Source organism: Erpetoichthys calabaricus, chromosome 2, assembly GCF_900747795.2.
Source record: "Erpetoichthys calabaricus chromosome 2, fErpCal1.3, whole genome shotgun sequence".
Lineage (NCBI taxonomy): Eukaryota > Metazoa > Chordata > Cladistia > Polypteriformes > Polypteridae > Erpetoichthys > Erpetoichthys calabaricus.
The window spans coordinates 266,887,782-266,959,870 of record NC_041395.2 but is presented as its reverse complement, the minus strand read 5'-3'; positions in this window follow the sequence as shown (position 1 = coordinate 266,959,870).

Sequence of the window (72,089 nt, the reverse complement as noted above, 5' to 3'; positions counted from 1 at the left end):
TCTATCTATCTATCTATCTATCTATCTATCTATCTATCTATCTATCTATCTATCTATCTATCTATCTATCTTACCTTTTAATATCTTCAAAATTTAACAGAATATAAAATACATCACACTTTATTTGAATTCTAGCACCATTGATGTATGACCTGACCTTTAAACATAGTGAACATGGCAAAGTTGGAAGGACTGAAAGTGATGGAAACCAAGAAAACAAAACCCCAAGTAAAACTTTATCTGGAGAACAAGTAAAATTTTGCAACCCCTAAATTTTACCTACAAATCTATTACTAGTCCATTTCTACATCCTTCTCCACAAGTGATACATGGTTATGCCTCCTTTTAAGAACAAAGTTAACCATGTACATGGCCATTAATTAAAATGAGCAGATCCCAGGCCCCTAAATGCTCTAAATGGTAGGCACTAAATGCTCTAATCCAGATGTAAAAACTGATACATACCAAAATTAAAAAGCAAAAAGCCACTTGACATCATTAATAGCTCACACATGCTCCATGCAAACATACAGAGTACAAATTAGTATGTATGTTTCACAGTTTCAACATTTGAATATTTTACATTTTTTAAAGTAACACATTTTATTTTAATATCCTTTGTATGCCTTTGCAGAAACAGCATCTTTTAAATGTTGTTTCAGGCTAAATTTGAAGTGGAGTGTGTCTACTTGTTTTAAGATCACTTCATCTTTCTTTCTGCACTCTTGTAACACATCTTCCAATGTCCTCTTGGCATTCGATGTCCCATTAACCTTCACATCGAACAACTTTTCTGCTGTTTGCACTTCCTGAAGGAGCTCTGAAGACAATCATAATGTCATATTATTAGGAATTGTTCCAAGGTTTACAGAAAACAACTTACTGTTGTGTTTTTTTAAGAGAAGGCCTCACATACTACTCTAAGCTGAAATAGTTTGTGTGTTCTACTTTTACACCGAATATACTAATTATATTTTATAAACTAACAAACATTAATAGCATTCTTTTATTTCTTTTCATTACTATCAGCCATTAAGAGATATTGTGACTGCTTTTTACAAAGCAATTCATTCATTATGTGTGCCTACTAGTACTACAGCTTCTAATACAAAACATGGCTGCACAATACAGTATCAATAGACTTAACCAATTATATTTGTATAAACCCTTTGAAATATAGAGTGTAGATTTTCATTCAAATTAAGTATGTAAGCTAACTCCTTAATGTTAATGTGTTGTAAAAAGCCCACAAACAAGTAATAAAATGTTTTATATTATCAACAAAGTGAATATCACACAAAACATGCATTTAAGTCTCCTTGGAGAAGTGTGTTCAGTCTAACCCCCTTGTTTATTGTTGGAGAAATCCCTACCTGAATGTTATAAAAGGTAAAAACGTAATGATGAGAGCCTCTTTGGAGCAAAGCACAGCTTCTTCTTCTCTGGAGCAAAAAATGGAAAATACATTTAGACTTCTAAATAAACCTGTGTTATAACAGGACAAAGGTAACAGGTGATGGAAGAGGACTGTGGTACAAAAGTTATTTTTTTTGACTGATAGTCTAAGGAAGGTTATTGTATCCAATTTGACAGTTTGGGCGTCAAATTCATTTGTGGATCAAAACATACTAGACTTTAGGATCTAATTTCATCTAATTTGTATAGAGCATCAATATATATATATATAGTATATATATATATATATATATATATATATATATATATATATATATATATATATATATATATATATTCACGGCGTTCATAGTCTGAATCACAATCTGATTGCATGGGTGGTTTACCTACCAGGTAACGCTTGTGGTTGGTCAGCAAGTCGGCTAACATCTGCCACGATGCCCTCAGTTGTGAGAAGCAGATCATAGAATGGTTGAAATAGTTTACTGTCAAAATAATGCAAAGAGTACGCGACACGTGTTTCGCCCTAATTCTGGGGCTCATCAGGCGTACATACTCTACTGCACTCCCTCTCGGGAATCGAACCTCGGCGCTAGAGGCGAAGCCCCTAACGTTGTGCCACAGCGTGTGGTTCGTTTATTTGACAGCATGTAGATCGGGGTAATTACATTCACGGCATGCTATGATCTGCTTCTCACAACTGAGGCATCGTGGCAGATGTTAGCCGACTTGCTGACCACCACAAGCGTTACCTGGTAGGTAACCACCCATACAATCAGATTGTGATTCAGACTATGAATGCCGTGAATGTAATTACCCTGATCTACATGCTGTCAAATAAACGAACCACACGCCGTGGCGCAACGTTAGGGGCTTCGCCTCTAGCGCTGACGTCCAAGGTTCGATTCCCGAGAGGGAGTGCAGTAGAGTGTGTACGCCTGATGAGCCCAGAATTAGGGCGAAACACATATCGCGTACTCTTTGCATTATTTGACAGTAAACTATTTCAACCATATATATATATATATATATATATATATATATATATATATATATATATAATTTGCCCAGCCAGGACGCCTCCAAGCTGGAAAGACCTGGGGAGCAAGCATGGCCAGAGCGTTACCTCCTCAGGAGTGCTAGATGGCGGCCCCCCTGGGTTGCAGCAGTGCCTAGGACTCCCGCAGGGCTCATGGGAGTTGGAGTTTTGTGCAGCCTGTTGGAAGAGTTGCCAGAAATACATCATCAAGCACCTGGAGTACTTCCTGGGACATTGTAAAAGGGGCCAGCAGGCACTACTCGGTGAGCCAGGTTCAGGAGGATGGAAATGGAGCTTGCAGAGGAGGAGTGGAGGAGAAAGAGAGAAAGAAGAAGAAGAAGAGAGTGTTGTGTGTGTTTGTGCTTTGTGGGACTGTGTTGAGCCTGTGGGAAACGGGGAAGGTGTTTCCCACGAGGTGAAGAAAAATTAAAACACATTTGTGTTTTTATAAGTGTCTCCTGCATCTGTCTGTGTCGGGTTGAGTAGCTGCTATGCCCTCAACACTTGTCACTATATATACTGTATATATATATATATATATATGTATAGAGAGAGAGAGAGAGTTTAGGAGCACCGGCTGATACAGCGCATTGTTACACCCACCACATGACAAACCAAATCAGGATCTCAGATTAGGACCCGAGTGCAGCCATGCGATGGGTGACACCTCAGCACCACACTAGTTCAGATGGAATGAAACCAATGTGAGGTTTTTATGGTGACTGGAATGCCAATTCGGCTTCCAACCCCCAGGCTTTTCCCTGTAAGTTGGAGGGCCTACCTGCAGGGCTGGATGCAGATTAACATCATACCCAAGATGGAACAATTGCAGGTTAAGGGTCTTGCTCAAGGACCCAATGAAGTAGAGTCACTTTTGATGTTATGGGTTTCGAACCGGCAACTTTCTGATTGCCAGTGCAGATCTTTAGCCTCAGAGCCACCACTCCATCCCAATATATATACATATATATCATAAGTTTAAAATGTTCAGTTTTATTAACACACATTATCTTTACAGACAGAATAAGACAACCAAATTACCAACAGCCCAGAATACAATCTTCTTCCTCCAAAGTCCGCTCATCAAGCTTCATCCACATCCATCTGAATCTGACCCCTTGGTCATCTTTGACCTGGCAGTAATTCCAGGGCTAGGACATGGTCCGTAGGATGCCCTTCTGAGTCCCACAAAGTACCCCCCATGCAGCACCCCTATGGAACCCAACAAGGCTGCATTCCAGAACTTCCCATGATGCTCTGTGCATATCTCAAAGGGGCAGTGATCCCAGGGATGCTGCCCTCTAACATATTGTGGAACATTGTACCCAGATGTTGGTGTCTCTCCTAGTCCTCCCAACATACTGGTCTCCCTGCTGGGTAAGGATGCTTGTCCCCATCCAGTCATAGAGCCTGTCCTTCTACTTTCTTTTATCATGGTGTCTAGTCTGGACAAGGTCTCACCCTCTGGGATGCCTGTCCATCTCCTGCACACTCACTTATCTTTCTTTCTTGCTTTCTTTCACTTATATCTATTGTGTATCTGGTCTAAGTACTCAAAAATGACTAATACAGTATGTTTTACTTATGTACTGTATGCCTAAGACATATTAATTTAGTACATCAAATATGGCAATTAGATTACAACAGTGGAAACAGTGCATTTGGGGTGGATATTCCCACAAAGTCATGCTAGACTATTCCTGTGACTCAGCTTTTCTATCACAACGCAAGACATGCTATTTATGTTAGTAGCTATAAAACTCGGCCTAATGTGAGTATGTAACTCTGCATGAGTTGTGCTCCCTATTCTAAAACAGGGAACATCTAGAGTTAACAAGGCTAGAGAGCTCATCCATAACCTACATGCTGACATTGAAAATGTTTGTTTACTAAGCTAGACCGCTGGCTGCTTAAAAGCCTCCATATCTCTATAATAATGACACAAGAAAGATGATGATGAACAAAAAAAAGATGCTCAGTTTTACTGTTTGAGCCAAGATTATACCCATCAGTAGTTTAAGAACACAAAAATTAATTAAACAAATTATAAAAACTCAAAATAAATAAAAATGAGTTTGCAGGTGTACCAGATATGTAATATTTTATCTTTTCTGTGACTTGGTTCACATAGTTTTTTAGATTAGAGTTTCTTAATATCAAAAGGCTTCAGAAATTATGTCAGTTCATGTGGGCTACATTTCAGTGAATCTACAGTAGTAGCTTCCTGATTAATATTAATCTTAGGGTTTGAGCTGGTGGAACAATTGCAAGCTGTGGCCTCTCTTGACAAAATATTTTAAGATCAATGACTGATAAGCAACTTTCTATTTCTCATGCTCCATTGTAATTGTTTCTAGTCCTTTTATTGCATCTCAATATGAGCAGCTCAAACAGAAGACAAAGAGTATGAAATTGGTTTGTGTCATGTATCTTCAACTGCTGGAAGAAAAAGTACAAATACAATTTCTCTGAGACCCTTTATTTATGTATATTGGGCACAAAATGCTCAGGTGTAAGCATATCTCATGCAGGACAAAACCAATAGGGAGGTTTTATTCTAAAACAGTTTGCTCAGCAAATCTTCCAGACAGGACTTCTCATTGTCTCCTTTACTTTTTAATTTTCCCCTTGAACCCCTTACCATTGCTCTTTGTAGTCTTGATTTGATCATCCCCCTTGCAGTTCATGGCTAATGCAATGAAATTTATTTATATTTCTGAGATATTATGATTTTCTAGGTAATGCTGTTTCTGATCTTCTTCGCTTCCTTGATTTTGTCAAGTTTATTTACTTTGTTTAAAACCCTGTCTGGCTATTAAATAACTTGCGAAGTCTGCTCTCTTTCTTGTTTATTTTGGTATTTTTTGTGTTTGTTACACTGTATTAATCCCTGATGTGAAATTGTCTTTTCGCATGACTAATTTGCTATTCTGTCATTAATTTTTTCTGTAGTACATTTCGGTTACTGAGGTTTAGGTTTTTCATTCCTCCTTCTTCCTTCTTTTTCTATCTTAAAATCAGGGCAGTCCTTAAAGTAAACAGGATTGTAATGTCCTCTGCACTTCGTTTCCACCCCCTTTATAACTTTTCCTGTTTGTCCAAAATTTAAGCCAGTGGTTTCCCTAAATGAAAGTTTTCTGCAAGACTTCTGACTTTATATTTAGTCTAGCAACATGACTTCCTCCCTCCTCCATCCTCTAAAAACCCAAACAAAAGCATGTTCATCTTAAATTTGTACCTTTCCTTTACCTCACCCCTTATAAACTTTATGTTATGAATTTAACCACTTAGCCCAACCGTTGTGTGTGTCCTTTAAATGTCCCTGGCACTTTCTCTCCATATGATTTGGGATTGTCATCCCAGACTTTCCTTTCTGGACTGATTTCTGTAATAGCCTGTATTCCATTCTCTCTTTTAATAATCCTAATTTACTTTATTATATTTCTTCTTCTGGGCTTTCTTTACTGTAACCCCTGACTTTTGTCCAGCAGAGGTTATTCTCATCTCTGAAAAACCAATCTTAGGCCTCTTCCTGGGAATCTCTCTGTAAACATCTGGAAATAATCTTTTTTCAATGTAGTCTTATCCAAACTTTTGGTAGCATGGATCCATGGGTAATCTGGCTCCAATCAGAGAAGTGGCAAGTTCATGTGCATTTGGAGGGGAGCTGGCTGGCTGGCTGGTGTTTTGTATTGTGCTACTAATCTTACTCCCTAATATTCTTTCCTTTTCTGAGTCTTTGCTCTGTTTGCACTTGCTGTGTTTGTTGAACCTCTCTCACTAATTTAACAGGCATCAGTACCATTAAGAACCTCTTTTACAGAGTGATTTCAGTAGTGTGGAGGAGGTGACCAAGGGGGGATTGTTGTTGCTTACTGTCACTGCATTATGATTGTTGAATGTTTTTTTTTATATAAAAATTAAATTTTAAAATTTGATTCACAAAAACTTTTCAGCTATTCTTATGTCATCATAATTAAAGTCCATGTTGTCATTGCTGTTTGTATGCTGAACCTGTTGGACTGACATACTTGGCAATCAGCCTGATTACCAAAAACAAATCTAAACAAATATAAGGGTGAAATATTAAACAAAGTACCAAGTTTATGATCTTTAGCTGAGACATGCAGATAGAACTGGAGGTAGTCAAACAAAATGTTAAGTTGGAGAAAGTCAGTTTATCTTTAACGCATAATGGAAAATAAATGCCAAAAAAATATACACAGTGATAAGACTGCAACTTTTCCAAGGGCACATCTTGACTGCTATCAAAACGTCTGGGCTCTTGTGCAATTAGCACAATGATTACATACAACTCAAGAAGCAGTAATTAGGTTGTTTATAGTTATTTCCTCTTTGTTTTCCTATTGTTTGACAATACTGACTTTAGCTCTTCAAATTAAAACGTGTTCTCAATCTTCACTTCCATTTTTTTTGTACGTAAAAGCAAGGTTTTTCCAAACCTGCTTCAAAGATATTCATTACTCTGATTCTAGGTCCTGCAGTTATGTCAGATGTCCTTTTTCAGATCTTACTCAATAAATTTAGGATTGTAATCCTGTAAGGAGATAGAAGTGTATTACTGTACTAGCTAAAGGAAACCGATATCACTTTTTGCCTTCTTAAGAGCTGCTCCTGTAATTGTTTCAAAATAGATTTTAAATAGTCAGTAACAATGAGCAAATACAAAAACATTGGTCTTACAGAGGAACACACTTTTCCCAGTGTAATGAGGTTGTGTTTGCCCATTAAAAGTAAATAAAGCAAAATCTTATGCTTATTTGTTTCTATACAAAACACTTTAATACATTTTATTTAAACATGAGTATTACAGTAACTCTAAACTGGCAGTAGTATGGGGCACAAGACACTTGTAGCAGTTTTATTTCCAGAAGTAGGAACCATTCTGAGTCTTCTTCCAGTTTTGCTTCCACTACCTTTTTTTCATGCCTTTACATGCATTTATTTGCCTGATAGATGCTTTTATCCAAAACGATGTACAGCAGAAGTAAACATAATCGAGTTACATTAGGCTAGGGCCTGTTTGTTCAGCAAGGTGTAGCAGGACAGGTAACTAAAATTTGATTGCCACAAGTGAGAAGGTGGAATAAGTAATAATTTACAATCATATATTATAATAGATAATGCAATTAAACTTAAGCAATAAATTAACCAACAATATAAAAGATCACAGAGCATAATATTGCTTTTTTTTCTTATATTTGTTAGACAGATATTCACAAAACAGATTGGTCTTCAATTGCTTCTTGAATACATTGACGGAGTCTGTTCCACTGACTAAGCATTACATAGGAAAAGAATCGAGCAGCAGTTTGATAGCACATGCGGGTACTCCTGCCAGAAGCGAGCTGCACTAGTCAACACGCGACAAGACCAAAGCCTGGACCCACAAGTTGTGCGACATACTCTGTCAGATTAGGTCGGATCTTGCGGATGTCATATAGAAACTGAGAAAAAGGAACTAGAGAAGTTGTCTCATGCAGCTAAAAAAATGGCAAGAAAAGCTACTTTAATTAATTCAGACCATTTATTTTGTCCCTCAATTAAAACCGATAATGTTTGAGTTTGGACATTGAGCTTATTTGAATTGCATCGGCTTTTCAATTGAAATAAGAAAAGATAAAGATGAAATTGAAATTGCTGCATAGTTAACAATAATGTTAGCTTAACAGCAAAATGTCTTTTACTTATAAACCTGTTAAGCATGTAGTCTTTGTGTCTTCTTGATAAATGACGTATGAAAATTTGATACATATTGTGACTAACTTAAAGATTTTTACTGTGTTTATTATTTGTTGCTGTGTGTTATACTGAAAAAGTTTTGGTAAGAAACAAGTACTGCATTATTAAAAAGGTAATCCATTCATATAATTACACCTCAAGAATTATGGATGAAAAAAAAACCTGTATAAATATATCACTCATGCAATTTCATATTTTTTTTCTACACTCAAAACAATAAGAACACCCTTCTATAAAGAGAATGCAATGTCACATCATTGACTGGCAATATTTTGTGCATTATTTGCTCTTTGTATAGTGAATTGAATTGCAGATAATGTGCGAGACATTTGTGTAAATAACAAACTTTGGAACCTTCATCTGTAGTGGGAAACCATACGGGTTAATATAAAAGAAGCTGAAAGAGTCAAGTGTCCCTCACAGCATAAAATGGTTGCTGAGAAAAAAATCTAAAACAAAATGAGAGTGTAAAGAGTTGCAAAAGAGCGATCAGTGCCATAGTAACTTCTTTAATATGCTCAGTATGCTTAATTCTATTGTTCTCTTGAATGTATTCAAATATCTACTAATGCACCCGTTAGGCTTTTTGCCCTTAATGAAGATATATCTGGAAGCAACCCAATAGGAATGTTGTGGTTCCTAGTTCTGGTATCTAGTGACCATTGATGTAATTCAACAGAAAGTGAGACAAAAATCAACACTCAACAGGTTTTCAGAATACTTGGATGTGTCTTCCATTTACTGTTCTTTATCATTTAAAGAAAACCTCTAGCAGTTAATACAGTGTTTGAAATTGCTAGCTCTATTGCCTTACTGCTCTAGGGCCCATCTCTTGATTCCCAGTCAGGTCCTTATCTATCTGGTTTGTACATTCTCCCATGTGTTTGCAATACTGTAGGGTTTTCTCTGGGTACTTTAGTTACCTCAGGCATTCTAAATACGTGCCAGTTACATTTACCAGTGACTCTGAAGAGACCGAGGTGGGCAAGTAGGAGTGCTCTCTGTAAAGGAGTGTTAATATATTTTTGGGTTAGCCCTTCTTGCAACCAATATTTTCAGAAGATTCTACATTAAAAAAATCTGTTACAGAACATAGATGGATGCAATGTGCTGTGATAGTGTTTGCATCTCTGGACTAATCTCTGCCTCTTTAGATTATAAGGGAAAACTGAAACCAATACTAATTTGCTGGAATTTTTTTTTTAACACAATACAGAAATTAATTTAAAGTTTGCTTTCTACTTGCTTGAAATGTCTACTTTTTTCTTAACTACTACAGTATTGTGGTTGGAATTATAGGCATACGTATATTTACTATATAATTGTGTAACACAGAACAAAAGATTATCAAAAACCAACAGTAATAAAACAGGCCATTTCCAATCTCCAAAATCCACTTAAGATGCACTTGTTAATTATTTATGAACAAATAATATATATAAAGTGAGAGCTATTGCTGAAATGAATGGGGTTGACCCAATGTCAGTAATAGCAGATGAAGGCAGAAACCCTGCTGAGCAAGTAATCCTCTCATACTAAGCCCAATTATTATGTTCTGTGTCTTTTTATTTCAACCTTGATAGTAGTTATTTGGGTAATTTTTTTTTCATTATATTAGTACAAAAATTGTCGAATAAAAAGAGATTGCTGAAAAAGAATACATAACAAGAAACACTGCTAGAAATGCCCCATTAATTATGGCTAATCAAATCTGGAATTTGTCAGTCTATACTGTCCTTAATTATGTGGGTATCATTTTATTGCATTACTTTTAGTATTGTCAAAATAATGAAATATTGCCCATTTAGAACTTTCACAACCAATAGATCTCAATTTTTGTTATGCCCAAGTCTAAATTAGGTTTAAGAATTCCTTCTTTAATTAGAAATGATGTCATATGTGTTTTTAAAAAAATGTTCTTTTCTTTGGCGGCACGGTGGCGCAGTGGTAGTGCTGCTACCTCACAGTTGGGAGATCTGGGGAGTTGGGTTCGTTTTCCCGAGTCCTCCCTGCGTGGAGTTTGTATGTTCTCCCGTGTCTGTGCGGGTTTCCTCCCACAGTACAAAGACATAAGGTTAGGTGGATTGGCGATTCTAAATTGGTGTGTGGGTGTGTTGTGTGTATCCTGCGGTGGGTTGGCACCCTGTCCAGGATTGGGTTCCTGCCCTGTGTTGGCTGGGATTGGCTGCAGGTGACCCTGTGTTCGGATTCAGCGGGTTGGAAAATGGATGGATGATGTTCTTTTCTTGCCAGACATTTTGTGGAAATAATTTATTCAAATTCCACACCTGCTTCTATGTGTGTGTAGTCTAACAATAAACTAAAGGACATGTTAGAATTTTCCTTTGCAATATTTGATACAATGGAATACAGTTTAAAGACTTTGGTAATGGTAATTCTCCATTGGATACAGGCGTTGGTGCCATGTGATAAATGACACCTCTTTTCCTGCTTCTGCATAAGGAAGATTGGCAGTTCTCCTCTTTCAACACCACTTCCAGGGTCCACCACACTTTGACTCACCTCTTCCTATCCGTACACTTTATAACCTGAGGAGCTGCCATCTTAGTCAGTTACCCTAAGAGGACTTCAGTCTGAGGAAGACTCAAATTACATTTAACACGAGTTTTCTTTGACTTTTTTTTTCTTTATTCAATTAAATGGGGTTTGCCGCAAAGTGCCCCAACACATTGACATTGTCTCTTGTTTATACTATACATAGCTGGCAACATTAGATGCAGAGATACACAATCTGCTGTATATACAAAGGAATCATCCCTGAAAACAGACATTTTATACACACAAACCCACACTCGCTCATGTCAGGTCAGTTTAGAGACAGTAGTTAACCAAGTGTGAACATTTATGAGATGTTGGAGGAAACCCGAGTCTGTAGAAGAACCCTGGGTGCACACAAGGAGAACAAGTATACCCCACCACCAGGCCAGAAGTAGGACCCAAAATCCCTGTGGGATACTGGAAGTATCCGCTGCTGTTACCTTTTTATTTTATAAATTATTTGTTAAAGAAATCTAAGTCCAAGAAAATGCTGTCTTGTTAGTATGCAGCGCCACAGCAAAATAGTAAATGCCAATCAGACATAGAAGCAAAGTGTTGCCGCTGACTAGCTGTTTTCCTTTTTAAGTTTAATTCCCTTTTCCACATTGTGGAAATGCACCTGCACTCCATAAATTAGTAAGTGAAGCACAAATCTACCAAGTTAATCATTGTTCAAGAAACCAAAAGGAAGTGAACCTGGGTAACTTTGATTTAAATTATTTTTGTAACAGGCTAGCAATGAAACACAGTATGTTACAGAAGTGGTAAAAAGTAATAAGAGAAACACAGCTGAAGTTAAATAAGCACTTTGAAAGAAACATTACATGAGATGTCTGTTAATGGTGTATTGATAGTTAGTATATTACTAAGCTTTTTTAATAATTTTTTCTCATATGCTCAACTTTCTATCTAAACACGATATTACTTTTTGAAGTATGTGAAACAGACTCATGCTGAGTGCTGCAAACCTATTTCTAGCTCATGTGGCTCTAGCTATATTGGCCAAGGGGCTTGAAGGTTATTGTTAGAATTAAGATGAGGACCAACTATTTTGTTCTTTAAAATTATGAATTTACACCTCCGGCTCAAGCTTTTCTGATTCTAGTCTATGTAGTGCAAGTCACCAAAGAGGTATGAAAAATCTACTAGTCGTTGCTCCTTTAATATCAGAACTGCATTAAGTATGAGACATTACACTGATCGTAATGAGGCTCAGCACCAGAGGCCACCAGACAGCAATAAATTTTTAAAAGCCAGGAAGCAAGTATCACTTGTGCTCTTTCGACTTCATGGAAAAGAAACTGATGATATGATGTCCATTTTTTAAACAAACACAGAGTGCCGTTGCAGAAAGAATATCTACTGTATGTACAAAATATTTTATGTTTAATTGTTTGCCAACCTCACATTGTCCGGCAAACATCTGACCACACCGTGATTAGCACTGCTACAGAGCAGCCCCAAAATCTTGTGTTTGAGTCAAGTTGTTGGTGTAGTGTGCTTATTATGTCCATGTTATTGCAATTTATCCTTTCTCACCTCAAAGCTGTTCAGTTCTAAACCTGAGGTGTTGCTTTTTCAATTTAGGCAGTTCATAGTTGACATATTTTCATGGGCATCAGGTGGTTGCAAGGCTCGTACTTATTTAGCATTTCACTCTGTAATGGCAGCATCTTATTAGATCATGCAGTGTCAGAGATTATCACAATGATCTGATGCCAATCAAGTCAGTCCAGGCAGCAGAATTGAATTGTTTCATTTTTATTTTTTTTTGACACCAACGCTGTGTGTTTTGCTAGGGACAAATATTACAAGTTAGTTAAGTTAATGTTAGCATTTGGGAAGTCTGCACATGAAAAGCAAAATTCAACTAGAATTTTTATGCCAAACACATCATTGATTATAAGAAACCTGTATATGTGTATAATGCACCCAATGAAGAATCGTTAGGCTAGTATATATCCCTGACCCTCCTTTAAGTTGTAAATTTAAATGTATTGGAATTGTATACATGTTTGAAGAGAAGATGCAGTGGGTTGTGTTACCTTGAAAGCTATTATATATTTAAAATATTCTTTCCCTGTAATGCTTTTTTAAATTTTTTATTTTTTCATGCAAAACACCCAACATTTTTATACATTTTTATTAATTTTAAGTTATCGATAACAATTAAAATCTGTCTAAATCATCTCAGATACCATTATTTCAAAAAAAGCCTTAGTCTAAATTAGTTGATATCTGTTACCATTTTCATGCAGGTTTATATTACTTGTTCTGCATGATATTTTTTTACCATGTAATCCTATATATGGATAAATGTTATACACTACAGCTGATAAAGTTTAAATATCACAAGGGGAAACTATGATTTTTATACAACATGTGACAAGATATTACATCGAAGCAGGTTTTTTATGAAGCATTGCCAGACTTCAGAGAGCCAGAGCCAACCATAGGAGCATCATTTGAATGGCAGGAGCCGACCATGATTCAATACGCGTGTGCCTATAATGTGAATAACTCATAAATGAACCAACAAATCAAGATCAAATTAGGCACTTATTAAAGTCCTGAAATAGTAAAAATGTCTGTTTTTAGAGAAATCAGTACATGGGAACTTGCCTTTTACAGAGTGCAATTTCCATTTTTTCCCCAAGTAATTGTAAAAGCTCCTAGATCTTAAAGTATATTATATAGTGACATTAACAAATGACATTAACATTTGTTAATGTCTTCAGACATACCATGGAAGCAGGTTTTGCAGTCTTTAATAATCTGAAATTGAAGAGGTTGTGAGTTAAAAAAGTACAACATGTTTAACTTCCCAACTATTTTGATAACAATCAAGATCACTTGAGAGAAATTTTGACATGTTCACTTGGCGATATCATTCAGTCTATACACATAATGGACATTTATACTGTTTTACCTTTGTCGAGTGACAGTGAAGAGAGAATGGAGAAAGTTGTATCATCCCCAGGCCAGATTTTTCCATTAAGAGGTTGCCCATCTTCACATAATTGGATGCAACCTTGGACGTGACACAGGCCACAATAATGCACATATAGAATCATACAAACAGAGATGACATCCCAGCTGAGACCAAAGTGATGTCAAAATGCAGCAAAGTATCATTTTTAGAACTGAATACTTCTCACATTTCCCCTTCCTTTATTCCCACTTACTTATTTAATACTGATGAACTAAATGAAGAAAAAAGAACAGTAAAAAAAAAAATTAAAAATTAAAGCATTATGTGTTCAGCGTTTTTTCCCCCCTACCATTAAAAAGATCACCAGATTCAATTTTACATAGTGACATATCATTTTGCTACTTGCTGGTAATGGAATTTAGTTTGCTTTTACATCATGAATTTTTCCAAGAGATTTTATCTAACCACTTGTCAGCATTATGCAAATTAGCTCTGACCTCTTTGAAACTGTCAGAAAAAAAACACTGTCTTGCTACAGCCTCATTTGTGGCTAAAAAAGGCAGCATTTGTGGGAAAGGAGTTAGAAGAGGCTATATCTACTAGCAGGAAATAAGTTAATTAAAAAAGAGTCTGAAACAGGCAGCCAGGTTGTAGGCAATCACCCATTTTGAACTTCTCTGCCACCATACGAGGTAACCGTCACAAAATATTAAAAGATCCACACATAAGAGGTCTATATGTTAGGTGAGAAAACAAAATAGTTTTAGTGTATTTGTTGAAAAAAATATATATATGTAGTGATGGACTGCCGGGGATTGTGCCCTACTGCGAGACCTGGAGGAGGGGACCAGGAGAAGGGCAATTTTATACCCCAGTTCATGAGAGGGCAGCCCCCCCGGGTTGCATTGGGGCCATGGGCTTGGGGCTCTGAAGCTCAAACCTTTTGGGGTCCGTGGCCACCGCCAGGGGGCACCTGGACAGCTCTGGAAAAAAGATCTGCAACACTTCCGCCACACCTGGAAGTGCTGCCTGAAGAGGAGCTGGATTCACGGGCAACACTTCCGCCACAACCCGAAAGTGCTTCCGGAGGCTAATCGGGAAGCACCTGGAGCACTTCCGGGTGCACTATAACAGGGGCTGCCTCACTCCATTCAAGGAGCCAGAGTCGGGTGGAAGAGGATGGAGCTTGCGAGGAGTGGAGTAGAGACGGCAATAGAAAGAAGAAAGGACTGTGAGGATTATTGTGGTGTTTTGGGTATTCTGTTGTGCTAAGAAGAACATAATAAACATGTGTGTTGTGGACATTCTGAGTCCGTCTGTCTGTGTTCTGAGCATCCTTCCACAATATATATATATATCTCCGAGTACCAGCAATAATCATTACATTCAGAAGTTTAAATACAGTGCTCATAAATTCAGTCATAAACCCCATCCAGGCACAGCATGTACAGTCAAAAGGACTGCAGCATCTTCAACAGTTTCTCACAATGCAGTGACACGTATATTGTTATCCAAAGTTTTAAGTCATCTTTTATTTCATATTGTAACCTTACAAATTCTAAAAACTTAATCTAAGAAATATTGTGAAGACTAAATAATAGCAAAGAATATTAAAATTCAAACATTATTAAGTCTGTTGTCTAGGCAGAAACTTCCCCATAATTTGGAACAATGAAAAAGACTCTTGAAACATTTTATTTCTCTCACCAATTCATAATTGTTTTTAGTTATACATATTTTTTCTGAATCAGCTATTCAATTTTCAAGAGTATCTGGATGACATGCAAAGTAATTCTACGCTGAAAACAGGTGCAACTTTCAAGACAAACAATTTTGAATTACATGTTACTGTAGGGGCAGCACGGTGGCGCAGTGGGTAGCGCTGCTGCCTCGCAGTTGGGAGACGTGGGGACCTGGGTTCGCTTCCCGGGTCCTCCCTGTGTGGAGTTTGCATGTTCTCCCCGTGTCTGCGTGGGTTTCCTCTGGGCGCTCCGGTTTCCTCCCACAGTCCAAAGACATGCAGGTTAGGTGGATTGGCGATTCTAAATTGGCCCTAATGTGTGCTTGGTGTGTGGATGTGTTTGTGTGTGTCCTGCGGTGGGTTGGCACCCTGCCTGGGATTGGTTCCTGCCTTGTGCCCTGTGTTGGCTGGGATTGGCTCCAGCAGACCCCCGTGACCCTGTGTTCGGATTCAGCGGGTTGGAAAATGGATGGATGGATGTTACTGTAGTAGACTGAAGATGAAACAAAAATGAAGAGTGGAGTGGAGCAGATGAACAAAGGGAACATTATGGTAGAATATGTGTTGGTACAGTTGTTAAAGAAGATTAGAATATGAAAAGTGCATTTGTTATTTGTACTTTGTATGTTAATTGTGTTGATGGTGGATTTCCGGAATTCCCAAAGACACACCTCCGTGCAAGTTGACCTTTCTGTGAATGTGTGCCTCTGTGCTGTATGGTTGGAGTTCCTGCACCTTTCCATCAATTATGAAATAGGCTTTCCTATGAGCCCATATAAAATAGCACAGGTACAAAATTAGATGAATGGAAGAAGCTTTCAAAATCAAACAATCAACAAAATACACTTTTTGAGGAGTGATGTGCTAGAGCAAGGTACTTTGTACTGTTGTATTGTACAATATATCTCAGGTGGCAATGAAGAGGATGTGAAGAGGGTGACATGTATTCTGTTTTGTGTGTAGTATTTACCCCTTTTTTGACACTCATTGCACACCCAGTCTAAGGAGGTGTCTCTCTGGATTGCCCTTCCCAAGATTTGTTCAGTTTTTTTCCCCTATAGGCCTAAGGGTTTTTGTTTTTTTGCTTTTTTGGAAGTTTTTTCTTGTCTTCTTAAGGAGTAAAAAACATGGCCTATTAAAGTTCACTGAGACATTCCTTGTGTAATTTTGAGCTATACAAGAAATAAATTGTTCTTGTTGTAAGAGCAAGTGAAGCACTACCCTTCCGCATTTTCCAGCACTAAACTTTCCTGAATAATTAAACATTGTTAAAATGTTTACAAACCTAACATGAATGCATGAACTTGCACATCCTGATACTTTGGAATGGTTGTCATTATTACCACTACCATGAATTACATCAATTACTTAAGTATGATATGATTTAGCACTTTGATCACGGAGAAGAAACTGGAAATGAATAAATACTCATTTTTGTTTCACCTTTCTGCATTGGGTATTTGATGTTGATATTGAAATATCTTTTATAGTAGCCTTTTGTGGCTGTACTGTATGACAATTTGTTGATAGATTTTCATTTTGTGTTACATCTATATGCATTATTTACCTGATATTTGATTATCACTGGTGCTAGTGAATTTCCCCTTGGGATTAATAAAGTATCTATCTATCTATCTATCTATCTATCTATCTATCTATCTATCTATCTATCTATCTATCTATCTATCTATCTATCTATCTATCTATCTATCTATCTATCTATCTATCTATCTATCTATTGTGTCAGGTGGCAGGGTGTGGTCATCAGCCACCTGCCTATTAAGGAGCCGCCTTCCCTCATTAAGGACTGGAGTCGGGTGAGGAGAAGACGGAGGTCTGGGAGGAGGAAAAGGAGAGGCCCGAGACGTGTGAGAGAAGGCTGAGAGAGAGAAGCCTGGACTTTGGGGGACCTTGGGGTTTGTTTGTGTGGCACAAGATTTTTGTATATAGTTGTAACTAAACGTGTGGTGGTGCAAATTAACATATCTGCCTGTCTGTGTCTGGGCTCATTCCACACTATCTAGTGGACTAATACATTATAAAAATCAGTGTCTCACCATCAATCCCTCATGTGAGATTTACTAGAGGCGGCCTCTGATGATTCTGTCACTACTCTGATCTTCTGCATATCCTTCAATGATACTCCCATGATGCTTTTTGTCTCATACGCTGCCTGCACATTTACATCTCTGGTTCTGCCTCACACTGTTCACTTGTGGATAGGGATAACGCCCCTCTGCACTTATCTTTCCAACTCTGTGATCTGATCCAAGCCTGGCTCCTTCCAGAGATCACTGGCCAATAAATTTGAGATATTTCACTTCACTTTGTATGTGTGACAATGCCAATACTACTACATTAACTACTGCTACTCGCTAAACTTGTGTGGCACAATAAAATATTCATAGTCTTAAACTATCATCTTTGTTCAAAGCCACTAAGACATACAGTACAGCTGCAATGTAATAACCCTGCTTTATATATAACCCTGTATGTACAAAATGCTTCCATAAATATGATAGCGATTTTGGTCATAACTCAGTCCTATTGAATATCAGTGGGCTGAGATGGAACAAACTATTTGGTGATGAGATCCAACAAATATGCCCTAACTATGGAACACATTAAACACAGGCAAGAATCCCTCTTCTGAAAAAATCAATGTATTTTTGAGTGTATGGTCCAGATAAATAAATTGTATTTGTAATACAAACGATGGATTAAAATGCCTAATAAATTGACTGTTAAATAGATCTCTATAAATAGAACAGACAAACAAGTAATATAACTGGTTGAACAAATGGAAAATCCCACCCGCTTGTCTTTCCTGGAGTACATTTTTCTGCTCAGCCATCTATGGTTGTCTGTTTTTTTTTTTCTTCCCTATGTGGCTTATGTGTGAGTTTTCCTTCCTCCACCACTGAGAGATGCATCTCCTCATTCTTACAGCCATTAGCATATTTCACCATTTCACCAGTCAGTGGTGCAGAGTCTGGAGAAGCTGACTGCTTACCTTGGGTTGCCGATAAAATTACAGGCAGCATCTGCGAAATACCAATAGGCAAAGTACAACACGGCAACTGTCATGTATTATTCTCTGTACATCTTCTCTTCTGTTCCTTCCTGAGTGTGCATTCTTCTGCCATGTACTCCATTCAAATCTAACTACACAAGCTAATATCATGGGAGATTTGGGAGCTAATATATGCAGTGCTCTGTTGAGGAGACACTGCTGAAGAACTATTGCTGTTTATTGTCACAACATTGTGTTTTGTTCTTGTTGTTAATCTCTTTATAAATTGTTAAATCTTAGTTCAGGATACATCATTCCAGTAACCACTTCTCTAGCCAGCCTTTGTTATAAATGTTTTCTGCTGCAACAAGATCTTCATTCTTAATGAGCCAACATCTTGACAAATCACTGCATACCCAAACATTCCTCCAGAGGTCAACTGTCATATCACTGGGAGAAGTTACATTATAGGGCAGCATATAGATGGTAGTCATTCTAAGAGAAAGTTACTGCTGTATATTGTGGGCTAAAAACTGGAGCCTTTAGAGGAAACCCAACAACACATATGCAGCTCCCATATAATAGACACTGAATTCATCCCGGACCCGAGAGGTTTAATGTTGCCACACTATCCATCCATACATCATAATCTTTTGACTTGCAGAGATTGGATCCCACTGCATTTCACCTCTTTAGTATTGAACAAAAACAAATTAATTCATCAGAATTATTTCAATTAAAGGGTAAACCACATACTCGGGACCATGGTGGAGATTAAGAGGAAGGCATTTAAGATGGAAGCTAGGAAGTACTTCTTCACATAAAGGGTTGTCATATACTGACGAAGAATAGTTGAAGTGGAAAGCTCAACAACTTTTTAAAAAATTTTCTGGATGACATATTGAGGCAATTTAAGTATTAGCTAAACAATATGAACTTGCTAGCCTGATTGGTCATTTATTAAACTTCTTATGTTTCTGTGTTTCTTATGCCGATTGCATTAAGGACAGGACAGGAAGCAGTCCTGTATGGACACCACTCCAACGCAGGACACTCTGACACCAAAGCTACTGTAGGTAGTATTGAGGTATATTACTTTATTACAAGTACTTAAGTGAATTTCTGGAAAAATTGTATATTTCAGAGTTAAACAAATGTATTACCCTGTATTACATTTATGCCAACTTCCTTACTTTTACTTTTGAATTTTTTCACACTTATGTAGTACTAGGGTGTTGTACATCTTGCCTGAAGAAGGGGCCTGAGTTGCCTTGAAAGCTTGCATATTGTAATCTTTTTAGTTAGCCAATAAAAGGTGTCATTTTGCTTGGCTTTTCTCCACACTTATGTAGTAAATGGCAATGTCTCTTCACTATATATAATACTTTATCTTCACTATTTTTTTAATATACAATATTTTTATCACATTTAAATTTCCTGCCTATCCTTTGTTTTTAATTGCCTTTGATTATAAATGGGATATTTTTTACCTTTCGACAAGTGGTATACTCACTATTTTCTGAAAGATTTTTCAAGAGCAATCTTGCTTGCATGCATGCAGCCAGAAACACTGTATGCATGTGAACCTCTTTCCTATGGAAAGAAATACTGTGCATGCCATACAGCACATGCGTACCAGTAAGGCACAGGTAATATAGAGACAGAAGGCTATTAAAATCAGAATTGCATATTACTTATTGAATGAATGATGAGAAATGTTGCTTTAGCAGATGTGTGATGCAAATATGCTTGTAGAAATGCAATATGTATATGAAAAAACTTTTACAATTTTGTTATTAACACAATTCAAGTATTTCAACAGTATTTGAAAGAAAAACAAAAATGCACATTTCCTGAAAAATATAAACTTTCAAGGTTTGGAAATGCTTAGCTGACATTGTCAGTGTCCGCAAATAACAAATAAATATCAGGTCAGTCAGGTTGGGAAGCATGCACTGGTTCAGCAAGTTGCCGCACCCACCATATGACGAAACAGCTCAGGATCCTGGCTGGCAATCCCCCAGGCAGACATGTGGTCCAGTCCCACCCTCCAGAAATTACCCACTTTCTTCCATAGCCAGGTGTTACGTGTGCGTCCCCTTGGCCTGCGAGCCAGATTACCCTCTGGGAATCGCACGACATGGCTGCAGTGCCATAACAATGCAGGTAATGTTCCTCATTCGGGACTCCATGAGCAACCGCTCATTTAACACAAAGTAAAACCAGTGGTAACCCAATGATTCTCCAAAGATACATAGTACCAAAGAAGTCCAGTCTTCATCTCAGGTCATTGGATAGTGTTCATGTCTCACAACCATATAGCAAGACAGGGGGCACCAGGACTGTAAAGACTTGGACCTTCGTCCTTTTGCATAGGTAGCGAGAGCACCACACACACACTTTCCAGCAACCTCACAACTCACAATCCATCTACTGACTTCATAGGAAGAGTCACTGGAGACATGAATGTCACTGTCGAGGTAAGTAAACCTCTCGACAGGTCGACATTCTATACGCAGACAGACACACTGCTGACGGCTGTGCCTAAGGTCATTAAAGGCCTGGATCTTGGTTTTTATCCAGGACACTCGCAAGCCCAGACACTCAGACTCCTTACTCAGTCTGTCAAGAGCCCCAATCAGAGCCACCATTGACTCTGCGGCAAAGTCAAGATCAGTGAATCTTTCTTCACCAACAGATGCCCCTCAGCTGCTGGACCCCATGTCCCTGCCAAACAATCCAGTCCATGCAAACATTGAACAGAGTAGGAGCAAGAATACAACCCTAATGAACACCAGAATCAACTGTGAAAAATGCAGAGGTTCTGCCTCCACTTTGCACAGCACTCACCGTACTAGTATATAGGCTGGCCATGATATTCAGCAACCTAGAGGGGATCTCGTGAAGTCTCAGGGTGTCCCACAGGGCAGCTATAACAATAATAATAATAATAAATATAACTTAAGAATTACATACCATCCATCCATTTTCCAACCCGCTGAATCTGAACACAGGGTCACGGGGGTCTGCTGGAGCCAATCCCAGCCAACACAGGGCACAAGGCAGGAAACAATCCCGGGCAGGGTGCCAACCCACCGCAGGACACACACAAACACACCCAAACACCAAGCACACACTTGAATCGCCAATCCACCTAACCAGCATGTCTTTGGACTGTGGGAGGAAACCAGAGCGCCCGGAGGAAACCCACGCATACAGTGTCCATTTTAGGGCATCCTCCTCCCTCCGAAAAAACTCCATCCTTCCTACTACCTTCGACAAAATATTCCTCCTCCCTGCGAGGAATCCCCCGTTACCCCTCCTCCCTCCCCCCCCCTCCCTCCTCCCTCCTTCCACCACCGTCCGCTCTCAGTTCTCCGATGTCCGTTTTCCGTCATCCACCCTCATATCTCCGTCATCCGCCTTCAGCTCTCCGTCAAACCCCACACTCCCCCCGCCCCCCATCATGGCATTTTCGTTAATGAAGTGACGTAATACTCCAGCTCCACCTTCTTCACAAGTTCATTCACCGAATTATTTGTCAATTAGATTTCACAGTAAGATTTTACAGCACAACTCAAACGCGGGAACGAAGGTAGATGACGTTAATTGTTGAGTGTCTTTTAATACTGTGTAAGCATACATATTAACACATGTGCATTAAAACGTGTGCATTTACGGGGTGATTTCTCAGGCTTAAAAGCTCACCTTTTATTAAAAGGTAAATGCAAACTTTTTTCATTGTGAAGGGCACAAACCACGTCGGATTTCAGCCGTTAAACGCGCGAAAATTTTGGTACACCAGATAAATAAGCACAACATATTATCAGTTGTATTGTATGCTTACAAAACATATAGAAATGTGTTAATCGTTAACTAATAGTATGGGATGGTATTTTTCGACTCAGCTACAGATGCAGATGGAAACCAGAACTGCTTTGGAAAAATACAAACGCCTTACTTAGGACCAATCTGGAAGAAGGTAGCGCAGCGCCTTGATTTAAACGATTCCATGTTTTGGTGGGTTTGCGTAGCTTGTTGTCAATATCTTTACACCTGTTTTTAAGGCTTATTGACTGAAAGGGGCTTTCATGAAAAAAGTTGGAGCTTTGCTACAGGATACACCCTCCACAAGTTAAGGAAGTAAAAATAAAAGTTATGTATTTCTGTTTTATTTAAACCTTTTAAGTTTGTATGCGGGCGGCATGGTGGCGCAGTGAAAGGTGCCAGTTAAGAGACCCGGGTTCGCTTCCCTGCGTGGAGTTTGCATGTTCTCCCCATGTCTGCGTGGGTTTCGTCCGGGTACTCTGGTTTCCTCCCACAGTCCTGAAATCCGACGTGGTTTGTGCTCTTCAGAATGAAAAAAGTTTGTGTGTACCTTTTAATAAAAGGTGAGCTTTTAAGCCTGAGAAATCAGCTACGTAAATGCACACGTTTTAATGCACACGTGTTAATATGTATGCTTACACAGTATTAAAAGACACTCAACAATTAACGTCATTTACCTTCGTTCCTGCGTTTGAGTCGTGCTGTAAATTCTTACTGTGAAATCTAATTGACAAATAATTCGATGAATGAACTTGTGAAGAAGGTGGAGCTGGAGTATTACATCACTTCATTAACGAAAATGGCGTGATGGGGGGCGGGGGGAGTGTGGGGTTTGACGGAGAGCTGAAGGCGGATGACGGAGATATGAGGGTGGATGAAGGAAAACGGACATCGGAGAACTGAGAGCGGACGGTGGTGGAAGGAGGGAGGAGAGGGGAGGGAGGAGGGGTGATGGGGGATTCCTCGCAGGGAGGAGGAATATTTTGTCAAAGGTAGTAGGAAGGATGGAGTTTTTTCGGAGGGAGGAGGATGTCCTAAAATGGACACTGTACACGCAGACACGGGGAGAACATGCAAACTCCACGCAGGGAGGACCCGGGAAGCGAACCCGGGTCCCCAGGTCTCCCAACTGCGAGGCAGCAGCGCTACCCACTGCGCCACCGTGCCGCCCAGAATTACATACACATTCACTATATCATGTTCCAAGTTTAAGTTTATAATTCTTGCCACATATGGGTATGCAAGTGCTTAGTGCTTCTGCCTCACAATTCCAGTAACTTGGCCTCAAGTCATAACTCCATCACTATTTGTGTGGAATTTGCACATTCTCCCAACACACACATATATTTCAAAGATACGTCGTGTAAAAGTGTGCTGATTATTAAGTCAAGTTCTGGGGCGAGTCAATATGGATGTAGGGATCTGCCCTGGTTTTTGCCTTGCAGCAAAATTTGTGAAATGGGCATTTCTGCTGCAAACATTAATTAGGTAAGCAGGTTTACAAAATCAACTGCTGGACTTTTAAAGTGTTACATCTTTCTGTAGAAGAACAAAACTAGTGATAAGACATGAAATTAAAATCTGGTGGATGATGTTTGTTAAAACATGATTCCTGCTTAGTTTTGATATTTTTGGATATTTACATGTATTTGCTTAGCAGATAATTTTATCCAAAGCAACTAAAAGAGGTCAACATAATCGAGTAAACAACGATCTGGAGGACTATTTGGGAAATACTGTTACAGGACAAAGTTACAAAATTGATTACCAAAACTGAAGAGATTGGAACAAAAATACAAGCTAGTTACAATTCCTAGCACTTAATATCAGTTAGGCCTAAATTCACCAGAGTCTTCAAATGCTTCTTAAACACATTTAGAGAATCAGAATTTCGAATGGAGTTGGGCAACTTATTGCCCCAGCTGAGAGCTACTCATGAAGAATCTGGACTATGCAAAATATGCATGAATTGTTTTATATCAAAAGACAAGAAACTATAAAACAAAGTCTTTGTGATGAAATTACTTTTAAAAGACTTAAAATATAGTAAAAATTCTAAAAGCATCAGAAGCCGTATATCCTGTTGGAGAGAAGATGGATATACTTTTCTCAAGAGCACCCGTAGGAAAAATCATATTAATTAAGAGTGATTAATGATACACTTCCAGCATTTATTCATAATGTAAATAATTGTCCAGAATTACAAAAATTCTGTCAAAACCAATCGATCCATATACAGTAGACATGAGGAAAATGTGCAAACTCCATATAGGCCCTGACTAGGCTAACAATTAAAACTGAGCAGCTGCCACGGTGAGGCAGGAACACCAGCTCTGTGCCACTGCTTTAAAACATCTGTATTAAATAACCCTCTTAAAATGTTGCTTATGCATATAACACTAGTTCATTACCTGTCTTTTGAGTGCTCGCTATGTTCCTGATTAATCTCTCTATTTCACTGTTCCTAGAATACAAAAGCACATGTATGTGTCATACAAGAGGTGGCAAGCAGAAACAATTCTTTGCAAAATAATGCAGTTCACTTATTTTTGGATGACCTTTTCATTGAGGTCTTTATATCAAAAAGATAGAGCTTCAAAGTTTACTTAGTATAAAATGCAAAAAGTTGTGCTTTTAGCTGCACACAGTTGAACCTTTTGAAAAGATTTATAAGAGGTTTAAAAACAAATTGGTGAAAATGGCATACTATAATTCTTAAAATTGTAATTTTCAGTTTAATAATTGTTTCTGGTATTCCAGGTTTATTGAAAGTAGTACATTTAACTTATTGAAAAGACAAACTGTATGTCTTTTTTAATGTTTGAAAATCATAACATAATGTCAGTACAAAAAGACAAAAAGCAGCTGACATTAGTGTACTTTTACTTAAGCATGTTTTTTAGATGATTGCTTTCAACTTTGTCTTAGTATTTTTTTTTTCCAAAGTAACAGAATTTTACTTGAGTACTGGTATAGGCTTTTCTCCTCTCCTATGACTGATACACACACACATACACTCACACTTATTAATTTCAAAACTATCCCCTACCCTATGACTTACCTAATATGCACATCTTTTGGATGTGGGAGAACGCTCAAAGACAGGAAAAAACACTGAGAAGAACTTACAAACTCTGTGGTCTAGCTAGGATTCAGGTCACAGGACCTATGGGGCAATAATTCCAATCAGTGTGTAGTATAAAGTATAAAGAAACAAGTAAAATATTAAGAAAAAAGGGGGAATTAAACAATGCTCTGAGACTATGCTCTGTGAAAAAGATTAGCAATAGATAAGCACACACCGTGATTTTAAATAAATCTTATATTTTTCAAATGAAGACAAAACTTTTAAAGTTCATTTAAAATATTTTGCAATATATATTGCAATGTTGTATACATTAAAGGTGCGGATTCTCTGTCATCTGCTTACCATTATTCACTCAGCAGGAAGGGAGATAGCTACATGAATAGGGATAACCAAAAAGTCATCACACTTTTCTGCATATCTGTACCATTTACAGATATAAAAAAAAAGCACCGTTTGCTGAAACAAACTAATAACGGTTCCTCCAGCTTGTGAAGAGTACACACCATGTAGCAGGCTTGGTGCTGTTTGAAAATGCAGTGTGTTTTACTCCCAATAATCTATTCTGCTCACTCAGGCGCATACATTGACAAATGTTTCCAGCGTTAGGTATTTACCTAGTGGAAGGTAATGGATGTAAAGAGTTTAAAAATGCCTGCTGCAAGAACAGCACGAGCAGTGGCAAGACTATCTAGGATGACACATTTCACAGAGAAAGATAAAAGCGAGTATCCAAACAGAGCAAATGCGTGCTACTGACTATTTAGTTCAAACTCTGTAGGCTGCTAGTGAATGGAAGAATGGGGGTGTAGAAGATTATTTCTCTAGGTGTGTTTTGCTTAACAGGCACATAAGAGTGATCACATCCAACCAAAACCCGTTAGTGAATGCCTGCTTAAAGCTCTACTGCGACATCAGCTTGCGTGCTACTCAGGGAGCTGGCTAAACTACCTTAATGGGTGGAAAATGTCTACCAATCAAGGGCATTATTTGTTGGCAAATCACAGAGCAGAACTGACAGGCAAACTATTGGAATGGTGCAGGCCTGCTCAGCCCTGTTTATTCACCTCAAAGACAAATAAATACAGACATTACCACAGCACAAGGAGCTCACTGAGGTAGTGTTCCTATTTAATACTTTTTATTATGATTCAAAATAGTAATTATTCATTGAAACAGATTTTTTTTTTTACATTTCAATGAAATGAGTACCACTAATAATTAGAATTTTTAATATTTTACATGTTGTAACTCTAAATACCTAAAGAAATCACCTCCTTTTTCCTTACATTTCACAATAGATGGTATTCTGCTAAATGTAGCCATAATAATGTTTAGTCGTTTCCCATAAGTTTTTTGTCTTTTTAGTATTAAAAGATATAACACAAGTGAGTGAGATTGAGGATGTACAGTTGTGGCCAAAAGTTTGACACAAGCGTTGGTTTTCACCAAGTTTGCTGCTTCATTGTTTTTTGATCTTTTTGTCAGATGTTTCTATGGTATACTGAAGTAGAATTACAAGCATTTCATCAGTTTTAACAATTACGTTAAGTTTATGCAAAGAGTCAATATTTGCATTGTTGGCCCTTCTCTGCAATTCGCCCTGGCATGCTGTCAATCAACTTCTGGGCAAAATCCTGACTGGTGGCAGCCCAGTCATTTTTTTGTTTGTCCACCCGTCTCTTGAGGATTGACCACAAGTTCTCAATGGGATTAAAGTCTGGGGAGTTTCCTGGCCATGGACCTAAAATTTCAATGTTTTATTCCCTGCGCCACTTAGTTATCACTCTTGCTTTAAGGCACGATGGTCCATCATGCTGGAAAAGGCATTGTTTGTCACCAGACTGTTCTTGGATGGTTGGGAGGATGTTTTAGTACCATTTATTCATGGTTGTGTTCTTAGGCAAAATTGTGAGTGAGCCCACTCCCCTGGCTGAGAAGCAACCCTCACACATGAATGGTCTCAGGATGTTTTACTGTTGGCATGACAAAGGACTGATGGTAGCGCTCACCTTTTCTTCTCCGGACAATCTTTTTTCTGGATGCCCCAAACAATCAGAAAGGGGATTCATCAGAGAAAATGACTTTACCCCAGTCCTCAGCAGTCCAATCTCTGTACCTTTTGCAGAATATCAGTCTGTTTTTTCTTGGAGGGAATTGGCTTCTTTGCTGCCCTTCTCGACACCAGGCCATCCTCCCAAAGTCTTCACCTTACTGTGTGTGCAGATGCACTCCCACCTTCCTGCTGCCATTCCTGATGAAGCTCTGCACTGGTGGTCACCGATCCATCTGCTGAATCAACTTTAGGAGATGGTCCAGGCGCTTTTTGGAGTTTCTTGGGCGCCCTGGAGCCTACTTCACAATAATTGAACCTCTCTATTCTAACTCAATCAGCATGACAGAATCATCTCCAGCCTTGTTCTCGTCAAAACTCTCACTCGTATCAACAAGAGGATCACTGAATTGTCAGCAGGTCCTTTTGTGGCAGGGCTGAAATGCAGGGGGGAAATGGGTTTTCATTTTCATGGCAAAGAGGGACTTTATAATTAATTCCAATTCATCTGATCACTCTTCGTAACATTCTGGAGTATATGCAAATTGTCATCATAAAAACTGAGGCAGCAAACTTTGTGAAAATTAATATTTGTGTCGTTCTCAAAACTTTTGACCACGACCATAAATGTGAAGGGGCCCTGTAATGGACTGATGCTGTCTTTGGAGTTGGATTCTGCCTTGTACCTATTGTTGCCAGGACAGGCTTCAACTCCTTGTGACCCTGCATTGGATTAAGGGAGTTTGAAACTGTTAATGTTACGTTAACTTGCCTTTCAAAGTCATTATCCATAACACCTCAGATTACTTGCTGCTTGTCTTGAACAACCCATAGATATGTTGCTGGTTCACTGTGCAACTCTTGTTTAGTCTTATGACTCTTATTCTTTGGAACTCTCTTTCTACAAGTGTTTGTGAATCTTCATCAGTGGTTGCCTTTATATAATGGAGAAAAACATACCCTTTCCCTTTTGTAAAGCATTTTGTGGCAACATTCTCTGTGAAAGTTGCTATATGAATATAGACTGGTTAATTATTTCTGCAGTGGACTGGAGTCTGTCTAGGGTTTGTTCCTGCCTTGGGCCCTATGCTAGCTGGGATAGGCTCAAGGAGACCCCTGTGACCCTGTTCAGGACTAAGAGTTTGGGTGTTATATTTGATTGCACTCTGTCTTTTGAATATCAATAATTACACGGTCATCTTTTTTTCATCTCTGTAGCATTACACGTCTGTGACCCTCCCTCACACTAAATAGCACTGCTTTCCTTACTCATGCGTTGGTCTTTTCACGCATTATTTATTGTAATTCTTTTCTCTTTGCTCTCCCACACAAGTTTCTCCATAGACTCCAGCTTGTTCTGAAGTCAGAGGTGCCTATATTATAACTCAGACCTCTTCAATATAACACATTACTTCATCTCTTAAACAGCTTCAGTAACTTCCTGTAAATTGATTTTAAAATTCTTTTACTTAACTTCAAAATACTCTATAACCTTGCTCCATTATACCTCTCTGAACTCTCACATGTTTATACCCCCAACGTTCACATCTCCTCATCACCCTCCCACACGATGATCACCATGGGTTCCAGGGCATTTAGTCTTACTGCTCCTTGTCTCTATAACTCAATACCACAAAACTTGCAGCACATAGATTCCCTACTCATTTTCAAATCCCGTCTTACGACTCACTTATTTAGATTAGCTTACACTATATGACCTTAGGCTGTATTCTTTTTTGCTTTGTTTATTTTCAGTTCCATACATATATGTATATGTGTATGTTTACATGCATGGTTGCTTATTGTTGGTTTTATGTCTTTATTGTTTGTACATTGTCTTTGGGTGTTTAGAAAGGCAGATTGAAGTAAAGTGTATTATTACTATTATTATTAACTTATTATGATTGACTGACTGATTGATTATCTGATTGACATGGAATACCTTGCCTAGACATCAAAAACTGTACTCAGAAAGGTGATTCATAATGTCATGTTGGAAAAAGCTCCACAGTAATTATCTAGGTTGCAAAGACAGCCAACGCACTTTAGTCTTTAAACTAAGTTAAGAAACCAAGAATTATTGTTACTAGCATTATTCAATCATGGTGACATGTGATAAGGCACTGTAACAGGGACCTTGATAGTAAGTGCGACTCGGAAGGGTTTAGCTTTTTGTCATATTGAGCTCAAGACTAGAATTGTACACAAACTAGCAACAGGCATTGTTGCTTGGCCATCATGGGATGAAAGTGATGACTCTTGACACTAGACAATAACCCAGGCCATTAAAGCAACAGTGACACTGTCCAAGAAAAAGCATGTGAAAAGACTGTTGAGAATTTTTAAAGTAGCCAGTTATTTGCTTATAACATTATATCATCTGTCTATAAAGGTAACTGTATTTGTGCATTTTGTTTGTGATCTTTGAGAACTATCACTTTACATTACTCTCCATTTGCTGAGTGTCAGAACTGTAGACTGGGCACTATTTTTCTAGTAACAGTATCCAGGTACTACTGAGGAAAACTCAAGTGTTTCCAGGCTAACCTAGTGATGTAATCCATTCATTGTGTCCTGAGTGTATTCCCAATGGGCCCTTCTTAGGACACTTGTCCAAGGTGACCTCAGGGTATCCTCAGTACATACTTAAATCTTCTCCAAATGACTTTTCACAACCCAGAAAAGAAGTGGTTTTAGCCCATGGGACTCCTTATCATATCACAGAGAGCAAGACTAACAACCCTCCACAGGAATCTTGCTTCAGCTGCTTGCAGTCATAACCTTATTCTTTTACTATTTACTCATAAACATACATAGCATGTAGATATCATGGAATACATGACATGGAGATGTGGATTGCTCAATAACTGGAAAACATTGTCCAAGGATTTTCTCCAACTTTATTTTATCTCCTTAGTCAAGTTCCACATTGTACAAACTTCTAGCTTTATACTAATTTGATGCTGATGTCTACAGTTTTCACCTAATATGAGACCTAGACCTCTCTCTGTGTTAAAAAAATTAAATCAAACACACAATGATTCTACCAAGAACACCAATTTTCAGTATTAAACCTTTACATGTGTTTAATGCTAACATTGCTCCCCTATTTCTGATCCAAATCACACTAATATATCTTCTCTGCTTTCTCCACTTAACACACCATCTATTAAAGACTTGAATTCAGCGCGGAACTTACTTTCACCGATTTTCTCTTTACATGGGTAACAACAATGTGTCATTCTTCAGTGCATCCCCTTCTAGTTCAAATTAAGGAGTTTGTTTCTTTACAGCAGTTAATTTTGACAGACTACAAGATAGGGTCCAACAAGCTTTGTTTTCTTCATCATTCATTATTTATTCTCCTCCTATAGCACTGTTCTTTTTAATTTAAATAAATGATCTACATAAAAATTTAAATAACAATCTGTTTAATTTTTTAGATGACACTAAACTAGGTGGAAAATCAAATACCCTAGGTCATTAAAATCATTACAGATAAACATAGATAGGATCGAGACTTGGGCAGATAAGCACCAGATGAAAGTATTATGTTAGTAAATGAAAAATTTTACACATGGGGATTCAAACTTGAAAGTGACACATACCAGAAGGATACAGGATTCATGGTCTCGTCAGTGTCCACATTCACGCTGTGTACAGAAGTGATTATAAAGATTATAAGGCATACTGTTATATTACATTTATAAGATATTATAACTATGGGCCCTCAATACTGTATGCAGTTACAATCAATAGAGGAAGTCCCAAGAGAAGTTACTAGACTGTTTTCAGGTCTGCAGAGTATGAGTTATGATTGAAAGAGAATCTTTTCAGTTTAAGTAAAGGGCAATTAAGAAAAGGCATAGCAGAAATGTTCAAAATTATAAAAAAAAATAATTCATAATGTGGATGCCAGCTACTAAAATGAGTTTTTCAGCTTGAACATGGGGCTGTGGATTAATACTAGCTGATGATAAATTTTGCACAAGCATTAAAAAGTTTGACATGTGATAAGCCAGGGAATGGGGAGCTCTAAAAAAAGTATACAGCTATGTAACTGAGACCCTAAAAGTAACGACTCGGAAGGGTTTAGCTTTTTGTCATGCAGAGCTCAAGACTTGAATTGCACCGAAATTAGCAATAGACCTTGCTGCTTGGTCATCTTGGGACAAAAGGGCTGACCCTTGATACCAGAAATGAACCCAGATCATTAAAGAAACTATTTATTTATTTATAAAGTACTTTAAAAACAACATCAAGGCTGACCAAAGTGCTGTACAATAAAAACCCAACATATCAGACACACAATAACCAAAGGGTAAATGAAACAGAAACACATAAACACATAAAAGCTGAAGAGATTCATAATAAAAAGTATACACATAGCCAACATATCATACTGGGTTAAAAGCCAGAGAGTAAAAGTGGTTTTATAAATAAGATTTAAAGAACAATGAACATGTCCAAGAAAAAGCATGTGAAAGGCTGTTCAGAATTTGCTTGTAAAATTATAGCATTGGTCTATACTGTAAAGCTAACCTTACATGTGCATTTTCTTTGAGATCTTTGAGAACTAGCATTTCACTTAATTTACTCTTTATTTACTGAGGGTTACAGGGTTACATAACATGATAAATGAGATTATAGTTAAGCTGTAAATGCTCTTATGGGCCTCCATCAGAAATACTGTATGCAGTTTTGGTCTCCATATTACAAAAAATATATCGCCAATAAAAAAGTCCAGAGATAAGTTACTACACTGTTTTTAGGACTACAGAGTATGCCTGTAAGATAAGAATGAAAAATAATCTTTTCAGTTAAAGTAAAGGAAAATTAAAAAGAAGCATGACAGAAATGTTCAAAATTATTTAAAATAATTAGTATGGTGGATGCCAGCTACTGAAATGAACACAAGGCCACAAATGAATATTAGTTGAGGGTCAATTCTACACAAATATTAAAACGTTTTCTTTGGGGACCATCAAATTTTGACCTGATGAGAATCTAAAAAAGGAATGAGAATTGGAATTGATGAGCGATGTTACTCTAAATGAAGTGTTCTAATATACTACAGTTGTTCTTAGAGTACATACTTACCTTACTAGGAAAGAGAATAGATTTTACAGTGAAAGAATGAAACATTACAAAGAATACTTGATGGCTCATATTCAAATCAGTGTCTGTCATTTTTAACACAACTGCTGCTGCTTTATATATGTACTAAATAGAGCTGTAACTGAGACCGTGGAATGTTAGACCATGCAATCCCACTGCCCAACTCAGTATACTCACCCATTTTGTTCACTTCATGGCCATGGGGTGCACTGGACAAAGGGCTGTTTCCAACCCTGGATAGCAATTTAGAGTCGTCTATTGTTTTTGCACACATATATTTTGAAAAAAATGCGGGAAACTAGTGTAACTAAAGGAAAATCCCAAACAGACTTGAGAAAAAGTAGCAAACTTCACAAAGATGATGACTGGACTTGGATTTGAACTTTTTCTCCTTGGGCTTTGCGATATTACTGTTAACCGCTCCTCCATTATGCTAGCACCTCTGCCCTCTCACATTTACATTAATAAATTTGATGTAGGGAACTGCTATGGTTAATATTGAAGAAATAATGGTCAGGAATGTTGTGTAAATAACCGCGGGTTGAGGAGAGGTATTGTTGTTACCAGAGTCCTAGCATTATAGCTACTTCATAATATATCAAGTCACCAGATCTGCAATCTGGCTCCGAGTAAGTGCAAATATTTTATCAACTCAGCCATTTGCACCTTTCTTCCTCATTTCTTCTCCACTTTCTCCTTTTTTCCCCAGCTCTACACCTCTTTATAAATTATGTTTTACACTTTGCTTTTGCACATTGAGTGTAATACTAAGTAATACAGTTTGTCTCATGTCCCACGTGCAGGAACACCAGGGGATAAGATTACTTGGATATTTTCTTTAGCAACACCTTACACCGACAGTATGCTGGGGCAGATTCTGTTTTACATGTATACATTTTAAGATTTATTAACCGTTTTAAGATTTTCACTAAACAAATAACATATTTTGTATAGTTAATATTATTCTAAAACACTGGGTCAGTTTACAATTGTCTATTAACCAAGCACACACATTATTGATATGTAGAAAGAAAACAATATTATCTGCAGAAAAAAACACAATGACAGCTCCCGAGCTGAAATTTTAACTCAGAATCTGTGCAGCAGTTGCTCTAATGCTAGTTGGACAAACAAGTAAGAATTTCATGTATTTTATACAAGTGATAATACTACTACTACTACTAACCACCGCACTACCACTACACCACCATGAAACATAGCTGTTATCAAATCAAATATTCTTTAAAGTATGAAGATCAACATACAATAATTTCAACTAAACAACAGAAATCTAATGTGCAAATTTAAATGAATTGATGAAAAACATTAAAACTGCAAAAAAGTATTCCTAATGTCCAAACTGTATTGATAACATTTTAATTGAATATTCCTTCTTAATACTGATTCAAATTGTAATGGTTTTCTCAAATGTAATTTTTCTGAAGCACATATGATGGCATTTATTATTTCCAATATTGCTGAGAGCTTCTGGGGTATCCACGGGGTTTTGCTAGAGCCTTCCTGAAGGCATAGCAGTCGTTTATTATGTTTGAATTAGCTGTAGCCACAGGTCCTCTGGACCCAGCACTCTATAAATAGATACACAGCTCTGTCTCTAGGACAATGCAAGTTAAACTTGAACAGGACAACGTTCGAATCATATTAAAAGGTACTAGTTGCCTTTCGGCTATCATTTCTATTTTACATAATTAATAAGTATATTCACAGAATTTGCAAGTGACACAAAACCTAATTTGGGTCCACTTGATATGTGCATTGTGTCTACATAACACATTTACTGCATACTGATTAAGGGCTAACTTAACTGAGGCAAAAATATTATTGTCTGGCTTCTGTTTAATAAAGTAAATTGTTACTTTAAATGAACATTTGATTTACAGCATCTACACAGTACAAAACTGTAAAAATGGGCAGTCATGACTTTTCTTTCTTAGGAACTTCAACTGTTTTAAAGTGGACAAAACCATAATGGCATTCTTTTATAATTCCTTTATTGAATCCTTTGTTACATTTGCTTTTATCTGTTGGTTTGGCAACCTCAGGAGTAAGAATGTAAATCATTTAACATCATTATAAAAATCTGCAGTGAAATGATTGGTTCACAGCACACTATTATCACTGAAATGTATTGCAAACAGATTAGAAAGAAAGCCACCTCAGTAATGTCAGACAGTACTCATCCTCTTTTCTCTAAATTCCTGCTGTTGCCATTAGGCTGCAGACTTAGATTTCCAAAGGTAAATAGCAACAGTAAAACTGTTTTATTCCTAGAGCTATAGACATTTTAAATTCTGTTACTTGTTAGAGATGCTGCTAAATGTTAAATTCTGCATTATTATTTTGTGTACTGTTGAAAGTAATTATTCTCCTTTATATTAATCCTGAGTGTGTGATTATACAATAACATTGGTTGTCAAATGTTGTGCCTGTTTATTTATTGGATCTCTGTAACAATGTCTTCTGTTTTTGTACTTTCCTGCTGCAAACACATTTCCATTTGGGATAATAAAGTTTGCCTAACCTAACCAAACCTAACCCTAACCAAACCTAACCTAATCACTGATTCATATTTTAATTGAACACCTAAATAAACTAAAAAATTAACCATAAACATATTATTGCTGACAAAGTGGACTTAGGTATGTTTAAAAAATTAAAGCACAACAAAGCTCTGTCCAGGCAGCCTTGCTACCCATGACACACTATGATGTTCCTGCAGTTGGGAACAGAAGGATTTGGTCCTTCTTTGAGCACAGAGGAAAAAACTAATAATATGTTACTCGCCTACTGCTGACTCCCTCTATGTATTTAATAAGCGATTGAAGATCCTCCTGTTCTATGAATATCTGTCTAATTGAAAAGGAGAAGAAAAAAAAACAACTTTGTGCTGTGATACTTTATATTCTTGGTTAATTTGTTTAATTACTTTATTGATTGTAACTTATGATTGTAAATGTATGAGTTATTACATCTTTTCACTTGTGGCAATCAACTTTTGTTACCCATCCTACTATACTTGCTGAATAAACAGGCTCTAGCCTAGTGTTACTCGATTGATTACCTCTTTTTGTAAGCTGCTTTGGATAAAAGTGTCTGCTAAGCAAATAAATTTAAATATACAGTTAGGTCCATAAATATTTGGACAGAGACAACTTTTTTCTAATTTTGGTTCTGTACATTACCACAATGAATTTTAAATGAAACAACTCAGATGCAGTTGAAGTGCAGACTTTCAGCTTTAATTCAGTGGGGTGAACAAAACGATTGCATAAAAATGTGAGGCAACTAAAGCATTTTTTTAACACAATCCCTTCATTTCAGGGGCTCAAAAGTAATTGGACAATTGACTCAAAGGCTATTTCATGGGCAGGTGTGGGCAAGTCTGTTGTTATGTCATTATCAATTAAGCAGGCCAGGAGTTGATTTGACGTGTGGTGCTTGCATGTGGAAGATCTTGCTGTGAACAGACATGTGGTCAAAGGAGCTCTCCATTCAGGTGAAAGAAGCCATCCTTAAGCTGCGAAAACAGAAAAAACCCATCCGAGAAATTGCTACAATATTACGAGTGGCAAAATCTACAGTTTTATACATCCTGAGAAAGAAAGCAAGCACTGGTGAACTCAGCAAAGCAAAAAGACCTGGACGTCCACGGAAGACAACAGTGGTGGATGCTCGCAGAATCATTTCCATGGTGAGGAGAACCCCCTTCACAACAGCCAACCAAGTGAACAACACTCTCCAGGGGGTAGGCATATCGATATCCAAGTCTACCATAAAGAGAAGACTGCATGAAACTAAATACAGAGGGTGCACTGCAAGGTGCAAGCCACTCATAAGCCTCAAGAATAGAAAGGTTAGATTGGACTTTGCTAAAGAACATCTAAAAAAGCCAGCACAGTTCTGGAAAAACATTCTTTGGACAGATGAAACCAAGATGAACCTCTACCAGAATGATGGCAAGAAAAAAGTATGGAGAAGGCGTGGAACAGCTCATTATCCAAAGCATACCACATCATCTGTAAAACACGGTGGAGGCAATGTGATGGCTTGGGTGTGCATGGCTGCCAGTGGCACTGGGACACTAGTGTTTATTTATGATGTGACACAGGACAGAAGCAGTTGAATGAATTCTGAGGTGTTCAGAGACATACTGTCTGCTTAAATCCAGCTAAATGCAGGCAAATTGATTGGGTGGCGTTTCATGATACAGATGGACAATGACCCAAAACATACAGCCAAAGCAACCCAGGAGTTTATTAAAGCAAAGAAGTGGAAAATTCTTGAATGGCCAAGTCAGTCACCTGATCTTAACCCAATTGAGCATGCATTTCACTTGTTGAAGACTAAACTTCGAACAGAAAGGCCCACAAACAAACAGCAACTGAAAGCCGCTGCAGTAAAGGTCTGGCAGAGCATTAAAAAGGAGGAAACCCAGCATCTGGTGATGTCCATGAGTTCAAGACTTCAGGCTGTCATTGCCAGCAAAGGGTTTTCAGCCAAGTATTAGAAATGAACATTTTATTTCCAGTTATTTAAATTGTTCAATTACTTTTGAGCCCCTGAAATGAAGGGATTGTGTTAAAAAAATGCTTTAGTTGCCTCACATTTTTATGCAATCGTTTTGTTCACCCCACTGAATTAAAGCTGAAAGTCTGCACTTCAACTGCATCTGAGTTGTTTCATTTAAAATTCATTGTGGTAATGTACAGAACCAAAATTAGAAAAAAGTTGTCTCTGTCCAAATATTTATGGACCTAACTGTAAATGGTAGATGTGAAGCCCATTCTCACATCCATTTGATTCTGTATTTCTCCATCTGCTCCTACAGCTGAGCTCTTTCTACAAAACTAATGAAATTCGATCCTCAACGCTCACAGTGAACATAGCTTTTATATATTTATTGTGTATATAGAAATAGTTTAAATGTTCCAAAAATGAACACAGATACACTCACATGCACATACAAGTATTGTGTGAAGTCTAGGAAGTGCTCTTGGACCATCCCCAAACTTAAATAATGTCTACTTAGCAAATCAAATAAAAAGAAGAGGCTTATTTAGCAAAAATAATAATAAACTGTGTAATATAGGGTATGGGAGACACCAAACCCTCAATTTCTTCTGTGCCTTCTTATCAAAGGTTCTTTTCAAGTAGGATTTGTGCTCCAACTGCCTTCTCATTGGTCCTCCTTTTTCCTCCTGGCCCCTCTTACTTTTGTCACTTTAATGCTTATGACTACTATAGCTCTTCTCTTTACTCCATACCATTTGCTCCCCAGAAACATCCAGGCAATAACGTTCACAGTCAGGAAATGTCTTTGGAAAATCTCCAGTTGTTCTCCTAGCACTTGTATTCCTAAAAGCCCCTAAACTTCTAGTGATGTTCAGTTGGCATGACCATAAGAAATTCCATCACCAAGGAACACTCTACCTGGGCTTCTTATCGCCTGTCTCCCTGTGCTCCATGTAAATGCTCTCGATTGGGTCCTCTGTCACAATAAGTACAAAGGTCTGAATTTCAGTAAACGTACAAATAACAGTGAGCACAACGGCATTCATTCAGTTACAAGAATTAATAAATTACAAACACCTGATTATTGCCCAGTCTAGTCTATGTAACAACGGTATTTGATCACAAGTAAATATTTTACTTCATCACTGCATTTAGTATCTATAAGCAAGATGTGTATGTATTAACCTGAGCTGATACTAGTACTATTTCAGTAGCTTAGATTATTGAATAGCATGTTTAAATAAATAAATCCAAAATGACATCTAAACATTTAATGAGGTAAATCTAAAATAACATCAAAGCACTGAATTTAGCACGTGGTAATTACACATGCTAGGACTCCTAGCAAATGTCAAAAATGCAACTGAACATAACAAAAAGTCAGTCTATCCATTCATTTTCTAACTCCTATTTTTCCATTATAGGGATGGGGGTGAAGACACAACCTTGGGACTCCATTCCATCCCACAGTATCCTCATGTTTGCCTCACATTCAATCATATGACACCATCTTAAAATGTACACTTTGTTTTTAGGATAATGGAGAAAACATGCAAATTCCACATAAACAGTAAAAAAGTGGAAAGGTTCATTCATGTCAAAAATGTGTGAGATGGGAGTGTTAACTGCTGCTTGACCTTTCAACATAAAAGCACAATTTATATTTAGTAGGTTGATATTCATAAATGTAACTCTGCTTGGAAGGTTTCATATTTGTAATAATATGAGCTCCTTTAAAACTTTTTTTTTTAAATTGAATAACCTCTAAAATACTATACTGATTGAATTACTACATATTGTATTGCACGGCAGTCCAGACAAGCATTTAAAGTTATGGACTACAAACTACAGTTATCATTTCAAGCACCTTAACTTAATTTGTGATCCTGGACCAATTGCATCAACTACTCATGGAAATAAGGATTTGCACCATTATGATTAGTAGGTGTGGCACGGTGGCACAGTGGTAGCACTGCTGCCTCAGAGTTAGGAGACCCGGGTTCGCTTCCCGGGTCCTCCCTGCGTGGAGTTTGCATGTTCTCCCCGTGTCTGTGTGGGTTTCCTCCGGGTGCTCCAGTTTCCACCAACAGTCCAAAGACATGCAGGTTAGGTGCATTGGCGATTCTAAATTGTCCCTAGTGTGTGCTTGGTGTGTGTGTGTGCACACCCTGTTCTGGCCCTGCCCACGGTTTGTTTCCTGCCTTGCGCCCTGTATTGGCTGGGGGACCCCAGCAGACCCCCATGACCCTGTAGTTAGGATATAGCTGGATGGATGATTAGTAGGTAGCTTTGGACAAGAATGTCTATTAAATAAATATGAATTTACATCCTGACTTTCCCAAAACGAACTAACTTGAATGCTATAACACAAGTAGATTATACTGTAATTAAATATAAAACACACATCATAGTTAGATTAAGGATTAAGCAATTGTTATTGCATTTCAATTGCACTGCTTAAAGCATAAGGTAATAAAGAAATCTGCAAGATTTTGTAAGTATACTGTACATATTCTGTTATAATAAACTTGCAATTCTTGTAAATATTGAATATATATATATATTCTCTCTTTTTATAACCTGTAAAACCTACCAGATACGGCATGAGATAGGGGCCATTCAGGATATGATCGTTCCGAAAATAAACTAAAAAAAATGAGTACATTAAAAGTATATTAATTAATTACTATAAATAATTGCTTACTGAACTTTCAATCCACTATACTTCCGCTTTGCATTTTAGCAGTACTTAATTAAACTGAAGCGTTATCCTCACAGTACTGATTAAAATTTTAAGTATTCATTTTAATGTGCAGGCTTTTTCTTACATCACCTGATTCTTGAAACACTTTTACTGTAAAGTGAGATCGACTTTGCTAAATTAATTCTCTCTGACATCCTTTTTTTCAATATGAAGATATCCCTTACATCAGCTTTCATTTCCAGTACTAGATCTATCAGATTTTTTCAAAATCAAGACTCAACATTAAACATCCATGCCAGCTGTAACTTCAGTGTTTTAGTCATCAAAGCAATAAGTGAATGGTGTTTCAAGCAATTTGTGTAAAACATTAATTTCTTAACATGTTCATATGTGGCTTTTACAATTCATTTGGTTATTTCATTATTCCTCTTTAGCATAATTTTAGGTTGTTGCATGTGTGAATAGTTGATGAACAACAAATCTGTGTGCTTTTTGAGTTATTAGGCATTATTGTAAATCTCTTGGCATCTCATCCAAGTCTTATTCTTGTATTGTGCACAACAATGTTTTTCCTTAATAACAAAACTGAATCCGAAAATGAACAAATATGTATAAAACTTTCTCAATAAAGCTTGCTATAAAGTAATATTGAACACTAAAATGAACATTCCAATATTATTCTGATGGATTTATGAAGAATTAAGTTCAAGGAGTGCATACTATTTTAATGCCATGCTTTAATGTATTAATATCATGAACTAGGGTAGAACTAAAGGAGAGGCAGATTTCTTCAGTAACAATATGCTATGAAAGTAAAATTTGGCAGTGCTGCCCCTGGTATCAGCCAGTAGAAACCCGTTGCACTTCTTCCTGATTTATGACGATGCCAGTTTGGTCAGACTGGCTAATGAAATCTGTGACAGTGCATTAATGAGGCTGTTTGTTTCAACTCAAGTTCAGTTTTCTAGCCCCTCCTTGGCTCTCAGCCACCTCCGCTCTTTCCCTTATTCATCTACACATTTGAACTTCCTGATTCAAAGCCCTTGCTGAGCCTATAAACTGAACAGATTAATTTAAACATGTACAATCAGTGAATGCAGATGGATTATTTAGGACAATTAATTAAAATGAGAGCTTTTGTGTGTGTGTGTGTGTGTGTGTGTCTATGGGCACTTATGCCATAACAAAGCAGATTTTGGTGAAACATTTCTATCAACATGGGAACAAAATTACAGAAAATGTCCCCTAAATTATCTTCAGAGTACAAAAAACATTAATGGGTTATACGTAAGAAGTTTAATTTATTCTGTCCATCAATATTCTGCTCCTGCCTTAAGGATTCCTGAAATGAACATAAAGAAAATGAAGTACAGCATACGAGCAGATGTGTAAAACTGAGCAATCGAACATTGAGGGTAGTCAAATCTCATGAAATGTTAAAGAATATTTGTACTGTAGAAAAAATAAATCCATAAAAATGAAGTTATTTTACTTTACTCAGGTGGATTTAGTTTTTAAAATGTGATGCAATATTACAAATATATATATATATATATATATATATATATATATATATATATATATATTCACGGCATTCGTAGTCTGTGTCACAATCTGATTTGAGGGCGAAACACGTATCACGTACTCTTTGCATTTATTTGACAGTAAACTATTTCAATATATATATATATATATATATATATATATAGAGAGAGAGAGAGAGAGAGAGAGAGAGAGAAGATGAGAGTACTGTATATATACTTTTCAGCTTGAACAAAAAAATACACTTTTTGCAGAATCCAAAATCTGTATATAAAGTAAAATTAAAGAGATGCACCTCATTTGGCAAGCAGCTGCTCCTTTTTACCCAACTATTGATTGGAGAATGACTTTTAATTGATTGTCATATAATTTCCTACAGGCCTATCACACCAAAAACTTTTGAAAAATGACACGATAAGGTTAAACAAGACTGTGTGCTTAACTTACTTTTGATGATTGATGTGGTTATATTGCATTGTCAGTTGTATACTGGTGTTATATTTACACACAACTGCAAAAAATAAAAAAACAATCCATCACAAAACAGTAGTGAATGAGTAATCCGTCTTTTCACTTTCTCTATCAACTTGACATATTCCAGGAACATTTTGTTACTTTCAAATCTCTTTTATCCATTTCATCAACTCCTTACATTTCCCTGTTCTTCATTTTGCTGTTTAATGTATAACCTACCCTGTTGTGAAAGCCCCTTTGTCCTAACATAAAAGAAAAACCTTAATCCTTTGTTCTTTAATGGAAAAAAATAAACGTTGTAACTCCTTAAATTCAAATTAGCAAGTAAAGGGCAGTGCCTACAGTAGGAGTTAACCTCTAACTTAGTCATTTATAGAAGAAGAAAAAAAATAATGTTTTCAACACATTTAATTGTAGTTGTGTCATCTGTATCTTTACTCTTAAAAAACATTGTTACAGGTCTCTTTTGTCATTTTTTTATGCCATATGTTAATTGTTATTGTTTTTCCTTTATGATACACAAGAGTCTAGTTTCCCTTGGATTGCACAAGATTGCACTTATCTTTCAACAGCTTTGAAAGATTAATGTGGGCTTCTGCTTTTCAGTTCTTGCCAGAGAAAGAATTTGTTTTCATGGAGCCAACTAACAGTTCTACAGTTTTAAAGCTGAGCAATAAGCAAAAGCCAACAAATGTATGCCCACACATGAGCCCGGCCTCCTATCAACACAATGACACGGTTGTAATTTTACAGTGAGTGGACTACACTCTTTTAAAAAAATAATAATAAGTAAAGGTTAATAAAGAAGCTATGAATCTATTAGACATCCAGTCTGGGAAAGTTTTAGGAAAAACCTGGCTAGGCTTGACAATCAATCGCAAAGTTCACATTAAAAAGTGCTGACAGCAGTGGGAGAATGAGTTCCCACTTTCATCTTGTGACAAACCTCCAGCTAACCTTCATGTCACAAATTTTCCTTTCTAACCCTTCTCTTTATTAAATTGTGTTTCATCCCTCAATGGAATTCTAAGTACTATATGTTGTGTTACTTACTCAAAAGAGGAAAAAATGCATTAACTTTTTCAAGCTGAAATACACAGGACAGCCTTGAACTCAGGTTAAAGCCAAAGCGAAAAAAATAAAAAAATAAAAAGTGGGAAACAGCGACTGCAAATAAAGACAAGAATCTGCTTGTGCATCTCCTAGTTCATTAAAAAATATTTATTCAATTCATTTTTATAGGATTTGAAAATGTTTACTTGTTGATTTTGCTAACAGCAATTAAATACTAATTACTTTTTTTCCCTTCAGTAGCAAGATTAATAATTTTTCTTAAAATTAATTTTCTGCAAGTGTCTCTCTGTCCTGGTTTATTTTTAAATGAAACTGAGGGGCTAAATTTACATCACCATTAAATTAGTTCATTTCATTTTTTTTAATTTAATATTTATCTGAAATTAAAAAAAAATCCAATTATGATTTTTTGGCAATAACAGGCATAATAAATGGTGTGCTTTGTTTTGCATTCATATAACAGCTACACGCACTGAAATAAGGCAGTCTTTCCTACCATTATGAATGAACTCAAAATGATTCTGTTCTTGGTTCCTAACAGATAAATAAATAAAGTAAAGCAATTTACCAAACCTGATCTGCTGCTTAGTTGGGATATTCTGAACTATGAATCTGTGCACATAAACAGCCTTGTATAAAATCACATGAGCCTGCTGGTCTCTTGCCATGTATTGGGCTGAATCATATTAATTCTTATTTATGCCATCACCCACACAGATACAAAAAAAAACATAATTTTAATTAACTTTAAATTAAAAAGTCTGCTCAGTGTGAATCAATTTGTTACTTTGCCTCTGTCTATCTAGTTAAAAAGGGCATATTAACACTAAGCCAAGATTAAGTCTGTCTGCCATACTGTACTTCTTCAAGGCAAAATTGTGCCTGTTTTTAAATTGTATGCTGTAAATATAACAACCATTGCTATTTTGTTTTGTCAATATATATTTTGTTTGTTTCCATATCTTGTACTAAGTTATTTTATTAGGGAATTTATTAAGAATAAAATTCTAACACATTGCAAAAACATTCAGGTTCAAAATCAGGAAATATAGGGACGCATGATTTATAGTCCTGTTTTGCAAATTTGTTAAATATTTAACTACAAAGCCCTCAACTTGTCTATTGTTTCTTTGTAAATCTTTGTGAAGTGTTTAGGAGCAGTCTCACGAAGTTGAACAACAGCTCTTGGGCACATTTCAAAGTGCTACACTGCCTCTCTGAGGCAGAGAGCGGAAATGTGGCCAAGAAAAGTCCAATGGCTGAGAAAATGTGAAGGTGTAACCATAAAACTCAAACAGACTGGGGAAGCTCATGGCCTGAAATGGGGTGGCACACTCACAGAGGGACATTAAAATGGTTACAAAAATCCACTGATCTGCCAGCTCCCAGAAAAGAAAAATATCAGGGAAATGAAAAGGCTTTTTACATCTTCTAAATTAGTGAAGGAAAAAATGGTGAAGCAAATCTTTTCATTCAAATTAATTATAGATCTTTTTAATGTACCATTATGCTTATAACTTCTTATGCTTAAAAATCTGCAAATGTGGTGCCAGGTAATTTTATTTATTTATGAATATATGTAATTATTTCAATAAGAATCCTATTTTAGGACAGTTAATAACACCATCTTAATTGAAACATAACAAATAAAAATATTGCCACATATTTTCTTTAAACATTGAAATCATTTCCTTACACCATTCATCTAGGAAAAAAACAAACGCATAAAACTTTTCTCTACATTATCCGTTTTCTAGTCATCTATTTTCTAAACTCAGGGTTGCAAGTGGTCTGAGCCCAGTCTGAACAGAATAGGTGCAAGGAAGGGCCTAGCCCTAAAGAAAATGGATAGTCCATGCAAGGGACCAATTTTAGTTTAAAAAAAAATATTTGTATGAATGGGTGCATTTTCCAAAAATGTAATGCTAAATATTTTGTTGTCTCGTACTTAAGATTACTTTTTAATTAGCAAGTGTTTCCTGAAACCCTTTATAACTACAGTACTAAATTAACAAGTGAACTGACCAACTTGTAATTTTTAAAGTTGTTCATTTGGACTTTTGCCTGCAATTCTGCCACAGAGAGACAGAGGTCATCCTGATTAGATCACAAAAAACACACTGACGCTCTTATTAGGATAACATAATAATGACAACAACAAGAACAATAATAATAACAATAATAATAATAGGTCAATATTGCAAATGCATATAAAATTATAATATAGGACTGTGCTGACCAACTTTGTGGTGTCTTCTGTCACCTGTTCAGTCTGTGTCTAAGGCTCAAGAAAGTCCTTCTGCTGTGGAAAACATTCTGCATTGTTCCTATTCCAAAGAAGGCAGGTGCTTCTTCACCTAATGACATATAGGCCAGTGGCATGAAGACTTTTGAGAGACGGGTCCTGGACTATATGAGTCCTCTCCACCAAGGAACTGGTTATAGACGTTTACCATCCTAAAAGAGCCTCTATGTCCATTCAATATTCAGGGAATGGATGTGGAGATGCTTCACTTCTACAGGCATAATTGAGAGTCCACATCACTGACAAGTTGGACTGGTTTCGAAACATAACGGAGCTATATAAGAAAGGGCGTTCCTTTAATGTGGGGAGTAACATCCTTCACATCTTCTACAACTCTGTGATGGCCGCTGTAATTTTCAGTGTTGTGGCATACTGGGCTGGTAACATCACTTCAAGAGAGGCCTGTCAAATTAACATGTTAATTATAAGGGCAAGCTCAATTATAGGACATACAGTACTCTGGACTCCCTGGAGATAGCAGCGAAGGAGAGAAATAAAACAATACTGAGTGCCATTATGAACAATGCTGCAAATCCTTTCTCTGACACACTAAAACTGTATACTTTCAGCCAACAAATTATTCAGCAGAAGTGTGTTAAGAAACGCTACGGGGCTCCTTTACACAAACAGCAAACCATCTGCATTATGTCTCACTGTGACTATGACAGCCAAGTCAGAGCTTTTTTTTCTTTTTAATTTTCTTGCTTTGTAGTCAATCTGGTGTGTGTTCAGATCAAAGTATGGGTGTATATTTATTTATTTGTTTATCTACCTTTTTATGTATTTATTTATATAAAGAGATTCTGTAAAAAGCTATCTATCTATCTATCTATCTATCTATCTATCTATCTATCTATCTATCTATCTATCTATCTATCTATCTATCTATCTATCTATCTATCTTCATTTGTTATCTTTTCTTTATTCACTATGATGGGTCGTTTCTGGAAACGAATCCCAGGTACAAAATTACATTTCATAATTTGTTATTACATTTCAAGATTAATCCATCCATCCACACTTCCATTTCATAACCTACCTGCCCAGGTCAGCAGTTGACACAAGGCAGGATTCAACCTTACTAGGATATGTGTACTCTATATTAAATGTGTTAACTTGGCACTAGTAACAAGATAGACTCTTACTATATACCATTGTTAGAGCTTACCTATTCAGTACAAGGACCCATTTTCTTTATGTACCAGGTTTTCCATTTCATTTATACTTCATCACTGTATTTATATTAACTGTAATTATCGTTAACCATGTTTACATTACAGATATGGGTGCAGATCATTTTTTTTCCAACACTACATAATAAAGGTGGGATCATAGTGTAAATGCTCATGATCATTCTCAAAAGGCAATTTGAATTTGTAACTATCTGATGAAATTATTTTAATTAGTATGAGATAACAATAATAACAACCTGACAAATCATATCTAAGCATACCATGTAAGCTACCAGAGCCACTCCAATTTTCCTTCTCACAACAAATTTGTTTAGTACAAATGTACTAGCAGGAGAGTGTTTATTTTAAGTTGAAAGAATTATTGAAAATCAGCTGATGAAACTTTTTAGATTTGGCATTTTTATATATCTTTTGTGACACAAATTATTCACATATTATTCTGTGCTTAATGTAAATAATTCATCTTTTTACATTTATATCCTTTAGTTTCTTATCAACCCATTATACGTGAGTAACTAGTTTCAACTAGTTTCCCCTCAGAGACCTGCATTCATATACTGTAGTGGGGTCAACTTCAGGCGGACTTTGTTAAATTGATTCAGGTACAAACAGACACTAATGCACTAGTAAAAAAAAACTGCCTGATATTTTAAGAGTGCAATTTGAACTCAGTTATCTCCTTTAATTGGATGATATTATAACAGAACAAAACCAAACAGTTCACATCAGAAACACCATCTCCAGTATCATAACTCTGAGCACAGGGACCTCCCAGGGCTGTGTACTCAGCCCACTCCTGTTCACTTTTCTGAGTCACAATTGTATGACTGTGTACAACTCTAACAACATCATTAAGTTTGCGGATGACACAATGGTGGAGGGTCTAATAAGCAATAGGGATGAGTTAGCTTACAGAATGGAGATTTGACTGTTGGTGGACTGGTGCAAGTGCAACAATCTATCTCTTAATGTAGCACAGGTGAAAGAGATGATTGTTGACTTCAGGAAGGCCCATGCTGTTTAAACCCCATTGCAAATCAAGGGCTCTGCTTTGAAATTGAGCAAGAGCACCTTGGAGTGTCCAGACTCTGGACTCTGTGCTTCCCTCCTGCCCTCAGACCTGCTCCTAATAGCTTGTTTATATGTAGTACATTTGTTACACTTGTTACTACTGTTATTTTTATTATTACTTGTTGCTATTTAATAATTTATTACTATCTGTTCCAAATTATTATTATCTATTCACGTACCTATCATTTCTTATTTATTTATCTATGATAATATAGTTTAGTTCTGTACTTGTCTTGCATTTGTCCTGTGTTTATGTATATGTTGCACCGCGTTCCAGGAGAATATTTTATGCCAGTGTATGCTGCAATACTGTGTTGAGACCGAATACAAAAGGAAATTACGGCCACTAGAGGGGGTCTTCTGGCTAGATCGTGCAGAGAGAAAGTAACTTGGTAGAACAATGTCTTGAGTTTACCAAGCACTGCGGCTTGTGCCTTGATTATTGTAAAAAAAAATTTCTCATATAAATATCTCTGGATTAGCTTTGGTGGAGGTATTTATTGGGTTGTTGTTAATGGTGCACTGTTTATTTTTGTTTCTCTTTTTCTGTATTTTGAATATTCTTTTTTTTGGTAAACTCTGTATTATACACTGTTTAGAGGAGCTGCTTCCAGACTTGGATTACTGTGGAGGAAGACAGCTTCATTTTTGTTTTTGTGTATATATGGGTTTCACTAGATTGTGTGCATTTTTCTTTTCCTTTGGGACTTTGTTAGCACTGTAAATACTGTATATAGTCATCATTTTTGGGCTCTGTTTAATTACTGTTTTTGTGTGTCCTTTGCGGTATCGGACTGCGTGTCTTCTGCAGGACATTATTTTTGTTTTTCTTTATGTGCACCTGGAAATTAAATTTCACTTTATTTTTACAAAAACCTAATCCATTTTGTGTCCATGTCTCCCTGTCTTACACCATCATCCTGGTCACACTCGGTCCAGCATACTAGACACCTAGAGTGTAGGCTGGTGTCCCCCAATTCCCACTACACAGGGTGTCACAATAGTGTATTAGAAAAGAAGAAAAGTGCTTGATACCATCTGCCTGTAAACCTAGGACACCCTCATGTCATTTGTACGAGCACATTTTAGATTATAAAATGAGATCATCTATAACATTTAACTTTGTGTTTTATTCTCTGATAACATTTTACATATGAGAAGACTTATTTCTTATACTTATGACTTATATTATGTTTAAATAGATAGGGATTTTACATAATACTTAATTCAGAGATGTGTTTCTGGTGTAAACCAGCTGATTGGTGAAAATTAAACTTTATTCAAATGTGTTATGTAAATGAACAAGGCACATGGGAGCTTCAGCCTGTTGATGCAAGTAAAGACGTTCATGTTTGCAGATCATTTGTAACAACTCAAGATTCTTCTTTACTTATTAAGCATTTTCAGCAAGAAATGGTATGACAATAAAGCCACTTGGTTTGACTTGATTAGTAGACTGGTCAGTCTTTGTTTTGCAGTTCTGTTGAAAAGCAAATTATTATATTGAATGAGCTTGTAGAGTGCACGTTAATCCATCAGACATGTTTAGAGTTGATGAGTATAAGGTGATTATTTCTGACTGAATAGTATTTCAGGGGCAGCATCTGAGCTAGATTCAAAACAGGGCACATAACATGACTCTATGCACACTAATCAATAGCATGCAATTCCATGACATGTCAACAGATGGTGCCATATAAATCGCTTCACTCACATATAGGTTGTACCTCTAGTCTTGTTTATATATCGTTTCTTTTTGTTAACGTATATATTGAGGGTAAAAGATTGTTTATCATCACCAATTATTTTCTGTTTTCAGCTAACTTGGTACTGTTGTAGAAAAAACCTCATTCCATCTTCAAAGAATGCATCATAGAGCCCAAATGAAAATTTAAAACATTTCTTTATTTGCACAGAGTTATGCACAAATGTCCATGGAGTGAGCTATCAATTGGACAATTCGTCTGCTTTTATACTTTTTCTATTTACAATAACCTCATCTAATACATCATGTCATCTGACTCTTGATGTGCAGAACTTTATTACCTCCCCGAATCAACTAACACCACCAGTAATTTCTGACTCATGTTGATTCTCCCATTTTCCTGAACATCGCTTCATTAAGAAGGGTGTTTTGTGGATTGTCCTATTGATCTTAGCAACGCTTCACAGGATGGGTGTATGGGTTTTCCCTTCAGTTTATCTCCACTTTCTGGAGGGAAGTTCATTACTCATTTACTTCATGCTAACCTTGGAAAGTTACACTGCTATTACCTCTAACAGGCAACTGTTTATTGGTGGGCTAAATTTGCTTGGTATGAATGATTGTTTATACTCTGGAATTCTGTTAAAGCTGCTTCTTGTCTTAAGTCCCATGCTCTAAAATATATATCCCCAACTTAATAATAGAAAAAGCCAATTCACAAAATAAAGGTATGGATGTTTGGACAGAGAAAAAAGGAATAATTGTACACAAAACCTCATGTAAACATGAAATAAATTAATAAATGCTGTAAACTTTATGTCCAGCATAAAGAAAGTATGATTATTAACATAGTAGTTGTAAAAATAGACTGGCATCCATTAAGGGTTGGTTCATTGTACTTTATGTAGCCAAGTCCTGAATGGATCAACTGTGTTGAATAATGGATAAGGGATAGTTTGTAAAATTATTTAACTGTGATAGAAAGGAGCCCTAACCAGGATTTTTTTTTTGCCTTCTTCCAATGTCTATGGGTAAGCCATCATCTCCTTGTATCCCTGTAACCAAAAAGATGGTTAAAATGGATGTTAAATAATTTAATTAAATTCAATCAAAGGTCAGATGCCAATGAAATTACATACACATTTGAATAATCTGGCAAATATTATTTACATTTCAATCTGAATGTCTTCTCTAATCTGACCTAAAGTGAAAGTGTTATTTTCAGATATGTCTACAAAGAGTACAGTAAGTTCTAGAATTCATCTTCTCCTTTTATACAATTTAGAAGGGCAGGAAAGCATTTCAGGAAAAAAAATGAATATTGTTTAAGAACTATTAGACTTCACGCCACTTTCCATTAGATTTTATCTGCAGCAGCATTATGCTTATTGTTTTGTGAAATGCTCTTCTCTTACTGTTAAAATTCTAATACTCCTTTCTATCAAACAAAGCTAAGCAAGTTGAAGTTTTAAAGAAACAAAGATGTATACATTTGATAGCAGGTGTCATTTGGGCAGTTTTATTAGATTTCAGCATGTGACATGCTGGCAGAGCAAAAGGGTCTTTAAAGTTGTATGGGAAAGATGAAGGAAGTATGGAGTCATATAAAAAATGAGCAGAAGAGAATGAAAGACATATACACACACACACAAACTTTGGCTGTGGTAGATAGCTATGTCAGTGCAGTTCATCATGGAGCTGCTATTGCTCAGTAAGTCTTATCATACAGAAGGAGCCCAGAGAATTTGACCCTCCATGACCATTACTGCAAGACAGTAGCTTTGAAGAAGTAGAAGTCTTCCAAGCTTTTAGGAGTTAGGGATTGGTGTATGAAAATATGTATATGAAAAACAAGTGGCCATGGTTGCAATTAACTTTATATTAGGACAGGATCTCTGGCATTTCTAGGATCTCTGTGTGTGACTGCACATGAACCATAATGAAGGACCACTGTTACAAGGTTTATGTAGGATAAGTGAGGATGCCATCCCAGTGCATGTCATTACATGGGGATAGGTGTATTGTTTATCTTGGATTCAAAGTATAAGAAGACTTTCCTTTGAGTTTACTGTGAAAATAAATTAAATCTTAGTTTTGCCTTTGGTTTCTACTTTTAACTGTAATCCTACTTCAACTAAGCATGTTGTTATTTCCTGAGTTCTACGTATTTGTGGCAATGCAACAATTACAGGCTAGATTTGGTCATTTTAATACGGATGCAGGAATTTTGGGATGACTAGAGTTTCTTATTCTCTGTTTTTTTTAGATTTTGGCTCATATACTATACATTTTGAAATGTTTTATTTAATCAAGCTGTTAGTTACTAATGATCACACAGGTGGATATGACATTAGAGATGCTGTACTTTTTATCATTCAGTGCTGTTTGCAGTTCTGTCTACTCTGCTTTTTGTTCACTTATTACTATTACAAAACAATTAAATGAGCAAAATTCACATAAATTGAAAAGAAGAAATGACAAAGGAGACAGTTAAGTATTTAAATCTATGGCAAAAAGTACATATTTTCCTAAATTTCACAGTAAACACAAATTTTACACTGCTGCACCTTTCATAATAGATAGATAGATAGATAGATAGATAGATAGATAGATAGATAGATAGATAGATAGATAGATAGATAGATAGATAGATAGATAGATAGATGATATTAAAATCTTTCAGATAAAAAAATAGTTCACTATTACAAAAATGATAAATAGAACAAACGTGGAGCAAACATACTTCAAAGCAGAGGACTTTGGAAACAAATGGTAAAAAATTTTTATATAAAAGAACTGCTCAAAAAAAATGAAGGGAACACTTAATCATCACAGTTTAACACCAAGTCAATTAAGCTTCAGGGATATCAGTCCATCCAGTTAGGAAGCAGAAGCGATTGTGAATCAACTTCATCTGCTTTGCAGAGTATGCTGGGAGACACAGCAAACCTTCTTGCAAATGCACTTATGGATGTGCCATCATGGAGGAGCTGGACTACCTGTGCAACCTGAATCAGCTGCAGGTACCACTTCATGCTGCCAGTAGTGACAAGGACACTAGCAAAGTGCAAAAGTAGCAAAGTGCAAAATTAGAGAAGAATCAGTCAGAAAGGATAAAGAGAGAACAGTTGTCTTTGGCCACCACCTTCAAAATGATCCCCTTTTATTCTAATCAGGAACATGGACTAAAATATTATTCCAACAGGGATTATATAGGGTACATTTTCAACAATTTTTTGGTTTAAGTTGTGGGTATTAGTAAATAACCTATATGCTAGATACAGAAAACTCCTGCGGTTTACTTAACCAGGTGTCAGTTCCACAAAACCCAAAAGCCAGATCAAATAAATTCAATAAATAAATAGATAAAAGGGAAAATCTGTGCTTTGTTTATTTTTTTTGCAACATTTTTATGTTGCACTGGTCCTTCAGTTAAAACATACAATGTTAACAACTCCTTTATTATTTTATACACTCTTCTTCCAATCTGCAACATTTAACTATTAGAGTTTAATTAACTATAGGTTATCTTTAAAAAGTATAAATCACTTTATGTACACTTCAATCAGTGTAACCAGTTCTATTATAGCAATAAAAATTATGTAGTGAAACAAATTCTTTCTCGAACTACAGTATATATCTTTTTTCATTACACAAATCACAAAAACTGTTTTCTTGCCTTTTTTGTTTTATCACATTCCTATTTCTTCTTTTTGTTTAATGTCTTATTTAGCATCTAATTGTTATGAACTAGAGAGTTCCTAAGCAGAGTAATCCCAAAGACTCTCAGAAATGCCGACTAGAAGAGGAACCTGTGGAATCCTGGCTAGTAATGAGAAGGCAAACATGAATTCTTTATAAATAAAAAATGTATTTTTACAAAGAATGATCTGAGGCACAAGAAAGCTCCAAAGAGCACAAAAGGCAAAAACAGTCACCCGAAATGGCAAAGGCAATCCAAACAGCACTCACAGTCCTCATTTGTAATCCAAGAGGCGAAGTTAAAAAACAGAATAAAAAGCCAGAAAACAAAAATAGCATAAAACACAGGAGAACTCATCACCAACCTAGTGCATTCAGTGAACTGCAAGGAAATGTGCAATTTCAATCTGTTCCTTGCGGTGATGGGTAAGCAGCCCTGGCTCTTGGGGATCCCCCACAAGACACACGGAACATAACACTAAATACATATGTTGTTACATAGAAACTAAACGACCAACAATATTAACATAGACAAAAGAATCAAAAATAAACAAAAAAGAAATAAAAACAGCATTTGAACCCCAGCTGGGAGGGAGAAATGACAACTGAAACACAACATATAATTTTATCTATAACTTTACTACCTTTACTACCTACTTTTTAAAATTGATCCTCGATTGTTTCAGCTGGTGGTTAGTTATGTTGTTTCATTGTGCACAAAGATTAATGAATTTATGGATGTTAAACAATAAAAAGAAAGCCTTTAAATAAGTTTTTTATACTGCAGGAGATCTTGTATAAACATGATAATTAATTATGTATATTGCTTTTTTGGTGGTGAACCTCAATGAAAGGCAATGTGCTATATATTTCCTTACATTCAACTACACCCAGTTTTACCAGGAGTAAAAAAAATATCCCAGAAGGAGCAGATGCAAGGCAGCTGCCAGCCCTGGGTAGAAGCCAGTACACTGCATTAGACACACAGACGCAGATGGCACTTGGGCTAACAGCTTATCTATAGACTGATACAGGAAACCAAAATCTTTCATAGTCATGTGAAAAACTTAATAATGAAACATAGAAGAGCTGGGAGATGTCAAAATTACCTACTGTACTTGTAACCCTAAATATACTTGCAGGTACTTTAATGAAAATAGAATCCATCTTTAAAAAATAAAAGTCTCAGAAGTCTGAAGAGGTTAAAAACTTGATGACTGAGGAAAAATGAAAAAAAAAAAAAGAAATATAACAACATAAAGCTTCACAAGTGTTTTTACAGATTAAACTCTTTATTAGTAAATAATATAGTTATCAGTCATTTACTCTCCTCTGATGTATTGCTTTTTGGTGGGTTTACTTGTTTCAATTGATTTGCACCTCGAACATGTCTATTAGAATGTTTGTTCTAGAGTCATTATCCTTTATGAAATATGTAATAAATGATTGTAAAAATAGAGGAAGATAAAAAAATAAAATATTTCAGACTGATGCACAATGTGTTTCCTGGGCTACTTTCTGCCTTGCTGTGTTTTGTGTTTTGTTTCACATTTTTAACTTGTTTCTTCCTTCCTGAGTGTCAAAGAGTAAAAGGAAGAAAGGTATCTGGTTACCAGCATGTACGCTTTACCCCATCCGTCTACCTCTCTGTTTATCTGCTAGCAAAGAAATTGTGAGATTGCATTGTTTATAAGTTTTTAAGCAGGAATCTTTTAGAATGTTCGCCCCGGGCATAAGTAAGAGCCAAAGCAACCAAGAAAAGCCTTTGACAAAGACAGAATGAGACTTCAGGGTCTGATATATATGATTTGTGTAAATATCACTATCAGCCAGGCATCTCTATTCAAAAAGCAATTTAAGGCTGAAGGATGGTCATGTTTTCTGTATGTTATGGGATCATTCCCTAGTGACCAATTTTTTCCCCTGATATGTCTACTCTGTGTACTGTGTAATGCATTTATGCCATTTGTGTAGTGTATAATGTCCTAAGGCAGGTTTAGCTAAAGAAAAAAAAATGTAATCCATTTGTTTCTTAAACCTGCTTGTTGCTGTACATAGTTGCATAATCCTGGCAACACTGGGAAAATGGGAAGAGGGTCTAGTCCTAGTTCACCCTAGAACATGTTCACTCACACAACCGGACTTGCACAAGGTTAGTTTATAGACCTTAAACAGCCTAACATGAAATGGGGTGTACACTGAAAAAGTACATATTGGCATTATGCAAAGGAAAGGAGCGGGAAGTGTGGGACAGCAGCAGTAAGCACATATGTGACAATAAAAATGAAATAAAATACCTGATTTTTCTTTTCAGATAATATCTTAAACAACACTGCGTTTATCTATGCATCCATACATCTATTTGTCAATCATTTAATATCTTCATTTTATGAACTCACTTTATATAAAGTCAAGGAAAACTACCGCATAACCTGACGGAATACAGAAACTAAGCCTAGACGAAACACCAGTCCATCTCTGAGCACACTCACAGTCGGCCAAATGAGGCAACATAGAAGTCATTAGTCAATTCATTACACGTGTGTTTAGGGAAAAAAGGAAAAACTTGTTTGTTGGATTATTTGGTGTCCAGGAGGGATACTTAAAAAATTTGGGATTAAAGTGAAGAAGGACAAACAAACTGTAATTGCCTTTACTTCACTATAACCACATAAACTTATCTTGCTTAACTGGAAGAATGCTAACACTGCTTTTAAGTCAGTGGATAACTGATGTTACATATTATCTAAAATTGGAAAAAATCAAATTCTCACTTAGAGGATCTGTACAAAACTTTTTCAAAACTTCTAATCAATAACATTTTAGAATAAGTATTTAAATTGATAAAGTGGATTCACTCCCCTCTTTTTTATTCTATTTATTTTTATTCATTTATTTACTTACATATTTTTACTATTATTAAAGTTTTACTCTGCTGACCTAGCTCACTTTCTCATGGGTGGAGGTCGATTTGTTTCTAACCTAGTTTTGTTAAACATGACTTGCATGTATGGAATGTTATCTGATTTTAATAAAATTAATAAAATGTTATAAAAAATTAAAACAACATAGGAAGCAGTAATAAACATATTTGTGACCAGAATAACTACTAGTTCTGTTCTCTGAAGGCCCTTGACACGTACAATAAAAGGTTTAGTTAGACTGTGGCTTCTTCATTATTAAGTGAATCAAACTCAATGAACACCCAGGCCATCACCATTCATACTGCACAACTTGTGTAGTTGAACTGCTAATAACATAAAAGGCGACTTTTATGATCATGAAGGGTGAAATGAATAGAAAGCACGACAACTGAGAACATTTGGGAACACTTTAGTTTAGGTACTGCAAAAAGACATTTATTACCCATTTACTCTTATGTATCATGACCTGAGCAAAGGCTTCTTTAGAACTTCATAATGCATATTAAACATAAGTAAATTAATTATTCATCTCTGTGTAGTGTGGTATTTGACACGATGTTAACATTACTTGTTAATATAAAGTATTCACAGGTCTTACACCAAATATGTACTATCAAGAGAAATGTGTCTCAGTTAAGTCACATCAAAACACTGATGAAAGAGAAGTTTTGTTTGGAGGTCTCATTGTAGAGTTGAATGAACACTTCATTGTTGGTCTTTTGTTGTGAAGACCAAAACAAATGTATCTTAAGGTCCTGTTACATAATAGTAAGTGAGTAACAGATGCATTTTGGCAGCACCTAAAGTGTCACCAAACATTTTCTAATTGATGAATGTTTCATTTATATTAGTCTGCTTATGCCTCTAAATATTTAAGAAAAAAAGAAAGCTGAATACTGAATACGGGGAAACTGAATACTGAACTCTTTTTTTGGATTGATTTCAAAATATATATATCTCTTATATATATTTCTCTTCTGGTTCGTCCTGCTTCCACTTCAAAACCGGTCCCGCCCACACCCAGCCAACACGGCATTTCTCGATTCCTATTCGTCCTCTTCCATGTCATGCACTATACTGGCCTGCTGAGCGTAATACATCCAACAAGTACTCGAGGTGCTGCCACAACGGTAAAGTAGCTTTACCACCCTTGCGGGAGCCACCTGTGTCTTTACAACAGCTTCTTACACAGCAAACACCAGAAGCTAAAAATTATCATGAACACATTCAAGAATACAACTCTTCTTTAGCATTTGCTTCCATGGGTGCACAGATAACTCAACGTCCTGGCCACGGACCATACTGTTTTAAAATACACGGGCACTTCTACCTCTCCAGGATATGGACAGTTGTATGTTTTTGACACAGCACAAGCTACTGAAGTACGCTTACAAAATAAAGCAAACTCTGCATGCAGCGAAAATGTACTTCTCCACCTAGATTCCATGCTCAGAACCATCAACCCCATCGCTAAATCATACAAAAACATGCATGAAATCACTCAGTCCAATCCAAAAGCATCTGTACGAATGGTTTTCAAGGAAAACCCTAGGCAGGATTTATGACAATACAATGCCCCGACATGTCACACCGATGTTGCAGTGATTTTCGTCGGAGAAGATGGTGAAATGCCTGCCGAAAGGGACCTTTGCATCTATCCCATAGGCAACCCCTGTAAACAGATTTCCACGCTCAATATGAATTGCGATCCTATGGTTTACCCACTTTTATTCCCTTAACGAGACATTGGCTGGCACACAGATTTACAACATGTTCCCGATAAAAGAACCGCCAAGCGAATAAGGCTTGCTCAATGCCAATTTTACGAGTACAGATTAGCAATGACGAATACATTTAGTATTTTGCACTCCAGCGGCAAACTATTCCAACAGTATGTCATAGATGCATATGTTAAAGCAGAGGGTGCATGTCTCAACTATCTCAGATTACATCAACAAGATCTGCGCGTGGAACAAAACAAAGGACTATCTGACGCACTGCAAGCAAACGCTGAAAATAACAACGTATGTGTAGGCAAAATGATCACATTACTGTCCACATTTCCAGGAAGTCCAAGATACATGGAACAAAACTATCAGGATGCCATGGCCATAGTACGTAAATTCGGAAAGCCTGATTTATTTATCACTTTCACATGTAATCCTGCTTGGCCGGAAATTCTACATGCACACTGCATCTTTCAAGAAGTATTTATTTCTTCTTGATTTCTGAATTCCTTTCTCACCGTTTTCCGATTCCTATTCTTACACCGCCGTATATTACGGCGGGCATCGGCTAGTAGTGTATATAGGTGTTATTTGTTTGATTGAGTTATATTCTGTTGTAAATATTTGTTTCCAAATAAAGGGAAAAAAATGTCTGAATGGATGAGATTAAATCCTCTGATAATAAGGCCTCAGAGCAAAGAGGAGGGCTGCTTAGAATGGTTTGGCTCACACCATGATGCGTATTAAATTAAAGGGGGCCGGATATTAGTTTGAAAAGAGGCAAAAAATGAAACCTGGTCAGAACAACAAACCAAAAATGAATACCAAAAAGTCAAACCTGTCTTTTAATAAAGCTTTAACAGTCCCCAGAATTGTAGTTAAGAAAAATGTAAAGGTTCTTTAATGATAAGACAAAAGTGAGGAACAAAGCACATGTTTTGTTTACAGTATTTACAAAAAATTTGGATAAGTAGGAAATGCACAACATGACCCTTAAGCTGTTCCACAAGTGACATCATGCCTCATCCACCCCCTCAATCCCCGAAGATCATCCTTTATCTACACTGTGACAACTATAAACAAAAGGAGTCACCAAATAGCTGCATATGGAGATAAACAGTAATGGCTATGTGGAAAAATGTTAATGATTTTTAATTTATACATAAATGCTAGATCTGTGTTCACCAATGTACAGAACCATAAAAAAAGCTCAAAATAACTGTAAATGATCACAATAAACATATAAAGAAAATAAAAAATGAAACCATTTCATAACAATGTGTTCTTGGTGATATGGTATTGTTAAATGGATTGTTGAAAAGGAAAGGCATGATTCATTATTCTTGGATTTTGTTTTTGGTGCATATGGAAATCATGCTTTAGGGATGTCTGTGGGCACGTCAGTGATTTTCAGCAAGCCATTGTGATAAATAGCAGCAGCAGGGTGTGGTGACTGTCCCCTTCTGCACAAAGATGAAGGTAATAGAAGCATAACTGTATGTGAATAAGGAATACATTAGGTAAGCTGATTTGGTAGTTCTAGTCAATAAAATGAAGTTCTGTACTTTAACGCATTCCTGTTTACCATGGCAACATATTGTATGTTAGTTGGACATACAAGTCCAGTACTACTACTACTACTGCTATTACTATTGGTCTTGTTACAAGCCACTTTGTGACACTGAACATTAGATAAGACCTTTTTACATTTTATGTTAATTGTTTTCTCTTTGCTTTTCCAGTTTAAGTTAAACCTTACAATGAAATGCAGTGTTTGAAAAAGTGTAAGAATGATCATTTTATTATCTTGGACTCACACAAATACATGATCTTTCATGAATGAAAGACATGCAAGCTAACTTCAGCTACAGTGTATGTTATATACAGTTTTCATCAACTGTGCTGTTCTGCTTTCTAAAAAAGCCTCTTCTTCAAAATTAGTACAGAAGATTAGTTAATATCATAATTATCAATGTGCTTGCTACACTGTAATACCAACAAGGTGTTTGGAAGTACATATGTCCAATCCAATTTCTCTTCACTTGAATAAAAGCTGTCATCAAGTACTAGTGTGCTTACTTTATCAAAATGCTGCCTGTTGTTCACTTTAGACATCGATACAGCATTTCTGCTTCTGTGCCTGTTAATGTGCAATAAAAAATGATTTCCACAGTTTATAGATCACATACTAAGACATAGATTACACATAATATTTATATAAAAACAAAGATAGATTTCATTTAAAGGAAATCATTTTTAAAACCAACTATACACTGTATGTTAAGACATTTTAAACAAAATGAACAAAGATGAATGGATAAAAAGACAAAAGCCACTGTGTTAATGGTAATGGTAATAAGACATGCTGTTAGCTCCCAGAAATGTATGTCAGCATTAGTCACAAAGTTAATGAAATACTTCAGATTCTTATTATAGAAAATTTTGGATTAGATAATAATGCATACAGTATATCGCTAAATCTTCATGTACTGAATATTGGTTTGCAGGCATTCCAGACATTTTAAGTATGCTTTTATAAATCTGGTCTATTAATATATTGGGTCTGTTAATGTGGATATTTTTAAAGGTGCACAGGAGGTGTGGAATGTTCCTCTTCCTTGCTTCTTAAGTGATGTTACTTCTTTTAAAGAACCAAGAATGATAGGCCATCAGCTTATTTTAAAGGCTTCCTCACTATAAAAACAACGTCTGATGAACTGCACGAAGGAGAGGAGCAAAGTGAATGAGAATGGAAAAGAGTTGAAGAAGAAAATATATATATATATATATATATATATATATATATATATATATATATATATATATATATAATATATATATATATATATATATATATATATATATATATGGAGAGAGACTCCAGCTAATAATTCTGTAGGAAATATAAGTCTTTGAATGAATGGGCAAACTTACCAACACGTTTCATTATTCAATTATGCTGACAATTTTCAGAGCAATTTAGCCATTAGTAAACTGAATGAATCAGACAGAATGCGTATGTCATTTTTACAATTTTTATTGCTCTATGTTAATGTTTATGTGGAATTTATTATGTTCTGAATGGTGTTACGTTTGTGTGTGTTTGACTCTAAGCAGTGATAGTTTTACATATTGTGAGTTTTTCAAGACAGTATGCCAAGTAATAATGTAAAAAACACTGTACCGGTAAATCAATATTTAATTTTTATTTAAATCATAACAAATAAGCAAGCTCTTGCACCCAATAGCTAATGTCTATTTGGTCTCATATTTCTTGCCTCTGCAATATTGGTGCTTACATACATGAAAGAAAGGATACCTCTGGCAAACTCATCCAGTGAGAAAACAAAACCTGAGATCAAAACTTTAGAAGCTATAGTTAGGAAAGTATGAATTGTCCACTGTTAGCAGTATATTTAAATTAAAGGATTTATTTTTGGAACTGTGAAAATTTAAGTCTTCAGCAGCACCAGTTCATGGCATTACATTTTCATAAGTGCGCCGTGTAACATCAGAGTAACCTCACATGACACACACAATGTAAAAGTTAAACAAATTTAATGTTTTGTGGTAATTTTTAAATCACATCAAAAGCAGAAATCTGTACCAATTTTGACATCATTGTAAAAATAACAATGACCCCACCAATCAAAACCACACCAGTTCAACAACATGAGTTACTGAGAAGAAGAGAAACAGCAAGACAGCCAGCCCAGGTGAACAAGACGCCTATAGAATGTAAGACATAGGACTGTGATGGTGACCAGAAGGCACCTGAAATATTTTTGAAAGCAGAGCTTCCAAGAAGAAGAAGGCCAAATAAAGTTTCTATTGCTAAATCTCTGCTAAAGGTGACAATCGATTAGCTGTCTTACACAGCATAGAATACAAAGTAGAGCACAGTTTTCAGTACTAAGACATTATAAGAAAACATGTTTTTTAATAAATTCATTTCATTAATCTCTTGGTCAACCAAGAGCCAACCAGGAAACAACCTGAAAAGGAGTGCTGGTCCACTCAAGCACACACCTACTGATACCAGACAAATTTAGAGACACCAATCCAATTACTTGGCATGCATGTTATTGTGATAAGGCTTTAAACAAGAGTGCTTAGTGAAAACTTGTTAACAAAATAAGAAGTGCTTAGATGGAAATATAAAGTGCTTTCGTGCAGCTGTACACTATTTCTTCAAGCTGCTGCATTCCCTTGCTACCACTTCTTCTTCTTCTTCTTCATTCAGCTGCTCCCATTAGGGGTTGCCACAGTGGATCATCTTCTTCTACATCTTTCTGTCCTCTGCATTTTGTTCTGTTACACCCATCACCTGCATGTCCTCTCTCACCACATCCATAAACCTTCGCTTAGGCCTTCCTCTTTTCCTCTTCCCTGGCAGCTCTATCCTTAGCATCCTTCTCCCAACATACCCAGCATCTCTCCTCTGCACATGTCCAAACCAATGCAATCTCGCCTCTCTGACTTTGTCTCCAAACCGTCCAACTTGAGCTGACCCCCTAATGTACTCATTTCTAGTCCTGTCCATCCTCGTCACACCCAGTGCAAATCTTAGCATCTTTAACTCTGCTACCTCCAGCTCTGTCTCCTGCTTTCTGGTCAGTGCCATCGCCTCCAACCGATATAACATAACTGGTCTTACTACCATACTGTAGACCTTCCCTTTCACTCTTGCTGATACCCATCTGTCACAAATCACTCCTGACACTCTTCTCCACTCATTCCACCTCTCTTCCACAATCCCTATTACTTTGTACTGTTGATCCCAAGTATCTAAACTCATCCACCTTCACCAGCTCTACTCCCTGCATCCTCACAATTCCACTGACCTCCCTCTCATTTACACACATGTATTCTGTCTTGTTCCTACTGACCTTCATTCCTCTCCTCCCTAGAGCATATCTCCACCTCTCCATGGTCTCCTCAACTTGCTCCCTACTATCGCTACAGATCACAATGTCATCAGCAAACATCATAGTCCACGGGGACTCCTGTCTAATCTCATTTGTCAACCTGTCCATCACCATTGCAAATAAGAAAAGGCTCAGAGCCGATCCCTGATTTAATCCCACCTCCAACTTGGATGCATCCGTCACTCCTAACGTAGACCTCACCACTGTCACACTTCCCTCGTAAATATCCTGTACAACTCTTACGTACTTCTCTGCCACTCCCGACTTCCTCATACAATACCACAACTCCTCTCGAGGCACCCTGTCATATGCTTACTCCAGGTCCACAAAGACGCAATGCATCTCCTTCTGGCCTTTTCTAAACTTCTCCATCAACATTCTCAGAGCAAACATTGCATCTGTGGTGCTCTTTCTTGGCATGAAACCATACAGTTGCTCACTAATCATCACCTCACTTCTTAATCTAGCTTCCACTACTCTTTCCCATAACTTCATGCTGTGGCTCATCAATTTTATCCCCCTGTAATTACTACAGTCCTGCACACCCCCCTTATTCTTAAATATCGGAACCAGTACACTTCTTCTCCATTCCTCAGGCATTTTCTCAATTTCCAGGATTCCATTAAATAATCTGGCTAAAAACTCCACTATTATCTCTCCTAAACACTTCCATGCTTCCATAGGTATGTCATCTGGACCAACGGCCTTTCCATTTTCCAACCTCTTCATAGCTGTCCTTACTTCCTCCTTGCTAATCCGTTGCACTTCCTTATTTATTATCTCCACATTATCCAACCTCTTCTCTCTCTCGTTCTCTTCATTCATCAGCCTCTCAAAGTACTCTTTCCATCTACTCAACTCAACACACTCTCCTCGCGTGTGACTACGTTTCCATCTTTATCCTTTATCACCCTAACCTGCTGCACATCTTTCCCAGCTCGGTCCCTCGTCTAGCCAATCGGTACAGGTCCTTTTTTCCCTCCTTAGTGTCCAACCTCTCATACAACTCATCATATGCCTTTTCTTTAGCCTTTGCCACCTCTCTCTTCACCTTACACCTTATTTCTTGTCTACTTTCTGCATCTCTCTGACTATCCCACGTCTTCTTTGCCATCTTCTTCCTCTGTATACTCTCCTGTACTTCCCCATTCCACCACCAGGTTTCCTTCACTACCACCCAGTGCCTGTCTCACCTTCTCTCTAAACTCAACCTTGCAGTCTTCCTTTTTCAACTTCCACCATTTGATCATTGGCTTTGCCCTCACTCTCTTCCTCTTCTTGATCTCCAACGTCATCCTATAGACCACCATCCTATGCTGCTTAACTACACTTTCTCCTGCCACCATTTTGCAGTCTTCAATCTCCTTCAGATCAACTCTTCTGCACAGGATGTAATGCACCTGTGTGCATCTTCCTCCACTCTTGTACGTAACCCTATGTTCCGGCTTCTTCTTAAAATACGTATTCACCACAGCCATGTCCATCCTTTTGGCAAAATCCACTATCATCTGACCTTCTTCATTCCTCTCCTTGACACCATACCTACCCATTACCTCCTCGTCTCCACTGTTCCCTTCACCAACATGCCCACTGAAATCCGTTCCAATCACCACTTTCTGTCGTTTGGGTACACTGTTCATCACTTCATCCAACTCACTCCAAAAATCTTCTTTCTCACCCATTGCACACCCAACTTGCGGGGCATATGCATGAACAACTTTCATCACCACACCTCCAATTTCCAGCTTCATAATCATTACTCTGCCTGACACTCTTTTCACCTCCAAAACACTCTTGACATACTGTTCCTTCAGAATAACTCCTACACCATTTCTCCTCCCATCCACACCATGATAGAACAATTTGAATCCACCTCCGATCCACCTGGCCTTACTCCCCTTCCATTTAGTCTCTTGCACGCACAATATATCAGCCTTCCTTCTCTCCATCATATCTGCTAACTCTCTCCCTTTACCAGTCATACTGCCAACTCAAAGTTCCTACCCTCAGTTCCACTCTCTTTAACATCCTCCTCTCCTCCTGCCTCTGGACACGTCTCCCCCCTCTTCTTCTCCTTCTTCTTCTTCGGCCAACAGTAGCCCAATTTGTTAATCCGGAGCTCAACTGATCCAGTATGGAAATTTGTATTGTTGTCCACATATTGATTGGCAAAATTTTACACCAGATGCCCTTCCTGACATAACCCTCCCCATTTATCTGGGCTTGGGACCGGCACAAAGAAACACACTGGTTTTTGCATCCCCTGTGGCTGGGTTATTTCCTTGCTACCACGTGAATATAATATGACAATACTTTGTGCTGCATGCCACTTACTTAGGTACAGACATTACTAAAATATGAAGCGAGTAGTCACAGCTATCTCAGAATATTTCAAAGATCCTGTGGAAAGCTGTATGTTTCCAATTTGCCACTTTCACAAGAAGTGTATAATTTAAGCACCAGGGCAGTTTTTTTCATGTGCAAAATTTTATTTACTTCAGTCTTGGTAGGCTGCGGTTCCTGCTCCGTGATGCACTGACACCATAGGGCTGGTTCATACCATGCATCTGATGCAGCTGGGATAGGCTCCAGCACCCCTCAACCCTGAAATGCATTAAACAGGTTTGGTAATGGATGAGTGAAAGACTGTTGTTACACACATTTCTGGTGTTTCAATGGCCTCCCCGAAAAATGCCCTACTGGACTGGATGCCCTAAATAAACTTTAATGTATGTTGGGTGAGTTTCAATATCATGGAAATGTTTTTAATTTCTCTTATTTGCTGTTATTAACAGCCTAATCCTAGAATTTGTTTGAATGCTCATCTGTCTTGTTACAAAGTTTCATAACAACCTGTGCTATAAAAGTATTTAAAATGAACTTAAGGGAATCATTATCACACACAAATGTGGTGCACTACATTCAACTAATTTAAGACATCTGCCTATATCAGTGCTTGTTTATATGTATCATGACAAAGAAGATGAAAACCTAAGGGATCTCTTAAGGAATCACTAATGTTTTGTAATGTATTTATTTAAAATGATGTGTGGGTGACAAAATCATTAACTCTGCTGCTTCACAGCTTAGGCAGTCTTAGTTAAAATTCCATCCCAGTAACTGCATGTGTGGTGACAGTTAAACTGGGCTAGTAGGACTGAATGACGTTTTTCTGTTACTAATTTACATTTCATTTTATTAGAAGTGGAGTGGGCCCAGTGGTTAACACTGCATTCATATCCCAGTCAAATCATTGTCTGGAATTTCCATTTTCTACCCATGTTCAACTTCAAGTTAATTTTTACTATTATTTGTCACATACCCAGCTATACAAGTACAATGTGCTCCAAAACTGAGTAAATTAAAAGGACATGTATTTGTATAAAAGACATGAAAAAACAAATCAATAAAATTGAATAACACTAGATCAATAAATATATTATAACTTATGCTATACTGACTTTATAAGAATAATATTCATGTAAAAGTGCTAAAAATAGTATATAGTACATTGTACATTGGGTGGCACAGTGGCGCAGTGGTAGCGCTGCTGCCTCGCAGTATGGAGACCCGGGTGTGCTTCCTGGGCCCTCCCTGCGTAGAGTTTGCTTGTTCTCCCCGTGTCTTCATGAGTTTCTTCCGGGTGTTCCAGTTTCCTCCCACAGTCCAAAGACATGCTGGTTAGGTGCATTGGTGATCCTAAATGGTCCCTAGTGTGTGCTTGGTGTGTGTGTGTGGGATTTGTTCCTGCCTTGTGTCCTGTTCTGGCTGGGATTGGCTTCAGCAGACCCCCGTGACCCTGTAGTTAGGATATAGCGTGTTAGATGATGGATGGATGGATGTGTGTTTGGTGTGTGTGTGTGTGGGATTTGTTCCTGCCTTGCACCCTGTGCTGGCTGGGATTGGCTCCAGCAGACCTCCATGACCCTGTGTTAGGATATAATGGGTTGGACACTGACTGACTGACATTATACATTTATAAACAGTTAAAATAAATAAATGAGTGCAATATAAAATATAAATTACTGCTCAGATTAAATGATACTGAAGTGTCCTTAATAATGTAGTGTGTAATAAAAGATTTTCGCTGTAGACTAGACTATTCTGGAATAGTACAGACTAGTATAGGGGATGTTAAAGTTAAGAAGTCTGAAGGAAGAAGCTTCTCTTGAGCCCCTCTGTCTTAGCCATTAGTCTACAGAATTGCTTGCCTGGTTTCAGCAAATTAAATAGACTCTTGCTGGGATGAGAAGTCCTTGATAGTACATTACAAGTCCTTGATGCAGGAAAGGTAGAACTGACCTGAAGTTGTGCTCGTTTAGATGCACTGCTCTCTTAACAGTTGTGCAGTCATGGATAGAGCAGTTACCAAACCAGGATGCAGCGCCAGTGGAAAATGCTTTTAGGATTGTTGGGGAGACCTTGGATTTCCTTCAGCTGGTTAAGATGGTGCAGTCATTGCTTGGCCCTAAATATCAGTGCTTGGATGTTCTAAAACCATGTCAGCTTGTCTGTAATGTGCATACTAAGATATATAAAGCTGCTCATCCTGTCCATTAGGATCAATTTAAAGGATAACAAGAAAAACAAAAGAATATAATATTTAAGGTCAAAATTTAGTTTTTAAATATTGGATTGTTTTTTTTTTGTCTTAGTCTGATCCCATTTTTTATAAAATTGAAAACCGTTTATGGTCTTACCTTTAATTGTAAATGAAGTCTATGCGCCTATCCTTTTCCACGAAAATCTCTGTCACTTTCTTGTAAAAGTCCTCCTTATTTTCCTTTTAAGAGTCTTAATCTTCCATTTTGGAAGTCAGTCGGAACAAAAAATAAAAATAAACAGACCGCTGCAGTGCACTTGACTTTCTGATATTGCTAACTTATTGGCACCTCTGCGCAAGAACTGCAGCAACGAGCACCTGTTGGGTTCACATGCATCCTATTCAGTGTCGCACGGCACTGTCTGCCTCACCTTGTGCCTTTTCACTGTGGTTTCATGTCCAATCAGCAAGACTAGATATGTTACACACATTCATTAAAGATATTAGCCAGACTGTGGAAAGTCAGAGTGTATAATAAATGTGTCTGCAAACATTATATTGGCGACATACAGAGCGACAGCAACAGGCATGCGCCAATTGCATGGATCAACCTCGTGTGTCAGGGAGAGCGCAGTCCGAGGTGAGGCTTGGCTTGTTGCTGTCGCACCCCACATTTATCCCCCGTATTTGAACAGGAGATGCGCAAATGCAGCGATTTTGACGATGAAAATGATAAAAACTATTGGAATCATACAGAAAACAAACTTATAGCACAGAACAGTGGACAAATTTATTTTATGTTATCATTATTCGTTTTTTTACTTTTCATGATGAGCCTCACCTGCCTCCAATGACCGCACTTCCCTGAAAAAAAAAGACTCCTAGTTACACATGGGTCAGTCTCAGGTTCCTAAGCTTGTTGGCCAACCTGTGGTGGACTGTGGTGGTGAATGTTGAGCCAAGGTCTATAAACAGCAATCTGACATAATTCCCTTTTCTGTTGGGGGAGAGTGGAGTGCAGGACATGAGAGATGGCGTCCTCAGTAGACCTGTTTGAACAATATGCAAAAGTGGAGTGGGTTGATATTGCTAAGAAGACAGCAGCTGATGGGATCTTTAATGTGCCTCTCAAAGTATTTCATTATTAAAAGTGGCAGAGATTCAGGGCTAGGTGTGTTTTTTATTTTTTTTTTTATGCACTGTTTCCTCCATTAACACATTCCAAAGACATAGCGAGTTAGTTTAATTGGTGACACTAAATTAACCCTGTGTGAGTTAAAATGAGTGTAATAGACAGGAGTTCTCTTAATCACTTATTTTTGCCATGTGGTTACAGCTGCCCACATGGGTTTGATTGATGAAATGAATTCAGAGAGAGAGGCAGAGATTCATAGAAAAAAGGAAAGATGCAATCAAGGTGGGAACAGCCTTGCATAGTAAGGATGCCCCAGGCTGTTTCAATACGGTTAAGGTTTACACATTTTAATGAAAGTCATAATCCTGCTATCCTTGCTATTGATGTAAGTGTTGGACAGATCTTAGTAATTCTGGATACATATGTTATTTTGCAAAATTTCCCTTCATTGTACAGTATATACTATAGCTTATTATAATACAAATAAAAAATTCCTAGCATGAAATGTTGATTGCTTTAACTACAGTATATTTGGTTTTTCTAGCTTGCTTATGCAAGATGAACACATACAAGCTTGAATCAATCAATCAATTAATCAATTCAATCAATTCAATTTTATTTGTCATTCAGCAGAACATCCAAGATGTGCTGCAGAACAAAAATACGATGCACAAGACATTAATAAAAACACATAAAAGAACATGTTTTTATCACGAGCCCGTGCAGCCGCAGCCTGCGTGGCGCCGCCAACTCTCCTATCCTATCTCCTATCATATAAATCATATAAAATGTGTTGATTATTGAAACTGGATTAATAGCAAGTACTTAATGTCCTCATATTGGTAAAAAAGGTGTAAAAAAGAGGCGAAGGATAAGGTTTTTATGTTACAAAACTCCAATATCTCAAACGGCTCAGGTGATATCAGATGTGAAAAAGCCATATTTATTTGAATTATGTAATTTTTTAATTAAAATGGCAATTCTCCCCACTTTCTACAACCAGTAAAGTCCCATTAACTGTATTACAAACAGTACACACTCAAAAGCAGGAAAAGCAATAATCATAATCTCAATGTACTTTCTGACCTTTCCGTCAGAATTATGTTCTACAGATTTTCCTGTGAATAAACCTTATTACTTTCAAATTAGAAAATGATGTTGCCATATGCTAAGACCTTTATTTTCAACCCATAGGTAAAGTGTTCATTATAAGTCAACAGAGGTATTTGCTGGTTATTTAAAACATGTTTTTAGAGAGAGGCTGAGCTGATAAAACTATTGTTTTGACCCTATTTTTTGGCTATCAAAATTTGTTTTGCCAACAGTTACAGCTGTTACTATCATTACTATTCTTGACCCAACTGCAGTTTAGTATCCACTTATTTTAGTAAACAGTCATGGGACCTCTGATTGCAGCAGTATCATGCATAATGTCAGAATCCTTGTGCAGGCACTGGTTGTACAGTCCTCACATTTTCATTTTGTCTTTGTGGGGTTTTCTCTGGCCACTACAGTTTTCTTTCACATCCCAAATACTTACATCAGGTTACTAGGTGACTTTAAACTGCTACATGTCTACATTTATGCATGTGTGTTCTCTTCAAAAAGGTAACCTGTCAAAGGATGGCCCTCATGTCTATAAAAATTGTCTATCCATCCATCCATTATCCAACCCGCTATAGCCTAACTACTGCTGGAGCCAATCCCAGCCAATACAGGGTGCAAGGCGGGAAACAAACCCTGGGCAGGGCGCTAGCCCACCGCACGGCACACACATATACACCCACACACCAAGCACACACTAGGGACAATTTAGAATCGGCAATGCACCTAACCTGCATGTCTTTGGATTGTGGGAGGAAACCGGAGCACCCAGAGGAAACCCACATAGACACAAGGAGAACATGCAAACTCCACGCAGGGAGGACCCGGGAAGCGAACCTGGTCCCCTAACTGTGAGGCAGCAGCGCTACCCACTGCGCCACCATGCTGCCCATAATTGCTCTAGTTTATTTAAAAAAACTGAAATAAATATCAATGTTATTTTTGATTTATTAAATTCAAGAAACACTTTGAAAACACATAAGATCTCAATGGGAAAAAAAAAAATCACGCTGTGTATCTCTACTGATATGGACTGGGTAATGTGTTAGGAATGAAAGAATGCCACATCATTTGATGGAAATGAAAATTATTAACCTACAGAGGTCTGAATTCAAAGACACCCTGAAAATCAAAGTGAAAAAATGATGCGGCAGGCTAGTCCATTTTGCGAAAATTTCATTGCAGCAACTCAAAATCGTACTCAGTAGTTTGTATGGCCCCCACATGCTTGTATGCATACCTGACAACATCGGGGGATGTTCCTTATGAGACGACAGATGGTGTCCTGGGGGGATCTCCTCCCAGATCTGGACCAGAGCATCACTGAGCTCCTGTACAGTCTGAGGTGCAACCTGGCGGCGTAGGATGGACTGAAACATAATGTCCCAGAAGTGTTCTATTGGATTTAGGTCAGGCGAGCGTGGGGGCCAGTCAATGGTATCAATTCCTTCATCCTCCAGGAACTGCCTGCATACTCTCGCCAGATGAGGCTGGGCATTGTCGTGCATTAGGAGGAACCCACGACCCACTGCACCAGTATAGGGTCTGACAATGGGTCCAAGGATTTCATCCCAATACCTAATGGCAGTTAAGGGGCTGTTGTCTAGCCTGTAGAGGTCTGTGCGTCTCTCCATGGATATGCCTCCCGAGACCATTACTGATCCACCATCACACCGGTCATGCTGAACGATGTTACAGGCAGCATAACATTCTCCACGACTTCTCCAGACCTTTTCATGTCTGTCACATGTGCTCAGGGTGAACCTGCTCTCATCTGTGAAAAGCACAGGGCGCCAGTGGTGGACCTGCCAATTCTGGTATTCTATGGCAAATGCCAATCGAGGTTCATGGTACCGGGCAGTGAGCACAGGGCCCACTAGAGGAAGTTGGATTCTCAGGCCACCCTCATGAAGTCTGTTTCTGATTGTTTGGTCAGAGACATTCACACCAATGACCTACTGGAGGTCATTTTGTAGGGCTCTGGCAGTGCTCATCCTGTTCCTCTTCCTGTTCAGGTCCTGCTGATGGGTTAAGGACCTTCTATGGCCCTGTCCAGCTCTCCTACAGTAACTGCCTGTCTCCTGAAATCTCCTCCATGCCCTTGAGACTGTGCTGGAAGACATAGCAAGCCTTCTGGCAATGGCATGTACTGATGTGCCATTCTGGAGAAGTTGGATTGCCTGTGCCAGCTCAGTAGGATCCAAGTATCGCCTCAGGCTACCAGTAGTGACACTGACCATAGCCAAATGCAAGACTAGTGAAAAAACAGTCAGAAAATGTGAGGAGGGAAAAATGTCAGTGGCCTCCACCTGTTAAACCATTCCTGTTTTGGTGGTCGTCTCATTGTTGCTCCTCTAGTGCACCTGTTGATAATTTCATTAACACCAAAGCAGCTGAAACTGATTAACAACTCCCTCTGCTACTTAACTGACCAGATCAATATCTCAGACGTCTCACTGACTTGATGCTATACTCTGATTAAAAAGTGCTCCTTTAATTTTTTTTTTGAGCAGTATACCTTGAACTTCAGTTGGAAGACACCACAAAATTAAAAACTGAAATAGTTCCATAGCCAGAAAAATCAGTAAGCCCACCCAGACTGCTTTAATATAACAAGCCATGATAAAAACTAGATGAAGAAGACATAATTGGCTTCTTGCTTAAGATCACTTCAGTAGGCAGTGTTAGATTTTGAATTGTACTTGCAATGTAATTTTTGATGAGCAGTGCTTTAGTTAAATTTCAGGTCTTGTGAACTTTCATAAAGTTAATGATACGGTTAATTGCTTCAGTGCAAAAAAATAAGTACAAGCGTTAAGGTTACCTTTTTTTTACTAATTCATACTTAAAATATCATGTGTCCTTTATATTTAGTTGG